Source organism: Arvicanthis niloticus, chromosome 20 (assembly GCF_011762505.2).
Source record: "Arvicanthis niloticus isolate mArvNil1 chromosome 20, mArvNil1.pat.X, whole genome shotgun sequence".
Taxonomy (NCBI): Eukaryota; Metazoa; Chordata; class Mammalia; order Rodentia; family Muridae; genus Arvicanthis; species Arvicanthis niloticus.
The window spans coordinates 42,589,918-42,659,313 of NC_047677.1; the positions used below are offsets into that span (position 1 = coordinate 42,589,918).

The window sequence follows — 69,396 nt, forward strand, 5'->3', positions numbered from 1 at the left end:
AATGTGTGTGACTGAGGTCTCAAGGACCATAGATACGTGGCACAGAAGGACAGGAAATTTCAAATGGCAAGGGCCTAGGGTAGGACTGATTGATGCGGGGAGGGGCTTGCCCAGGGAGACTGATGTAGGGGTGGAGATGGGCCCAAGCCACACAGGGCCTAAAGGGACACAACAAGGCCCACGTTTTGCTTCAAGGGCACGGAATGCTATCACTCCTCCGTGTGCACTTCTTCAACACATCCCTTTCCCAAAATAGTGAACTCCTTCCGCCCTGGCCTAGTTTCAAACACCAGGAGTATAGATACCCCCAAAACAAACATCCACCAGGGAGCACCTCAAAGCACACAGAAGTGACTTTAATTTCAGGACACAGGGCAGCCTTGCATCTTCATAAAGACCAAGGCCATCTGCAAGCTGAGTCCTGCCAGCCGGAACCTGCCAGCTCTTGGTCCTAACCAGCCCAGCCGGCTTAGAACAGAGTGGCTGCAGGTATAAGGCCACTGGGCTTCATCCAATGGGGTGGGGTGGGGTGGGGGGGTGGGGGCCGGTGCTATGCTGCCGACTTCTTCCTGGGCCACCTGGAGTCAGGAGGAGAAGGGTGGTGTCTCAGCCAGGGGGCGTGACATGCTCTGGATGGCCCACTGCAGAATGCCATCGAAGGAGTGCTAGGAGAGAGTGACACAGGAGGTTAGAGCGGTTGGACCTCCTTGGATACCTATTGTGCCAAGTCCATGGAATTGTGACCATCTTTTATTTTCTTATTTTTTAATTAATTAATTAATTAATTAATTAATTTGGTTTTTCAAGACAGGGTTTCTCTGTATAGCCTTGGCTGTCCTGGAACTCACTCTGTAGACCAGGCTGGCTTCGAACCCAGAAATCCACCTGCCTCTGCCTCCTAAGTGCTGGGATTAAAGGCGTGCGCCACCACTGCCCGGCTAATCATGACCATCTTGACATGAAGGTATCACCCCATGGGACATGCCAGTGAAGGGAGGACTCTTTATCCAGTATTCCTCTAGAGCAGCCTGTCAGGCTTGCCTTCCTCTTCTTGGTGGCTTTCTTTGCTCGATCCTTCCTCTCTGCTCAGGAGTTAGACCTGCCAACGGGGCTGGGAAGTCTTGGAGGCAGTCATCAGTTTTTCTAGTGCCCCTCCATGTTGGATCCCCTATCTCTCTCTCTCTCGTGTTTCAGCAGATCTGCCTGTGCTGCCCAGGGCAGGCCCCTGTCTCCCAAGCTAAATGAGTCTCCCAAAGTGTCAGTGGACACTGGAGAGGGCATGTGGGCTCCCTGGGGTATGGGAATGACCAAAGGAGTTTGTGTCCTTTCAATAGATGGGGCCCTATTTCAGTTTCTAGAAGAAATTTATTCAGATAGATAGATAGATAGATAGATAGATAGATAGATAGATAGATATCTGTCTTCAGACACACCAGAAGAGGGCACTCTATTTTACTTTCTTACATTATATATATGGGGTTGCTGGGAATTGAACTCAGGACCTCTGGAAGAGCAGTCAGTGTTCTTAACCACTGAGCCATCTCTCCAGCCCTATTCTTACTATTTTTTTAAAGAGTTATTTTATGTATATGAGTTCACTGTTGCTTTCTTCAAACACACCAGAAGAGGGAATCAGATCCCATTACAGATGGTTGTGAGCCATCATGTGATCGCTGGGAATTGAACTCAGGACCTCTGGAAGAGCAACCAGTGCTCTTAACCACTGAGCCATTTCTCCAGCCCTATTCTTACTACTTTTAAGTGTGTATGTACGTGTGTGTGTCTATGTATGTGTGCCTGTGTGTGTATGTTTGTGTGTATGTGTGTCTGTGTGCATGTGTCTGTATGTATATGTATGTTTCTGTATGTATGTGTGTGTCTATGTATGTGCCTGTGTGTGTGTGTTCACCTATGTACAGATGCCTCAGATCCCCTGGAGTGGAATTGATAAACAGTTACCTGACATGGCTGCTGAAAACCAACCTTGGGTCCTGTGCAGAAGCAATGCTCTTGCATTTCTCTAGCCCCTTGGGTTTTTGAGATAGGGTTTCATAATGTAGTCCAGATTTGTATTCACCTCACAATCCTCCTACAACTGCCTCCCAAGTGCTGGGAATCAAAGACCCGGGCACCACACTGGGCCCTACCTGTCCATCTCAAGAAGCAGAAACCTGCATTGGGAGGGGTAAGAGAGAGGTCCCTGAAAGGCCCTACCAGTTCTCCCTGAAAAGTCAAGGGCTTAACCCCCTCCTGGCTCTGAGGTCCAGAGGATAATAGGACTCCCAGATACGAGGCTCCTGCTGGGAGAAGGCGACAGGTAGGAGGAGGCCAGCCCCGTACATGGAAATAGTGATGTATGCTCACTGTTCTGGGAAGAGCAGCTACAGGGGTGAGGTAACACTGGTCTGCTGGTACTGCCTGACTGGGGACAGCAAAGAATCTATGATTATAGCCCAGACTGTATCTATGACATATTACCTCATTCAGGAGGGACTCCAGGTCGTCCCTATGTAGAACAGGGTCATGACTAGCGGAGTCATCCCCTACCTGCAACCAAAGCAGAGAGTCAACTGTCAACCCAACCTAGCAGCATTCTGGGGACCAGAAGCAGGACTCTAGCTTGTGGGGGCAGCAGCCTGTACCCCACCACAGAGCAGACTCACACCTAGTTCCTCAGGCTGGGGACACAGGCAGGGTCGGGGCAACCAGCCTGTGATCCCCAAAGAGATATGGTGGCCAGGACCCAGTCAGTATCTTTCTCTGCTTTCATGGGTCTCGTGAGCTGTACTTAGTTGGACCTGCCCTGGATATAGTGACAGCGCTCCAGTCAGGAAGTGGCAGGCTCCAGTCAGGAGCTGACAGTGAAGCTAGTAGAGGCCCCACCGCTCAGTCCTCTTCCTCTAGAAGTGACTTTCACTTGCCCATCTTCCCTGTTTGTGTCTAGTCTCTAGGACAGTGGTTCTCAATCTTCCTAATGCTTTGACCCTCTAATACGGTTCCTCATGATGCGACGCCCCCCCCCTCCACCATTGTTGTTGCTACTTTGTAACTGGAATTTTGCTACTGTTACAAGTCCCAAATATCAGATGTTTCTGATGCTCTTGGGCAATCCTGTGGAAAGATCATTTGACACCAAAGGTTGAGGACCACGGCTCTAAAGGCTCAGCAAAGCTTGCCCTATGCTTTCCTGGGTCCTCCAGCAGAATCCTAGGATCAATAGGTTCCGATGCAGTCTCCCAGATGTTTTCAATCATGTAACGTCAACCTGCAACTAGGGGCCTGGATTTATGAGGGAGAGCTGGAGTCTAGCACTGAGCTGCGCATACTCCCTGCCACCTTGCATAACACATCTTCGCAAGATGTCTCCCTTCTACCCATGAACACATGGGACAGCTAGGGGCCCAAGCCTGGGGCCCATGCCTGTCTCGGCAGTACTGTAAAGTGGCCAATGGCTGAAGGGGAGTACTGCTCTTTCCTCCTTGGGCGTCAGATCTCCAGGCAAAGCTCAGTCCCTGTCCAGTTAGTAAAAATGAAGGTGAAATAGAGGTAGACTTGGGTAGGTGGTTCTCGGGGTCATTAAAAGCCAGCAACTTTCTTTGGCTTTCCTCCCCAACTGGAGCTCGTTCTCTCCCTCTCTCCCCCTTTCTCTCTCCCTCTCTCTCCCCCCCTTCTCTCCCTCTCCCCCCGCCCCTCTCTCTCTCTCCTTCCCGTCTACCTAGACCAGTAGCTGGCCAGCCTGGAGCTCCCAGCCATTCTGATACCTGTTGACAAATTTCAGCAGAGGATCTGGCCCTGAGGTATCTCTCAGTGGTCTTGTTTTGAATTAAGCCAACTGCCCTTAGGTCCGGAGCTCTCTGATCAGAGCTCTGAGGCCCGCGAACTCCCAGGAACCCAGTACCAACAGTGAGTTCATAGCTATTTGGAAGGTTTCCCTTTCAAATACTTGGTTTTGTCTAGAAAGGGTTTCACTGTGTTGCCCTAACTGACCTGGAAGCCACTATACAGATCAGACTGGATTCTTCCTTACAGAGACCAGCCTACCTTTATTGCTGGGTGCTGGGTTAAAGTCCTGCCCTGTCACATCCAGCCTTTCCCTTTTAAATAGACCCAATGTATCAAAATAAGTTGTCTGTTTATTGAAAAACACTTTATAAAAGTAATTGGGGAGCTGGAATTGGTGACACACACCTTTGATCCCAGCAGTAGTCTTTTTTTTTTTTTTTTTCAAGACAGGGTTTCTCTGTGTAGTCCTGGCTGTCCTGGAACTCACACTGTAGACCAGGCTGGCCTCGAACTCAGAAATCCACCTGCCTCTGCCTCCCAAGTGCTGGGATTAAAGGCGTGCGCAACCACTGCCCCGGCCCCAGCAGTAGTCTTAAAACAAACAAGGGCTGGAGAGATGACTCAGAGGTTAAGAGCACTGACTGCTCTTCCAGAGGTCCTGAGTTCAATTCCCAGCAACCACATGGTGACTCACAACCATTTGTAATGGGATCCGATGCCCTCTTCTGGCGTGTCTGAAGACAGCTACAGTGTATTCACATGCATAAAATAAATAAATAAATAAATAAAATGCTTTCTTTCTGGGCTGGAGAGATGGCTCAGAGGTTAAGAGCACTGGCTGCTCTTCCAGAGGTCCTAAGTTCAATTCTCAGCAACCACATGGATTAAAGAAAAAAAAAAAAGAAAGAAAGAAAGAAAAAAAAAATTAGTCCAGGAATAGACTCACACACCTTTAATCCCAGCACTTGGGAGGCAGAGGTAGGTGGATCTCTGAGTGTGAGGTCAGCCTGGTCTACAGAGTGAGTTCCAGACAGCCAAAGATCTGTAGTGAGACCCTGCCTCAAAAAAAAAAAAAAAGACAAAACAAAACAAACACAAACAAAACCCCAAAACAACAAACACCCCAAAATCCCCAACCCCCCCCCCCCCAAAAAAAAGTAATGGGACACTTGGTTATTGAATTCGGGTTTAAATTCTCTTCCACTTCCACAGGCTCTCACCTGGACTGACCATACACTGACCCACTGACCTTGGCAAGTCCAGGTGCCGGACGGGGCACAGAGGTGGGCACAGGTTCGCCTGGGGTGCCTGGCGTGGGAGTCGGGTCTGCAGAGCAGGACTTGCAGCGGAGATTGGTCCTGTCAGAGTGGAGAGGAGAAAGCTTACTGGCTCGGAGAACCTTCGGTGTGGGTGGGGTCGCTGGCTACTCTGCCACCCGTGCCACTTCACTCACCCAGGCCGGGCAGCAGCCGTCGGGAAGTGGCAGCGCCAGTGGAAGGCAGCGGCACAGTGTGCGCACCGCAGCACGTCGGTGCCGTCGCCGCACACACCGCATCGCGCGCTCGGTGCTGGACCCTGCAGGAGCAACATGGGGGGCAACCCAGCCTGTGTCCTGCTCACCCTATACCCCACTAGCCCGGGGTAACTGGGTAAGCTCATGGTTTCAAGTCACGTGAGTGCCACTGTAAGTTCTGAGGCCTTGATGTCCCGAGGGGGGGAAGGGTGACCTTAAGAAATGTCAGAAAGCAGTTGTCCAAGCTGCTTTCCATGGGTCAGTCCTACCAGCTCTGATCCCACCAGCTGTAGGACTCAAGAAGAACTTTGGAGGAGGTGGGGGGAGGAGTGTGAGAGGGGGTGACCAGGAGCGGGGCAGGGAGCAGGATGTCAAGTGAATAAAAGAAAAAGAAAGAAAAGAAAATTGAATTTAAAATGGGGTGAGGTCCAAAAAGGAAAAAAGAGAGATAACCAACGGAAGTAGGCGGGGCCTGGGGAGGATTCTGAGACGTTTGTTGTTGTCCTGCCTCACGGTGGGGGAGAATGTATTACCCAGATAACCAAGCTAAGACTGTCTGTCTGTCTTCCTTCCCTTCTTTCTAGCTAATTCACTATTTATTTGTGGTTCTGTGCATGGAGATCAGAGGACCACTTGCAGACCGAGTCTCTCTTTCCACCACGTGAGTCTCGGGACTCCAACTCAGGGCTGCCATCTTGACTGAAAGCCCTTTTACCTTTACCAGCTGAGCCATCCCAAGGCCCAGCTGGATTTGGGGACTATCAGAGTTGTATGGCAGGGCTGAGATCTTTACAGGAGCCCTTCCTAGGTGCTCGCCCCACAGCCCTTGTGCCTACTATCATAGGAACAAGTTTCTCTTGGCAGAGCCTTACCCTGACCCCAGGAATGCCCTTCTAATTCCTAGCCCTTGGGAGTCCACCAAAGGTCCTGTTTGGGGCATACAACTATGCTGTAGGTCCAGAGCTCCCAGAAGATAGCACCCAGGCCCCAGAGGTCCCCTTCACTCACTGGCTGCCCCTCAGTCCCGGCACTCAGTAGAGGGCCTAGTGCAGAAGGCTCCAGCAGAGGGGCTGCAGAAGGAAGGGCCGGCAGGTTCACATACGTGACCGCAGCATCGGAACTGGCTGGGAGCTCCCTGGACAGGCCCCTGGTTTTTTCTGAAGCTGACCTCAGTCCCAGGAGAATCTGGAATTCAAGGGTCAGCACTCAGGGGCCACAGGGCCCTGCTCAGTACCACCTAGGTGTCAGGACTGGGCTGCTGTGGTGGGTCTGAGGTTGGAAAGGCTTGGTACAGGCTTAAGAGATGGCTCAGGCCAGGCGGTGGTGGTGCAGAGGCAGGCAGATTTCTGAGTTCGAGGCCAGCCTGGTCTACAGAGTGAGTTCCAGGACAGCCAGGGCTACACAGAGAAACCCTGTCTCGAAGAAAAAAAAAAAAAAAAAAAAAAAAAAAAGATGGCTCAGTGGCTAAGAGCACTGGCTGCTCTTCCAAATGACCCAGGTTCAAGTCCCAGCACCTACGTGACAGGTCACAGCTGTCTGTAACTCAAGTTCTAGGGGATCTGACACCTTCACACAGACATACATGCAGGCAAAATGCCAATACACATAAAATAAAGATAAATAAAAAAGTAAAAAAGGCTGGGTGTGTGGATCCATGGCTCTTAGACCTGGTGACAATGGCCTCAGGGTCAGCCAGATAAAACCAGGTTTCTAACAGGACAACTACCAAGGCTTTTGGAGAATATCGGCTGTCCTTAATCCCTTGGCCCCTCAACCCCACAGGGAATTAATTCACCAGAAAGGCTACTCAGGTGGCCTGAACAGAGTATGGCACTAAAGCCCGGGGCATGCAGAACTCACAGGAGAAGCTGTAGAGAGACAGAGAGAAGGAAGGGGGTGACCCAATATGGGCATACCGGTGTCTCTGCAGGTGGCTCCAGGGGCCTGGACTCCTCAGGCTGGGGCAGCTTCTGCTGGACTCTGCCCTGGAGGCAGCAGGAGCATCTCCAGAGGCCACTATGTAGAAGGCCACTAGTCACAGGCGTGCCGGACAAAGCAGATATTATAGACCAACCCCCACCCCCAGAACTGCAACGGGCAGGGATGGCTTGAGGACCCTCCCTCCGTGTCACCGTGCTCATTCACAGATGGGAAGCCAAACCCGGGAATAAGAGTCGGGTACTAAAAGGGAAGTTGGGTAGGATATGGGCTATTTACCCCTGGGGGGTGGCTCTGGACAGAGAGTCAGGGTCCCTAGAGAACTTCTCTGCTAATTCTTAAGAATACTTTATGCCCAGTACCCGGCCTGTGCACGCTTGTCATACACCTGGCCTAACTGTGGGCTCCCTCGGCTACATTGTTGCCATCCTCAGTACACTCACGGTCCTGTACAGATGGGCCAGTGGGGGAGGGGAGATAATGGCTGGAGGGGAAGGATCCTGGTGGAAGAGGTCAGAGCCCAGGCTAGCCCTCACAGACTGCTGCACACCTTCCCTGAGAACAGAAGGCTGTGCAGTCAGTGATAGAGATAACAGTACATCTTTGTGGGAGTGAGATTTGGGGGCGGGGGAGGGATGGGAAAAGGCCTGTGCCCAAATATGGCCACCTTTGCCGTGGGACATCATGTTATGGCTGCCTTTTGGCCTGTTGGCCCCAAGTGGCCCATGTCGAGTGGGCCATGTGGCAGGGAATGGAGATAGGTTTTGGTATGGAAAGAGAATCCTACCATGTCCACAGCTCTCCCTGAAGGGCCCCTCACTGTCCTTTGTGGAGGCTGCTAGGCTTCCGTGAGGTCAGCGGATAAGGACGGTGGTGGATCAGGGTGGCCAGGACATAAGTAGCAAGCAGTGATAAAGAGGTCTGCTCACCTGGGGATCTCCTGCAGAGGTGGGGACAGGCAAGCCAGGTGGAAGGCCCGGGGACAGCCGTCACAGCAGATGAGTTCACCTCCGTCATGGCACACGGCACACTCATCCTCGTTCTTCTGACCAGGCAAGAGGGACCCAGAACGGAACACAGTGCCCGCCTGAGAGACCGGCTTGGGACAATGCTCACCACTAGGGACTGATTCCCGGGTTCCCTCTGGGTTCTCTGGTTGGCCCCTGACTGACCTCTGTAATGTCTCTACAGTACTGGCTCTCACACAGACCTAGGGGTGTCCCTCTCAGGCAGGAGTGCTGGGTGTCAGGCAGCTCCCAGTGGGAAAACTCTACTAATTAAAGGTTGAAGTCCACCGTGAGCTGATAGCCTCAGGGATGAACGCAATGTGGGGGACTCCCTTTACTAACAAGATTTCTCCTTCTTTGACCTTGTCTGGGGAATTCTAAGCCCCCCCCCCATGTAGGCCTCTACCTGAGGAATGTCACGTAGCCTGTTAGATTACAGGACCAATTTCCTTTCTCCTGATAAAGCCCCTGTTTATCCAGCACCTAAGATTCCTGAATTGCTGCCCCTTGCTAATGAGACATTTCAGGTACCCTAAGCCTCCAGCTCATGACTTTTGCCCATCCTAGATGTTCCTATCCTCAGACCCCCCAAAAACATTATAAGCCTTGAATCGCTCTAAGTAAAGCTGATCTCCCTTCTGATAGCTGGTCCCAGCGCAGTCCTGGCCGACAACCCACGAGAGTGGGGAGGCCCACAGTTCTCTAGGTTGACCACCACCCACCTAGTAGGACAGCAGGTGGATGGGCCTGTGGGGTTTGCTGTTAGCCCAGGGTACCTCCTGTCATTGCCCCATTCCCTACCTTATGTTTTTATCAGGATGGAAGGAATTCTGAGTCTGGATACCACCTCCTCAAGAAGCCCCCAGATGCCAGGCTGTGCTGGCCCACACAGTGACCACCACATACATGGGGAAACTTTCACAGGCCCCAAATAACCAGGGCACTTTTGTGGAGCAGGACAGAACCTGGACCCTTCAACCCTTGACGTCTGGGGCCAGCAGAGGACCTGGCTCTGAGGTGTTGGGATCTATAATCAATGACAGCAGGCACACCCACACCAGTGATGCTGGGGAGGAGAGGATAAGCTTGATGCCCTCAGATAGCCCTCATACTCAGGCTTTAACGTCATCTCTACCCTACCCCCCAGCTAAGATGCTTTTTGTAGTCTGGATAGAATGTGGGTTCTTGTTTCTTTTCTTTCTTTCTTTCTTTCTTTCTTTCTCTCTTTCTTTCTTTCTTTTTTATTTGTTTTGTTTGTTTGCTTGCTTTCAAGGCAGGGTTTCTCTGTGTAGACCTGGATGTCCTAGAACTCTGTAGACCAGGCTAGCCTCAAATTCACAGAGATCTACCTATCTCTGCCTCCCTAGGGCTGGGAGTAAAGGCATACGCCACCCAGCTGAAGGTGTGATTTTTAAAAGCAGCTCGCCCAGCTGTGACTAATTTGAAATCTCCCAATATGCATTCTTGGAAAGAAAATTTCCAAGAAAGAGCATGGGGGGGGGGGGAAGAAAAGGGAGGAAAGAGGAAGGGAGCTGCCCTCTATGTCCTAGTGCCCCCCCCAACTCCCTTCTTGGGACTTACCTGGTGAACCTGGAGCTCACTGGGGAGGGATGGAAGGGGAGGGACCCCACACTGCTGGCCCACTTTCTGCTCATCTCTACCCTATGAGAGACACAGGGTCATAATGAGGTAGCCAGGGTCAGGGAAGAGCTATGTGGCCACCAGTAGTACCGAGTACTTCTGGGAAGCAACTCCCAACCCCCAGGAAGAACTCTAGGCTTTTGCTGCAGGGTGTGGGTGTGGGTGTGGGTGTGGGGGGGTGAATGCTATCAAAGGAAGGCTCAACTCTCCAAAAATAGACAAATGGACACATTGGGTAAGGCTTACAGGTATAGCGGCCTGGGCTCCTTTCGCTCGGACCACTGGCTTTAGGTTGCTACTGCCTCGGGCCTTGTTCTTCAAATTGCCACTGGGGTCTTCAAACTTGCTGGGTGTGTAAAACTCTCCCCCAACCTGGATGCACTTCTTGGATCCTCCTGGGAAAGAGACCGACTAACTGAGCTCACAGTGGGGGTCTGGCAGAACTGGGGCTGGGTACAGTTAGGGATTCTTTGCTGGGTACTGTACTAAGATAAGCAGTGTCCGTCCTCATAAGCTCAGAACAGGACCTTACTGGAAGCAGGGTCTTTGGAGATAGAGTTAGTTGAGATGAAGTCATAGCCAGGTGTGGTGGTGCACACCTTTAATCCCAGCACTTGGGAGGCAGAGGCAGGTAGAGCTCTTTGAGCTCGAAGCTAGCCTGGTCTACTACGGAGTGTGTTCCAGGACAGCCAAAGCTACACAGAGAAACTGTCTCAAAAACAAACAAGACAAGCAATCAACCAAACCAACCAACCAACCAACAAACAAAAACCCAACAACAAAAAGATGTCATACTAGCCCTTAAATCCAGTGTTCTTACAAAGAAAGGAGAAATCAGAGAGGCATAATCAGACTGGAGAGAGGCTATTCCCAGAAGTAAGCATTTCAACAGCACTTCATGCTAGAGGCAACAGACGGGACCCTCCAAAGCCCATGAAGGGACGGGTCCCTGCCCACACCTTGACTTTGGAATCTGTTGTTACAAGCCAGGGGCGTTTTTGTTCTAATAACCCCAGAAGAGGCAGACAAGATTCTTGGGGCTGCTCTGGCCGGAGCTGGCATCACCTCCAAGGACATTCTGGCTGTCCACGGCAACCAAGTCCAGTGTCCAGGACAGAGGAGATGCTATGGAGTAGGTCCTGCAATGAGTGTGCCTGTCCGCAGCTCTGACCTGTTCATATAATCTGGGTGGTTGTATAAAGTGAGCCTACTACCCAACCTTGCAAGTAGGCAGTTGTGGGAGAAGCCTGGACAAAGAGTGAGAGGACTGGACAGGATGTAGATGCCTGAGGCAGGGCAGTAGGATGTGGTGGGCAGTATGGTCTCCTGAAAGAATTGGGAGCACACAGGGAAACTCAGGATGTCCCCTGTGATTAGCAGCACCCACTGATGTGGAGAAGGTGGCATTCCACGGCTGAACGTGACCATGAACCACTGGCCTGATAAAAGATCCCCCCAGATAGGGTGCTTTCCACATCAGCACTATACTACGAAGCCAGTCGACCTGCATGTGGCACACTGGCTGCCTTGCCCTCGGCCGTGGCCACTGTTGTCACTAAGTACTTTTCCATTTTGAAAGCCTGGGTCTCCCTGGCAGCCTGCTTCCATGCATTTACCTGACTCAAACACCTGCTGAATAAGGATCCCTTCCACGGCCCCTCGTGTTCCTGGGACATCCCCGGAGGACATAGTTACAGCTCTCTGGACGGAAGCTGCCATGGTCTGAATTCCTGGAGAGGGACCGACACAAGGAGACGCACATGCATGAGCACGGGTCTGTGGGGACAGCAGTGTTGGTCGTGTAGAGCCCAATGGTACATTGACAAGAATCTCATGGTGGTGTGGGACCTGCCTTGTTCTGGGGCACAGAGTTCCTAGGCCATCTGGGGGGTGAGGACCAGGAAGCACAGGTGTATGATGGGTGGTGAGTGGGTGTGGTCAAGGTTGGGCCCAGCTGAGGAGCAGGGATTGTTTTCTCGTTGCTATGTTTCTGGGATGGCTGGAAGGTTGGAAGCACTAGAATGGGTGGAGGTCTGGGAGGAGACACCCAGGGTATTGTGAGTGGGAGACTGACAAGACAGTTGGATCTAAGGAGTCTCTGTCTTTCTCTGGCTTTGTCATCCAGCTGAGGCCAATGGGCTCAGATCCCCTCCAACCGCCACCCTTGGCCTCACTCACCGTTTCCCAGTGGGAGGCGCTGTGACTCCGGATTGCCTTCTGGCTTCTTAGGGGGCTTGGCCTTTGGGTGGGAGCCTGTGAAGGGGAGGTAGAGGGCTGGGGTGGCGTTGATGGGTCCAGGGTATAAAGTGAGGTTGGAAAGAGAGCACCTGGTAAGGGTCATCACAAGGGTTCCCTGACTCCCTGAGGGTTCTTAAGCTGTGATGGGCTGTTTCCTTCTTCAACAGAAAGGAAATCAAAACCACCTGTCTGCTTTACCGCTCAAGAACTCAGTCTCCAGGACAGCAAGAGGCTGAGAGGCTGTGGGCCTCCTCCAATGCCCAGGTTTGAGTGCTCAGACGTGACTCTGTAGCTCTGGTAGGCTGGCCCTGGGGTAGTGTCAGTAAGAGAGCCGCTCGCTGGGGAGGGCCCAGCAACCCTGGTTAGCTCCTCTAGAGTACCTGGGCTGGAAAGGCTCTTTGGGGCGGGAGTTGCTGGTGGGATGGCTCGAGGCTCCTCCAGTGCTCTTCTCTTGGTGGGGGGTCTGGGTGGCTGTACCGAGGCCTTGGGACCAGCAAGAGGCTTCCTCCCTTTCCGGGGCTGGTTAAGGTCCACATCTGTAGCTCAGGGGCAGGAACAATGGTCCGGTCTTAAAGCCTTATCTTCAGGGTGAGCTCTAGAACAGGGCACTCTTGAGGAAGAGAGAGAGCAGACTTCTGCCCTTTGCCTGTTAGGATCTGCCCGAGTTCTAGTAGCTCCCCTAAAACATGTCCGACTTATATCCATAATCCCAATGCTACCCACTGGCTGAGAATCAGCACCAGCATCAGCACGGGCCCACCTTTTGGGAAGCAGTCCAGGATGGTATGCAGGCGGCTGTACCGCTCCAGATTGTAGTCCTTAAAGAGAACCCTCCAGAAATCCAGGATGGCCCCACTGTCCCGCGTCAGGAGCCAGGACAGCAGGGCGTGGAAGGCCTGGGGGCAGCCTTCCTTCTCCTTCAGCCGGAGTGTCTCCTGTAGTGACAGCATGGGGGCTACCTGTGCATACCATTCCTGTAACCCTTGCTGCCTCTTTGGGAGAAGGGAGACCTGCCTATTCTTGCCAATCCCTGGGCCCTGGGGAGTCGGGGTGCACAGAGTCAGGGAACTCACCTGGGACTTGACCTGGAGAGGTCTTCTGAGGAGGAGCTTGGACCACTCCTTGGCTGGTAGGGGGAGGGTGTGGGTATAGTATGGGTGTTGGCAGAGGTTGGAAGGGATCACCTAGTCTGTGGGTAGAGGAGTGGGGAGACTGAGAGGCGCCGGGGGCGGGGCAGGAGCCCACCTGGAACTTGTCCTCGGGGACCACGTCGTGGTCGGCTAGAGCATGCAGCAGCGGAAAGGCGCTGTCTATGGCCACCGCTATCTCGGTGCGGTGCAGCCTCAGCAGGCGGCGCAGCATCCCATCCCCACCAGCCATCCTCCCGACGGGGCTGCGCTTTGGCGCCCCCTGCTGGCCCCCGCGCGCTTGCGTTTCCTTCTCCCTTCCTTGGGTATCTTGGTGCTATCCGGTGAGGCACCTGTGAGCGTTTATATCTACTCCCCAGCTGCGGAAAGGCGACGTTTGTCTTGCTCAGCGACTCTGTTATACTTTCAACCAGGAAAGACCAGAGGCTGCTGTTTAGCTTGGAGCCAATCAGGGCCCAGCTTCCGAAGGCTGGAATAGAGACTGCCCTACCGCTGGGTTCAGGAGGCTCTGATACTCCTTCCCTGTGAGATTCAGGGCAGCTGCCTGGGTCCGGGGTAGAGGAAGCGAGAAATTTGCTCCTCCAGTCTCCCTACAGAGAATCTGTTTATGGGTTAAAACCCAGAACTAGCTGGGAAGATGGCTCTGTGGACAAATTGCCTACCAGGTAAACCTGAGTCTGGCCAATGCTGGGGAGGCAGAGACAGGAGCCGCTGCAGAGCTCACTGAGCAGGCAACTAGCTGAATGGATAAGCTCAAGGTTCAGGGATAGAACCTGCCTCAAAAATTTTAGGTGAGAAGCTGGATGGCTCATGCCTTTAGTGCTAGCACTAGAGAGGCAGAGGCAGGAGAATGGTTGTAAGTTTGAGGCCAGCTTGGTCTAAAATGTGAGTTCCAGGACAGCCAGGGCTACACAGAGAGAAACCCTACACAGAGAGAAACCCTACACAGAGAAACAGAATTTAAAAAAAAAAAAAAAAAGTTAGGTGAAGAACAATTGAAGAAAATACCCTATATTCATCTCTAGTTCCATACACATGTACATATACAAGCAAGAGTGTACACACACACACACACACACACACACACACACACACACACACAGAGAGAGAGAGAGAGAACTTAAAAAGAGACAGACTAGACAGATAACTCAGCGGTAAGAGTACATGTTGCTCTTGCAGAGAACCGGGGTTTGTTTCTCAAACACCCACAGGATGGCTCACAGCCGTTTGTAACTCCAGTGCCAGAGGCTCTGACGCCCCCTTTGGCTTCTTCTGGCACTGCATGGACGTGGTGACCAAATATACATGCAAGCAAGCCACTCATACACATAAAAGAAGGTAATAAACTAAAATAACTGGGGGAGGGGGGAGGAGAGGGGAAGAGGCAAAAATAGTGCTTCTAGCCACACCCTGGCTGTACAGATGTGCTGGCCACAATAGGAAACCTCTGTAATTGGCTGGACAGTGGACCTGGCTGGGAATCCCCATCTGTCCTAGGCTGAGGGCTGGAGGAGTGGGGTGGAAGATTTTAGCAGGAGAGAGAAGATGGTCCATCCTGTGTGCTGGTGGGTAGAAGGGACACATAGCCTACCTCTGGGCTCAGAGGTGGCCAGCACACTGAACTAAGGGTGTGTCAGATAGCATACAACAGAAAGGGGCAAGAAGGCAGAGAGATCAGGGCTATGACCCTTTAATACCCTCATGTTGTGGTGACCTCTCCCACCATAAAATTATTTCACTGCTACTTCAAAACTGTAATTTTGCTACTGTTATGAATTGTAATATAAACATTGGATACGAAGGCTATCTGATAGGTGACCCCTGTGAAAGGATTGTTCAACCCCCAAAGGGGTCCCCACAGGTTGAGAACCACTGCCCTAGACAGATGGCCCCGGACCATGCAAGTTCCTGTCTTATTCCCCTCATAGTCCAAGGAGCGGTCTCAGGATTCATGCCAGAGACCAGAGGGTAGTGTAGCCTGAAAGATAGGGCCTCCAAGCAAATCAGGGTGGTGTCCTGGAGGCAGATGGGAAAGGATGCAGAGGTAGGCATGAGTAGAAATTGTGCCCCAGCAAGGTGAGAACTTATAGCTGCAAGTGGCCTGGGAGGTGACAAGCTTTTAGAACAAAGTGTGGTCAGGTCTGTGCCGGGGTCCCCAGTATGAGTGTTAACAGTTGAATAGAAGCCGATGGTAAGACCAGTTAGCGTAGCACTGGGCTATGTGGTATACTGAGAGGAGAACTCAGGGTGCTCAGGCCGCTGATTCAGTAAACAGCATAGCTCAGTGTTCTCACAGAGGTGGCTGCCAGAAAACCACGCATGTGTGTCGCCAGTCCTGGCCTTGGTCTCTGCTGGGTTCTCCTACCTCCTATCTCAGGGTCCCCCCTGAGAGTTCTCCATGTGCTGAGATTGTTCTCCACTTAGTGGTATGTGTTGGGGGGATCAGGCGGGAAAAGAGGGCGTGCGGTATCAATATTAAAAGTAGGTGAGGGAGCCCGGCAGTGGTGGTGCACGCCTTTAATCCCAGCACTTGGGAGGCAGAGGCAGGCGGATTTCTGAGTTAGAGGCCAGCCTGGTCTACAGAGTGAGTTCCAGGACAGCCAGGGCTACACAGAGAAACCCTGTCTCCAAAAACAAACAAACAAAAAAAACAAAACAAAACAAAAAAAGTAGGTGAGGGGGTTCCGCATGAGGACCAGGTGTTGGGGGAAGAAGGGAGAGCTTCCTTGTGAAGGGTCAGTCACTTCAGACCCGGGGTGTGTGTGTGTGTGTGTGTGTGTGTGTTGTGTATAGCAAGATAGGCAGAGGAGAATGTTCTAAGGTTGTGAATGGGGATCAGGGTCCTCCCATTGTCCGTCACCAGGCTCTAAGTTATAACCATGGTGCCTTTGGAAGTGGCTGGGGGGGGGGGGGGGGAGGCGGGGACCTGCTGACATCTGCACCATTCTCTCCCACAGATACTGAGAAGGAAGTGTTGGGTGATGCCAAAATGGGTGTGTGCTTCCTAAGAGACAACACTTCTTCCTCATCCTCAAAGGAGGCTGCTGCTGCTCCCTGTCCTCTCCTGCTGTCTCTGGCAGGTATGTGTTTACTATAGAAACATCAACCCCAGGCCCCTGTAAACCCAGCACCTAATGAACATGACTCCTGCTGTCCAGAGCACTGAGATTCCTCACTGACACGGCAGAGTGGACACAGACCCGAGTCTCTTGGTTCCTGCTTACACCTTGCCAAGGTCTTGAGAACGCAAAGGGTACTAACGGAGTCTCTGGGTCCACCAGCTCCAGAATACACACATTAGGTACCCAGGATAGGTACCCAAGATGCTGGAGGCACTTCAGGTACCTTTGGGTAATCAAGTGCTAATCCTGCACTGGTTTGGCCAGCCCTTTGCTTAGCAGGGTTGCTATTCTCCTAACCTGGGGGCTTCTCCTCTGATGGGGATTTCTCTGCCAAAGGCAATGGATAAAGAAGAACTAAAAACTGCAGTGTAAGACCAAAGTCCGCACTTTTTAAAAAAAAAAAAAAGCCTGAACCCGACCCAGAGTACCCACTGTTGGGCCGAGCATCGACTGTTACAAGCAGGCGTCCCCCAGCCTCTGACGGGAGAGCAACAGAAAGACTCCTGTAGAATTTTGGACTTTCCACCACATGGTGGGGGTTTCCGTGACAGTCCACACCTGCAGGTGGTCTGTAGCTGCTATACTTAGAGGAGGTAGCCTGGGTGACCCACACCCGCACAGGAGCCCAGAGTAGGGCTATGCCTCAGGTTTTCAGAGGCCCCAGTATGTGGGTTATGTCCATGATCCTCAATGTCCTTACCCTCAAAGAGGTTGGCCATAGCATGGGGGCTAGCCTAGGGCAGCTACTCCACCCTTACAGAGGCACAGAGAGCAAAGGATGTGGTAGCTTGGGTTAGGGCTTGAAAGGTGCTTTGACAGTTCTGGGCAGGGAAAAATGGAAAGCACCTCAGCCAAGGTGGAGTGGAGTCAGGTGCTGGTGATGTGTCTCAGGGTAAAGACCTGCTGTGGGGCTGCCACAAGCCTGGCAGATCTGTATGCCAAGTGTGTGCTTTGAAAGCCAACAATGCCCGAGTGTTATCTTTAGGTCAGAATTGGCAACGTAATAAAAAAAAAAATATCCCCATACCAACAAAAACATCAAACAGCCAGACAATTCTCACAACCAGGAAGTTCCTTGTTCATTTTTTTTGTTGTTGCTGTTATTTGATTGATTGATTGATTTTGTGTGGAGGGGATTGGAGGTTGGGGGTCTCATATAGCCCAGGCTGGTCTGGAAATCACTATGTAGCCAAGGATGGCCTTAAACTTCTGATCCTCCTGCCTTGACTTCCAGACTGATAGGAGAGTAGGCATACCTGGTGTATGCAGTGCTGGGATTGAACCCAGGGTCGGAGGCCTGACAGACATCTCTAGCTGAGCTGTAGCCAAAGTCCTGTTGTTTTGAATGGAATCCCGCAGTGTAATCCAGTCTGGTCTCGACTCCCGTGCCCCAACCATGGGCCTGTTTCTGCTTCCTAAGTAGCTGGAGCACAGAGTCTGGCCAGAACTCACATTTTCACAGAAGAAGAAATGGAAGAGCACGCCACTGCCTCCTGGATTTAGCATCTTAAAGACCCAGCTGTTTCTTAACCTAGACTATAAAAGAGTTACAATTAAACTAACATTGAATGCTGGCCCTCGGTGCTGAGCCATTTCTCCAGCCTCAACACAGAAGAGGGGTGTGTGTGTGTGTGTGTGTGTGTGTGTGTGTGTGTGTGTGTGTTTGGAAGTCAGAGGACAGCATGCAGGAGTTGGTTCTCTCCTTCCACCCTGTGGGCTCCATGGACTGAACTCAGACAGGTAACTACCTGTCTGAGGTTGGGGGAGGGGCGACAAGCACCTTTCCCCACCAAGCCATCTTGTTGGGCTTTTTGATTGTTGTTGGTTTTTTTTTGTTTTTTTTTTTTTTGTTGTTTTGTTTTTTGAGACAGGCTGTGTAGTCCTGGCTGTCCTGGAACTCACTCTGTAGACCAGGCTGGCCTCGAACTCAGAAATCCTCCTGCCTTCGCCTCCCAAGTGCTGGGATTAAAGGTGTGTGCCACCACTGCCCGGCAGTTGCTTTCCTTCTTCAAAACTTGACCAATACATACACCATGCCTGGCAAGTGCACAAGTACACATATATACTCATATAAATATGATAATTTAAAAAACCCAACAGGTCTGTCTTAATACAAAATGCTTCCACATAAAATATCAAAAACACCATTAAAAGGCATTAGTGATATTCCCAGTAATCCCACAGCCCAGTAGGCAGAGGCAGGATTGCCAGGAGTCTAAGGTCAGCCTAGGCTATGTAGGACAGCCTGGGCTACAGAGCAAGACCCAATCTTAAAAAAAAAAAAAAAAAAAAAAAACAAAACAAAAAAAAAAAAAACCAAAAAACCAAGGCTGGGTGTGGTAGCACATACCTTTAATTCCAGCCCTTGGGAAGCAAAGGCAGCTATATCTCTGTGAATTCCAGACCACCCAGCCTGCTGTATACAATGAGAGGAGTCTCAAAAAAAAAAAAAAAAAGCATTAAAATATTCCCAATATTTACATGAGAATGATAGTATCTTTAACAAAAAGAACCTTCAAATCAGTAAGAAAAAGACAATGAAGAGGGCTGCCAACCTCTTGCAGGCGGGGCATTTTAAAAAAATACTCAAATGATCCCGGAAGTTGTGGTGCACGCCCTTAATCCCAGCACTAGGGAGGCAGAGGCAGACTGATCTCTGAGGGGCCAGTCTGGACTACATAATGAATTCCTTAGCTACACAAAGAAACCTTGTCTCTGGGGTGGGGGATTAGGTGAGGGGTGGGGGTGGGGGGAAGCAACCCAAATGTTAACAATAAACAGAACTCTTTGGAAGCCTGCTGTCCCCAGGGCCACACCCTTCGGTCCTGTGGTTCCTAACCTGGAATCTCAGCACCATCTAGGTGGAAACTCAAAGTCAGTCTTGATTACCTAGGGAATTCCAGATCAGCCTGGGATAAGTGAAACTTTAACAAAAGGGGGAAGGAAAAAAAAAGAGTTAAGGAGAGAAAAAGTAGAAGACCAGGAAGAACTGGGGCAGGGAGACTTATCTGGTTACAGCCCTCAGCTGCAGGTAGAGGTATAAATGGCGGATGGGTGTAGCTTGTGCCAAATATCTAAACGGATGGTTTTTCCAGTTTTATACACGGTGGTCATCGGTGTGCAGTGAGATGTAGGGGCCCTCTAGCAAGTTGGGTAAATGCCATGTCTCAGGGCCCCTTATTCCTTTAACACTGAGATTCGAACAAGGGACCTGGTGCTCTCCGGCATCTGCCCAGTCTCTTTTTCACCTTACGGGACGGGACGTGGCCGCCGTTGCGCTGGCCGGGAACACTGGGCTGAGGTGAGCAGTCAGGTGTTTCTACTGTCCAGTGACTTCCATACCGACCCTTGTGTCAGTCAGCAGCCCTGCCAATCGAAGCCTGGAATCAGAGGCGCTATGTCCCCGGGTCTCCCCACATCTTGGCCCTCCATTAAAACCACTGGTGGATTAGACCAGCCATTGCGGTACCCTGGAAGGGATTATTGGCCACGAATAAATTTGCTTTTTAGACCAGGTAGGAAGGATTATTGATTAAGCACTTTCCGAGAGGTTGGCAGGTTTTCCTTCCAGTTACCCACAGGTACAATGTCACCCTTGTGGTCCTAGACATTTTACTCTGATCTCCATTTTGTCTCCACCCAAGGCTCTCTTCCTACCCTCCCCCATCCTCCCTTGTCCTACCCATCCCCCCCTCCACACAATCAAGAACCCTACCTCCCAGATCCCTAACCTCAAAGCATGAGTCCCAGAGCCTCTCTTCTCCCACCCCTACCCCACTTAAGCCCTGAGCCCTACAGAATTCCATACCCCTGCTCTGAATTCTCTCCCTCCTCCACCCTTCCCCCCTCCCACTCACAAGGCTTCCTAAGCCCCTTCAGCTCCGCCCCCATCCACCCCACCCCCACTCACCCCACCCCCACACCTCTCCTCACGTGCTGGGCTCCTTAAGACCCGCCCCTAAGTGCCTGCCCCCACACCCTCTACCCCACCATCCCAGGCCCTCATAGGCTCCATCCAGCATTGCTCCTCATCCCTGCCTACCTTAAGGTCCCTTTTAACCAGCCCTTGCTCTTCCTGCCCAAATTCCCCAAGAGGTCCTAAGAGAATGGACACACCCTTCTCTTAACCTCTCTCTCTCTCTCTGTCTCTGTGTGTGTGTGTATGTGTGTGTTTCTCTGTCTCTCTCCCCCCCCCCTTACTTTCTTGTTGCATTTTAGGATTCTGACGACCCTGCTGACACACCTGCCATCCCTTGGACACAGAGACCCTTCTAGCAGACTACATCGATGGGTTCCAGGGAGACACCTTCTTCTTGCTCTAAGGTCCTGGAAACCTTGAACCTGGAGACTTCGGACAGCTCTAGCCCTGACCCTGAGAGTCCACTGGAAGAGCAATGGCTGGAATCCCGTGAGAGCCTCAGGCATTTTCCTTCCTTCCCCTCTCCTTCTTTGCCTCCCCTTACTCCACAGGGTCCTTAGGGGTTCTAGATTGTCACTAGAAGGCAGGAGTATGGGTCCTGGACAATCAGCCAGGGGCAAAGGAAGGAAAGGAGGGAATAGATGAAGGGTACCCATAGGGCATCCTCTCCTACCAGGTACCTCAAAGCTGATGTTGTAGCCCCTAGTCTCCAGTGGATGGGGAGAGCATCATGGCTTGGCTGAGCCGTTCTAGTGGTCCTTCGCCCCTGTATTGACTACAGGTAGCTGTTTTCTTGCATATATCTTGTGTCCCTTGGAGGTCTCCCTGTAAACTGCCTCTCCATCTCCAGCCCCAGACCGGGAGGAGGAGGACGACGACGACAGCGTGATTGTGGTACTGGAAGACTCTAAGGAGCCTCTGTCTCCCTCCTCACGCCCGACAGGCAGAGGTAAGGCCCTACCCCAAGTAATGAATTTTATCTCTTAGATGTGGCCCTTAGATTCAGGAAATGAATGCATGGAATGTTCCTGCATCATTCATGATGGCACCCCACCCCCACCCCACAAGAGCAAGCACTCAGTGTGCATCAAGTGGAAGAGGCCCAGTCACCTCAGAAGACAAGTTTGCTATGCTTGTTCCAATGAGGAACCCAGAGAGAGAAGAAGGGGTTACTTACTTATTTTTCTCTTGCAGAGGTCATCAGGTACGAAGTAAACGTGAACCAACGGAACATCGAAGGTGGGTTTGCACACTTACCTGTGACCCGGGAAAACAGTTGTCGGCCCCGCCAGACTTACTTCAGCCTCCTTCAGCTATCTGAGAAAGTGGGGAACAATCCTAGTACCCATTCGATGTCCTCACCCCACTCCACCCCACCCCCCACCCCAGCACCAGACTTGCTTAAGGCGTGTAGTTGAATTTTTTTATATATATCTAGACATCATGGCTCACACATGAATCCTAGAACTCAGGAGGCAGAGGCAGGAGGATCTCTGAGTTTGAGGCCAGCCTGCTCTATAGAGCTAGTTCCAGGACAGCCAGGACTACACACACACACAACTGTCTCTAACCCAACGCCAACCCCCCCCCCACATCCCCCAAATTGTGTTCACATCAGCCATGATACCTTCTAATTTGAGACCAGGCTTAAGTGTTCACTTATCTTGCCGGAAGCTCTGAGTTCTGTTCCCTGTATCCTATAAACTGGGTGTGGTGACACACTCTGTAATCTCCACATTCTGGAGGTAGAGGTGGAAGAACCAGACCATCCTGAGTGAAGCTGAAGTCAGCTTGAGATACACTCGACTCTGTCAGAAAGAGAAAAGAGGACAATACATATTTTAATGGGCACTCCGAAGCTCCCCGGCCATGATCTATTTCTCTGGATTGGCCGATTTGGGCATCCTTGGGTTTCCATGGGAATTTTAGCCTCACCATGCCAAGTCTGCAAAAAGCCATCTGAGATTTGGAGGTGATGTACATACTTCATTTGGGGCATCTTGCTTTCTTTCTGTTAAGTCTTCCGGTCTATGACCCTGACCCCATCCTTACTGGGTCTTCCCACATCTCCCTCAGGATTTTCCGGTTGCTTTTGCTAAGCCTCCTCCCAGCTTTTCCCCCCACTCTGTTCTCTCTAGACATTTGCCTCTGCTGTGGGACTCTCCAGGTGTACACTAAGCACCCCTTGTTTGAGGGGGGACTATGTGTCTCATGTAAGGTAAGCAGGGAGGTTGGGGGACTGTCTGCACATGGAACTGTGGAGGGAGATCACACATACAACCTTTGCTTGCTCCCTGTTCAGGACAAGTTCCTGGAGAGCCTCTTCCTGTATGACGAGGATGGGCACCAGAGCTACTGCACCATCTGCTGCTCAGGGGGTACCCTGTTCATCTGTGAGAGCCCCGACTGCACCAGGTGAGGCAGGGCCCAACTTCCTATTGCTCCTAGTCCCCCAAACATGGGAGGCGGTTGGTGAAGGATGCACATCTGGGATGTCTCCCTTCACAAACATAACAGCCATTCTCTCTGTCCTTACACAATATGGTGGGTCCAGGGCACAGGCAGCTCATTCACCCTCGGTTGTTAAGTCACCATCCTGAGCTCCATCCATGCTGGTCCCCTGCCCTATCCTTTTGGACATCTTACCTGACTGCTAAGTTTCCCCTTCCCAGACAGCTACTCCTTCCCGGCCAGCTACTCCTTCCCGGCCAGCTACTTCTGTACTTCTTTTTTTCTCAGAGCCCTTAAAAATGTGTGCACAGGCTTCCAAGTAGTGGAAAGACTAAAGGGTTTTGAAGTCCGCCATTGCTAGCACAACCACCTCACGAGTTCTGTTGCTGAGTCTCTTTCCCAGCCTGTAGCCAGCCCCACCCACCCTGCACTAAGAGCAAAGCCAGAGAGAGAAACAGAACAAGGTGCTGGCCTGGCTTGTGGTCCCCTGATGGCAGCATGACTTGGGTCACGTTTCTCCCCCCTGCCCCCTTCTACTCTAGATGCTACTGTTTTGAGTGTGTGGACATCCTGGTGGGCCCCGGGACCTCAGAGCGCATCAATGCCATGGCCTGCTGGGTTTGCTTCTTGTGCCTGCCTTTCTCTCAGAGCGGACTGCTGCAGAGGCGCAAGAAGTGGCGTCACCAGCTGAAGGCCTTCCATGATCGAGAGGGGGTAAGGACAACCTGTGTGGGGGAGGAGCTGGATCTGCCACCAGCTGCAGGCTAACAGGTGTGCACATCACTGGATGGGGCTGAGGCTTAATGTCCCTTGGTATTTTCCTATTGGAGAGCAGATGTCACTGATTTTTAGTGATTGGATCTCAGGTAGCCCAGGCTGGCCACAAACTCACTATGTAGCCAAGGATAGCCTTGAGCTCCTGATCCTCTACTTCTACCAAGTGCTAAGACTACAGGCACCATATTTATAAGGACTGATCCCAAAGTCATGGGTTCCACACAAGCTTTTTTTTCTTTTTAGTTTTTCAAGTTTTTTTTTTTTTTTTTTTTTTTTTTTTTTTTTAATAGCCCTGGCTGTCCCAGAACTTGCTCTGTAGATCAGGTTGGCTTTGAACTCACAGAGATCTGCTTGCCTCTGCCTTATGGGTGCTGGGAATAAAGGCCTGTGCCACCGCTACCCTGGCTCCACAAGCTCTTGACCAACTGTGTTACATCCTTAGTCATTAATCTTTGTTAAAAGCCTAGGGATGAGCTGGAGAGACCACTCAGCGGTTAAGAGCACCGACTGCTCTTCCAGAGGTCCTGAGTTCAATTCCCAGCAACCACATGGTGGCTCACAACCATCTGTAATGGTCATCTGATGCTGCCTTCTACTGTGTCTGAAGACAGTGACAATATAACCACATATATGAAATAAATCTTAAAAAGAAATAAAGCCTAGGGATGGTTACTGGTCACAAGTGGGACAGGAGCCCTCCCTCTCTCCACAGACACCTAAGTTCATCACACTGACTTGAACTTGTGACTTTAGCCAACACAACATTCCCTTGTGTAGCCTTGGCTGCAGTCCCCTGGGTGAAGCCCAGAGGTGGCAAACCACTCAAAGGTACAGAAGACTTAACCTCCTGAGGGAAGAACTGAAGTATTTTCTTCCCTAGATTTCAGACAAGGTCATAAACCAAGAACTTACAAACGCAACCTGATTTGGAAGTGGAGTCTCTGAGGTGTCACCATAGCTGAGTTTGAGATGAGAGAAAGCATTTGGATTGGCGTAGTTACTGTATGAAACAGAGGGTGCCCTTGTAAGAGATGAAGTTGGGGGGTGGGAAGTTGAGATGCACAGGAAAAGACCATGTAGTTTTAGAGGCTTTGGTACCATGATGTCAGTAGGTGCCACTGTGTGCTGAGCCCAGCTGCTGAGAGAAGCCTGGGACGGTTCCCTGAAGTCTCAGAGGCTATCATATCAGCCTTGGTGTTACCTGGATTCCAGACTCCTGGGCTATGGGTGTGGTTTTGCTCTTCTGGAGTTCTAGGAGACCTACATAGTTGTCCTCTGAGGGGGATCCTTTATCTTCTAACTTCAGATAAACGCTGCCTCCCTTTATAGATCTGTGGGGGTCCAGGCAAGATACCTAGACTCAGGGAGTGGGTGGACTTGGCTTCAAGGGAGAGATGGACAGTGCTGGTCACAACAGGGCCAGCCAGGCCTTGGCAAGCGAGTCCCAGATGGGTCTCAGTTGAGTCCTGAGCATCCATGGGTCGCTTAACTCTTGACAGCACTCACTGGGCAGCCAGCACATATCCTCTTTTCCTTTCTCCTCTGCTGCCTTTCCAGGCAAGCCCTATGGAGATATACAAGACAGTGTCCGCTTGGAAGAGACAGCCAGTGAGGGTGCTGAGCCTTTTTGGGAATATTGAGAAAGGTGAGTAGAGTCACATCAGAAAGTGACTCTCCAGAAGAGGGGATAGGAGGGCCCCAGAGTGTTCCGGTGTCCTCTGCCTGGACGTAAGGATATCGCTGGGCATCTGAGATGTGAAGCACAGATTAATGATAGAAAACCTCTTCCTCAGACTCCTTGAGCTGAGAGAACCCAGTATCCCAGGAAAGAAAGCATGTGACTGCCAGAAAAAAAAAAAAAAAAAAAAAAAAATCTCCGAACTGTGTGCCCAAGCAAGAGGAAAGGTTGAAAGGTTGAAACCTGGACCCAGATAGGGTCCTGGCTCCCCAAGAGGAGGAGGCAGGAATAGGGAAGATCAAGCCTGCAAGTGTCGATGGGAATGGCTACTGGTGAGAAAGTAGCCGTCTCCCTCATACTCACGTTGCCCCAGCCCCCCACCTTCCTGAACCTCCCAACCCGGCCACTTCTCCTGGGATCCTGTCCCTCAGACTGTTCTGATCCCCCCTGTGCCCAGCAAGCACAGAGACGCCGAAGGTGCTTTGGTCTCTGGCTAAATCATATTGCACTTAGGATAGTATCAGAGCATTCAATGACAACCCGACAATATGTTACAAGTGCCCTATGTAATAGCTAGAATTGTATCACTATGCTTTAAGGACGCCTAGCTAGGGCTTGACTTGATCATGTTCTCATTCTCGGGAGTCTGAGGGTAACCCATGTGCTCTGGGGTCCCGAGCCTGGCTGATTGTCTAAGCAAGCCAGCGAGAGCATGGCTCCTAAGTGCTGGAGTTTTGCACCAAATTACTTCACTTTCATCAAGTAACGCTCAGGAAGTTTGCCCTTGGTCTTTGCTGCTGACACAATCAAGCTGTTAGTCCGGGGCTGGGAAATTGCACTGTCATAGATCCCCACTCTGGGGACAGAGCCCACATCTGTATCCATCTTGTCTCTTCTCCCTCCCATTCCCCCCCCCCCCCCCCCAGAACTAAAGAGTTTGGGCTTTTTGGAAATCGGTTCTGATTCTGAGGGAGGAACACTGAAGTACGTGGAAGATGTCACGAATGTCGTGAGGAGAGATGTGAGTTGAGGCGGGGTTGGGGGGGTGGGCTGCCAAGGAGGGGTGGGTGTGCTACTGGGCCCTCTAATAGCTAGCCTAGCAGAAGGGGCAAAAAGCCTTGGAGGGGTACGGTAGAGTATGCAGGGTGCAGCATATATTGCTGGAGGTCTCCAGACCAGCATGGGGTCCTGGCTCGGGCCAGCCCGGGTACAATCACACACCCCTACCCCACTCCCTACCCCTCCCTCACTACTTCCCCCCAATGCCTCACAGTGGGAGGGGGGAACAGAATGTTTTTATGGCCTTTGCATAGCCCTCAGCCCTGATCAGGGCAAGCAGCCAAACATCTTGAAATCCACATGGCTGTTTTCTGATGCCTATGTTAGGGATGTGACTGGGCAGAGGAGGCTCAACCCCACCCTACCCACTCATAGTTGCAAGTCTTGAGCTGAGTGGCAGGCAGTTGTCTGGAAACATCTTCTAAATACCAATCTGGTGCTATCTTGACCCTGTGGTGGGACTTCCTCTCCTCCCCTGTGGGCTTGCAGACAGGGTACCAGTGCATTAGGGTCTAGTTATACAGACAACTGGGGTGTGGGTCTTTAACCCAGAATCCTGCCCACTTCTTCTGGCTAGACCCCAGGCAGTTATTGCCCTGTAGGATCCTAGGTGTACATCAGATATCAGGTAAAGAAGTTGGGGCCCAGAGAAAGAACACAAGAGCCATCTGGGTGGCAGCCCATTACTCTGAGAGAAATAGGAGGGTCCCAGAAAGTGTGAGCCTAGTCTGGATTAGGGAATTCACTTGTGGACGTTTCAGAAACTTTTTCTTAGAGAATGTCTAGGGCTAGCCAGGCAGTGGTGGTGCACATCTTTGATCCATCCCAGCACTCAGAAGGCAGAAGCAGGTGGATCTGTGAGTTCTAGGCCAGCCTGATCTGCAGAGAGAACCAGGGCTACACAGAAAGACCCTGTCTTGAACCTAGAGGGAGAGGGATAGAGGGAGAAGGAAGGTCCAGGATTAGAGGAGCCATTATTGAAACAGGGAATCTCTGGGCTCTGGACCTTGGACTGCTTGTACAAACAGACGGCTCCTTGCTTGTCTACCCTTGAGGCTAGTTCTTTCATCCTCTTACTTGACCAGGAAGTGACCCCGTCTGATAACTAAGTGGGGATTGTTTATGGCCACCACACAGTGTTCACTCTGCTGTCTGCTCCCAGCTGCTGGGATCTCAGCATAGCCAGTGATTTCCCAGAAGGATATGGGGATCCTTTAGGCTAAATTGAGTTTATGTGCTCCATCCAAGACTGGCCCTTTTAAAAAGAGCAACAGTCTGAGTTCGAGGCCAGCCTGGTCTACAGAGTGAGTTCCAGGACAGCCAGAACTACACAGAGAAACCCTGTCTCGAAAAACCAAAATAAATAAATAAATAAATAAATAAATAAATAAGCAACAGTTATCTGAGAAAGAATCTCAGATATGGAATGCTCTCAGGCTACCTCTATATGGCCTTGTCCTGAGAGTCAGTGCTGTGTAGGTGTCACTGCCTATGTGGGCCCCAGGGCTCAACTAGGAGGTCTGTCCGGGTCATCCACAAGGTACGTCACTGGGGGGATGATTGGGTATAGAGGCCTTGATGCTGGTCACCAGTTGGGGAACACTTGGCTTTCAGCTAACTGTGTGTTCCCTAGGTGGAGAAATGGGGCCCCTTTGACCTGGTGTATGGCTCGACAAATCCCCTAGGCTACTCTTGTGACCGCTGTCCTGGTAAGTTTCAAGAAATGGGACTTTTTTTTTTTTTTTTTTTTTTCATCTCTGGTCACTTGAGAATCTTGTCTTCAACTCTGTCACCTCTATTCTGACTTTTCTCCTGCCTCACCATCCCCTCATGCCATCCTCAGCATTCAGACAGGGCAGAAATCACACACTCTGTATTTTAAATACCAGCTTCCCTGGGCTCGCCTTCCTTCCTTCCTTCCTTCCTTCCTTCCTTCCTTCCTTCCTTCATAAAGGTTTATTTATTTTATTTATATGAATACACTGTGGCTGTCTTCAGACACACCAGAAGAGGGCATCAAATCCCATTCCAGATAGTTGTGAGCCACCATGTAGTTGCTGGGAATTGAACTCTGGAAGAGCAGTCAGTGCTCTTAACCACTGAGCCATCTCTCCAGCCCCTTCCCTGGGCTCTTAACTGCCAGATGAACTCGAACATGCTCAGTGTGCTGTTGGATGAGTTCTAGACTAAGGTGGATATTGGCTTTTCCATCTCCATAAAGGGAGAGCAGAGGTACCCAGCATTCACAGAGGTTGTCCTGGCCCTCCCCATCTGAACCAGTCTCCCCCCTGGTTCATTGGCAGGCTGGTACATGTTCCAGTTCCACCGGATCCTGCAGTATGCGCGGCCTCGCCAAGAGAGTCAGAAGCCCTTCTTCTGGATATTTATGGACAATCTGCTGCTGACTGAGGATGACCAAGTGACAACTGTCCGCTTCCTTCAGGTAGGGTGCACCAGGGGTAGGAGCTTAGCCTGTATCTGGGTCTGGGGACTCTCACTCCCGGGGCTTCTGCTGCCCTGATGTGTGCAGGGCTACAAGGACATTGGGCACCTGAAATACAGATTGCAGAGTTTCAGGAAAGACACTGGTCCCTGCAGGGACACACAGCTTTGTAGGACAACCTCCCTCTCAGACACCACTCAGCGTACAATGTACAGTGTACAAGTCACAACCACCCAGATTGATGTCCCCTCCTCTCCACCTCTCAGCCTACCCACATGAGCACGTTCCACACAACACGTTCCACACAACACGTTCCACACAACACGTTCCACACAACACGCATGCGCACTCCATGCGCTCACATGTGCTTGAGCACTCACACTGAACAGTCTGCACTTGAACAATGACCCAGTGCTGCCACCTGGGGTCATTCCTACCATTGATGACTTAGCCCCATGTCAGGGCTAGCTTCAGAGGGTGAGGTATGACCATCTTCTTGGATGTAGGAGGTGAGCGATAGCAAGGCTCTGGAGGAAATCTGTCATGCCCTCAGCTCTGAGAACCAAGGTTGGGGAGTTTGATCTCCTGTGGTTGTAGAGAAAGTGGGGACCCATTCCCCCCCCCCCCCGAGAATTTCCCTGGGTACATCACAGGAAAAAAAGTCAATCAGGAATGCAAAAAGCCTCTGCCTGTCAGCTGCTGTGATTAAAAGTGTGCACTGCCGTGCCGTGCCGGGCAGTGGTGGCGCAAGCCTTGCCTTTAATCCCAGCACTTGGGAGGCAGAGGCAGGCGGATTTCTGAGTTCGAGGCCAGCATGGTCTACAGTGTGAGTTCCAGGAGAGCCAGGGCACTGCCATGTCCAGCATCTTGGGTTCTGTCCATATTTGTGAGATGGCAGGTCACCTTTCCCTCTATCTAGTTCCATTAAAGGGCTATATAGTATTTGGTTAAAACTCCTGGGAATAAACTATCCTTGCATCCCCAGGAAAACCCACTTGGCCATAGTGTGCTATTTTTTTTTTAAATTTTATTTTACATGCGCATTGGTGTGAGGATGTCAGATCCCTTGGAACTGGAGTTACAGACAGTTGTAAGCTGCTAGGTGGGTGCTGGGAATTGAACCCAGGTCCTTTAGGAAGAGCAGACCACTGAGCCATCTCTCCAGTTCCCCCAGTGTGCTATTCTTTTAATACTTTTCAAGCTAGGACTGTTTGAATTGACAAGTGTAAAAGGAGGTTGGTCTGTGGTTTTTCTCTCTTTTTTTTTTTTTTTTTTTTTTTTTTTTTTTTTTTTTTTTTTGCAGGATCTTTGGCACTTTTTTTTTTCTCTGTTGAATCTGGTTCATGAAAATATTTTACAGGGTGAGAGAATTCTGCGAAATTGTATTGCTTGGTGCAGCTTTAAGAAAAAGATCTGTGAACTGGGCTTAGTGGCATATGCTTTTGCTTTTTTTTTTTTTTTTTTTTTTTTTTTTTTTTTGGTTTTTTGGTTTTTTGGTTTTTTGGTTTTTTGAGACAGGGTTTCTCTGTGTAGCCCTGGCTGTCCTGGAACTCACCCTGTAGACCAGGCTGGCCTTGAATTCAGAAATCTGCCTGCCTCTGCCTCCCAAGTGCTGGGATTAAAGGCGTGCACCACCACGCCCAGCTTTTGCTTTTAATCCAAGCAGAAGCTGGTGGATCTTTGTGACTATAAGGCCAATGTGGTCTGTGTAGTAAGTGCCAGGCCAGCCAGGGCTACATGGTGAAGCACTGTCTCAAAAAAAGAAAAGAAAGAAAAAGAAATTTGAAGCCTGTGGAGATTTTGTCTTTTTGTTGTTGTTGTTCTTATTGGTTTTTTTCTTTTTTTTAATTTATTTTTTTTATTTATATGAGTACACTGTTGCTGTCTTCAGACACACCAGAAGAGGGCATCAGATCCCATTACAGATAGTTGTGAGCCACCATGTGGTTGCTGGGAATTGAACTCAGGACCTCTGACAGAGCAGTCAGTGCTCTTAACCTCTGAGCCATCTCTCCAGCCCCTTATTGTTTTTTCAAGAAAAGGTTTCTCTGTGTAGCCCTGGCTGTCCTGGAACTCACTCTGTAGACCAGGCTGGCCTCAAACTTAGAGATCCTCCTGCCTCTGCCTCCTCAGTGCTCAGATTAAAGGCGTGTGCCACCATGGGCCAGCGATTTTCTGACTTTTCAGAGTTTTGGAAGTTTATATTATCCTAGAACATAACCCATTTCAATGAAGTTGGAAAAAAAAGTAATTTTATAGAGTTGATCAAAGTGATCTCCAGATTGTACTTCTTTGTGGTTATTTAAAGGAAAAAAGAAGACCATGCAAGCATGGCAGCTTAGATGGCCTGTTGAGGATGTATGTGTGCCCCATGGGCGGAGATTGATTACCTTTGTGTCATGCTGACCCACAGCCCCCTCTTCTCCCACAGACAGAGGCTGTGACCCTCCAGGATGTCCGTGGCAGAGTCCTCCAGAATGCTGTGAGGGTATGGAGCAACATTCCAGGGCTGAAGAGGTATCTCCTCAGGGTACGGTGGGTGGTGGTGGGAGATATTGAACATTCAGAGGAAGAGGAAACTGCTTTCTGATAGAGCCAGGCGTGCACAGACACATGCTCCACTTGACTGTGTCTGAGAAACCCCTTGTCTACTGCAACCCTGGACACAGCAGTGCTCAGGTTGTCCCTGTGGACTGAGGGACACTCATCATGATCACCCACTACCTCTTGATCGCGTCTCAGGACTGACTAAGAGTTCCCTCGTTCTCAGGAGAAAGTCCAGGCTCCTAGCCATGGGCCTAAGGGCTCTTTCTCAAACTGTTGCAGGCCAGCTACCCCCCCCCCCCCCCGCCCCATGCATACTCAAACTCCTAACCATTCATATATGGTGACTCAACTCCCTAACACATTCACACACCCGCACACAGACACCCACTTGTTTACCAACATGCACAGGTGGTTGGATTGAGCCAGTTTGAATTCTATCCTCTGAAACTGCTAAGTCATGTCCTTTCCTGCCCTACACTGAGTTTCTGGAAACTTCCCACCCACCTCTACCATCTCAGTATTCTCCTGGCTCCTAGCCACTCTCGCCAGTCAGGTACCACCAGGTTCCCTCACCTCGATGCTTCCAGGATTTGCCTGGGCTGAGGTGGTTGTGTGTGTGTGTGTGGGGGGGGGCTATGACTTTCCCAAGCGTTCCTTTTGGAAGCTCCTGAGGTATTGGCTCCTGTCTGCAGCCCCTCCCGATAGATACTCGGGGATAGGGAAGAGCAGGAGAAGGGACAGTGTGTGAGCTCAGCCGTCTAAAAGGAGCCAGCCTCCACTCCTGCCAACCGTGGGCCTGTCAGGCGTGGCTCACACAGGGCACCCATAACAAACAGGCTTTAGAAGTAATCATCACTGTGCAGCCAATCCTCGTACATGTGGCTGTTCCCTTCTTCTGAGCTGCTCACCATGGCGACCTGCCAGGTTTGGAGCTTGTAGGGACAGCTTCTTCTTTCTTTCTTTGGTTCGTTCTTTTGTTGCTGTTGTGGTTTTGTTTTTGTTTTTGTTTTGTCCAAAGCAGGGTTTTTCTGTGTATCCCTGGCTGGCCTGGAACTTGTTCTGTCAAACTCAGAGATACACCTGCTTCTGTCTTTTCTTTTCTTTTTTTTTGAGACAGGGCTTCTCTGTGTAGCCCTGGCTATCCTGGAACTCACTCTGTAGACCAGGCTGGCCTCGAACTGAGAAATCCACCTGCCTCTACCTCCCAAGTGCTGGGATTATAGGCATGCACTGCCTGGCTTGATTCTGTCTTTTCAAGTGTTGGGATTAAAGGTATGCATCATTACCCCTTGCTCCATGCATCCCGCCCCCCCATCCCCAGCACTCCATCTTCTGATTGAGATATCTGCTTTTTTTTTTTTTTTTTTAAATATTTATATGAGTACACTGTTGCTATCTTCAGACACACCAGAAGAGGGCATCAGATCCCATTACAGATGGTTGTGAGCCACCATGTGGGTCCTGGGAATTGAACTCAGGACCTCTAGAAGAGCAGTCAGTGCTCTTAACTGCTGAGCCATCTCTCCAGCCCCGTTACCTGCCTCCCCCAAAGGAAGTTGAGGGTCATGTGCACCTGCACCTGGTCACTTGGCTCCTGAAGGAAACTGAAGGCTCTTTATTTTCAGGGTGACTTCATAGTAAGGTGAAGGACCCTTGCCCTCTGAAGTGGGAATCTTCATGCCATGGTCATGGACACTCATGCAATATCTGTCTCAGACAACCACTGCCCTGGGGTGAGGGAGCACATGAAGGCAGGGTGGAGTGTAGGGAAACTGGACAACAGTGTATTCTGACATGCCTTTTAGTCTGCCTCAAAAGAGATGGTCCTTAACTCCACCAGGGGCTGGGCATATAGAAAGGGGATGTTAGGTATCACATCTGCAAAGCTGGGGGACTCCAGGATGAAGCTTACAAATTCCAACAGCTGGACCACTTAGTGTAAGCTGGCTTTATTGTGTCAGGCCTCCTGGGAACAGTACTCAAACTTGCAGGGTCTCACTGATTTGTTTTTCCATCATTTTTTAAAATTCACATTACATTCCAATCAAAGCCCTCTGCACCCCCTGGCAAGTTCCTCCCCCCCATTAACCCCTTCCCTTCTCTGAGAGAAGGGGCAAGCCCCGCTTTGCTATCACCCCACCTTAGAACATCTAGTTCCAACAGGGTATATCCTCTTCCACTGAGGCCTAACCAGGCAGTCCAGGTAGGGGAAGGAGATCCAATGGCAGGCAACAGAGTCAGAGACAGCCCCTGCTCCAATTGTTAGGGGATCTATATAAAGACCAAGCTGCACATCTGCTACAAAGGGGAGGGGTAAGGTCCAGCCCCTGGATGCTCTTTGGTTGCTGTTTCAGTCTCTGTGAGGACCCATGGGTCCAGGTTAGTTGACTCTGTAGGTCTTCTTGTGGTGTCTTTGACCCCTCCAGCTGGCTCAATTCCACCCTTCTTTTCCAGGAGACTCTCTCAGCTCTGCCTTATGTTTGGCCTGTGGGTCTCTGCATCTGTTTCCATCCACTGCTGGATGAAGTCTCTTGGGAGACAATGCTAGCTTCCAGTCTGCAAGCATAGCAGAGCACCATTAATAGTGTCAGGAGTTGGCTCTCTCCCGTGGCACTGGTCTCAAGTTGTAGCAGTCATTGGTTGGCCATTCCCTCAGTCTCCGCTCAGTCTTTATCCCTGTGCATCCATCTTATAAGCAGGACAAATTTTGGGTTGAAGGTTTTGTGGGTGGACTGATGCCCCCCTCCTTCTATTGGTAGTCCTGCCTGGCTAGCTCACTGATCTTTACCCTTAACTCTGTGTGGGTCACTGCCATCCCTTCCTGGCAGCTTCTAGGCTCTCGCTTCTTCACACCAAAAAAGGGTACATGCCAGGCTGGATCAAAGATCACATGTCTCAACTGGGATGTGGTGGCACACATGGGTTTGCTTTTAATCCCAGCAGGAGCAGGTGGATCTCAGTGGTTGTAGGCCGTCCAGAGCTACACAGTGATATAGTGTCTTGAGAGAGAGATAGGGGATGGTGGAGAACAGTATTAGAGGTTTCCCCAAGCACCCCATCCAACTCTCTCTCTCTCTCTCTCTCTCTCTCTCTCTCTCTATCTCTATCTCTATCTCTATCTCTATCTCTATCTCTGTCTCTCTCTCTCTCTGGTTTTTTTAAACAGGGTTTCTCTGTGCAGCCCTGGCTGTCCTGGAACTCACTCTGTAGACCAGGCTGGCCTCGAACTCAGAAATCCGCCTGCCTCTGCCTCCCAAGTGCTGGGATTAAAGGCGTGTGCCACCACCGCCCGGCCCAGTGCTGCATTTCTAACAGGTGACTCTTTCCTTGATAGCAAGCACGCAGTCCTCACACCAAAGGAAGAACAGTCTCTGCAAGCCCAAGTCAGAACCAGAAGCAAGCTGGCCGCCCAGAAAGACAACCCCCTGGTGAAGATCTGCCTTCTCCCCCTGAGAGAGTACTTCAAGTGTTTTTCTCAGAACTCACTTCCTCTTTAGAAATGAATCATCGTACAATGAAAGTCTTTCCTAGAACCGTGGCGGGTTTCTTCCTATGGTCTTTTCCTTCTGCAGAGTTTTCTTCCGTTTGCTTGCTGGTCTTTGGGTTTCTCTCCTGTTTGATTCCCAAGATGCAGACGCCTCCCGTGCAGCTCACTGTGGGGGTGGGAGGCTCTGGACAAGATCCTGAGGGGATAACCTGTCATGCTTCTCCAAAACTGTGTGTACCCGTTGTTATGTTTTTCAAATATATCATAGGATTGTTACTGGTAGTGTCTGGTGTGGTGTGTAAGACTGACGCCTTTCTTCTGTATGTCATAAGTGGTGACATTTCCACACACACTGAATGCCTACTGTCCTGCCATGGGCCATATAGCCTTTGCTACGTGATATTTATTTGCTTTGATGATTTGAAACCACTCCCTCTCGCTACACAATACACCCCAAACCATTGCCAAACCTAGGGAGCAGACCATATGCCTGCTGGGTTGTCCTAACACAATGGTAGCTTGTAGAAGTGGGTTCCCAAGAGCCTTTGGCAGTTGGTGTTCCAATGAAGCTAAATCCATTGGGAAGTGTGGACTGTTCAGCTTTGAAGTATACATAGTGAATCCTGATTAACCATAACCTCCCCACCAGCCAACACACACACACACACACACACACACACACACACACACACACACCTTGGATCCAGACTCCAGCCATTAAAGAGATTCAAACTGGGCTGGAGAGATGGCTCAGTGGTTAAGAGCATTGGCTGCTCTTCCAGAGGTCCTGAGTTCAATTCCCAGCAACCACATGGTGGCTCACAACCATCTGTAATGGGATCTGATGCCCTCTTCTGGTGTGTCTGAAGACAGCAATAGTGTACTCATATACATCAAATAAATAAATCTTAAAAAAAAAAGAGAGAGGGCTGGAGAGTTGGCTCAGAGGTTAAGAGCACTGACTGTTCTTCCAAAGGTCCTGAGTTCAATTCCTGGCTCATAACCATCTGTAATGAGCTCTGGTGCCCTCTTCTGGCCTGCCATTGTACATGCAGACAGAATGCTGTATATGTAATAAATAAGTTGAGAGAGAGAGAGAGAGAGAGAGATTCAAACTGCCTGGGTACCACTACTGGGGCTTGGGACCCACTGGGATCATGTTGGCTCTGGGCTCTGTGAAAGGAACCTGGGCTAAGGTTGAACCCTGAAGTATGAGAGGTATTGAGTCTTAGGATCCACTCCTGATCTCTACATGTTGTGTGGCATTGTGTGCACGACATGGGAATCCTGCTTAGGATAGGGTCTACTCGCCATGTTGGCCTGATAGGATAGCAGAAGCAGCAAGCATGAGCCCATGACCACCCTTGATGAGATAGGTGGCAAGGTCTCCCAAAAGCTAGGACTCCCTCCACCCCCTCAAAACAGGATTTCTTTGTGTGACAGCCTTGGCTATCCCAGAACTCGCTCTGTAGACCAGGCTGACCTCAAACTCAGAGAGCTCTGCCTGCCTCTGCCTCCTGGGTGCTGGGATGAAAGGCATTATGTCACCAGTGTGAAAGCCAAGCTGCCCTGCCAGAAGTAAGTATCCAGCTACATACTTGGAAACTTCAGAGCCCCAAGTCTGCAGGAATACATTTCTACTGGTTCTCACATCCCGCTTGCTGGGAACAGATGCCGACAAGGGCAAAGCCAACACTATCCTCCAGCTAGTCTCCTGGCTCTTGGCTTGCCTTAAAATACTGCACAAGTATTAGTGGTATATGCCTGTGAGCCCATCACTGGGGCGGCAAAGGCTGGAGGACTGAAAACCAGGCCAGCCTGGAGTAAGCCTGTTAGCGTTCCTTCTAGGCTCTGCCCCACAGGGCATGCATAAGTGACTGTCAACCCCCATTGCTAAAAGTGGGAGTGCTCTCCAACAGGCAGGTGTACCTGACTAATAAAAGGGGCTGCTTGCCCCCTTCTCACTCTCTTACTCTCTTTGTCCCTTCTCTCCCCATTTTCTTCCCCCATCTCTCTCTCTCTACATGTTTCTTTCTCTTCTCTCCCTCCGCCCCCCACTGCCTTTCTCTGTCTCAACTCCCCTCCTCATACCCTAAATAAACTCTATTCCATACTATATCTGTCATGTGGCTGGTACCTCAGGGAAGGGATGTCTCAGCATGAACCCACAGAGGCACCCCCTTCTACCTCACCATACTGCGCCTCTACCAAACATTTCCTGGTTCTTTCTTTTTATAAAACACAACAGACCCTGTCTCAAAACCAAACCAAAACCCAAGTCTGTATCTGTGATCCGTGCAGTTCAGGGTGTGCATTAACTCATGACAGATACTTAGTATCTTAGAGCAGTGGTTCTCGACCTTTGGAAAGGTGCAACTCTTTAATATAGTTCCTCATGTTGTCCTGACCTTCACCCATAAAATCATTTTTGTTACTATTTCATAACTGTAATTATGTTACTGTTATGACTTGTGACGTAAACATTTATGTTTTCTGATAATCTTACGTGACCCCTGTAAACAAATTATTCAAATCCCAAAGGGGTTGCCACCCACAGGTTGCAAACCACTCTTCCACCAGTGTTGGGTAACTTACTTGGTGGTGCATAGTTTCCAAGCAGCAAAGGTGGGATTTGAACCCAGTCATGCATTTACCACTGTCTCCTACCTTGATATCCCCATCTCCCAGGGGCACCTCCCCTGCATCTGCCCAACTCCCGCGTTGTGTCCACTTCTAGCCAAGATGTAAATCACCTCCTTGCTGTGTTAAGGTCCCTCTGTTTAGAAGCATTTGGCTTTCTGGGAATCCAGATGTTTCGGGGGAGGCGGGGCACCAGTTTTTGCAGAGCTCCAGTCCCTGGCTCTTTGCCAGCCAAAGCATGGTCCAGGTTGGCCATAAAAGCCCCTTCAACCTTTGCCCTCTTCGGCCTGTCTGGAAGAACTGCTGGGGGAGGGTCAGCTAGGTAGGCACAAGGCAAGGAGTGGCGTCAGTGTCAGCCAATGGGGGCGCTGTTCAGGCTCCTGGGCATCAGTGACAGGCCCAGATGTTGATGCCAAGTCAGGCCTATCCAATCAGAGAAGCCTCGAGATTAGTGATGGGTGGAGGGGACCGGAGCTGGGGAGCCTCTGGCTAGGGGAGTTGGAACATAGGACATAGGTGCTACCTACCCCATCCCCTCCATACACCCACTGATGCCAAGGTGACTTCCCAATACAGGCTTCTCCTGGATTATCTCTGCCAGAGCCCAGGGGTCAAGTTCTGATAACTTCTGTTTTTCCTAGCGCACAAAGAAGGTAGCCCTTCTCCCTGCCGGAGGGCTTCCAAACCTCCCCTCCCAGGCTGCTTCCCTCAGCAGCTCTGGTCACCACCTCTGCTTGTCTCTTCCGTTCTCTTGGGCTTGCTCTGGCCTGCTCCCTGATGTTGATAGCCAAGAGCCAGAGATTTTGGGTCTTTCTTTCTTTCTTTCTTTCTTTCTTTCTTTTCTTCCTTCCTTCCTTCCTTCCTTCCTTCCTTCCTTCCTTTTCCCCTCCTCCTTCCTCCTCCTTCTCGTCCTCCTCCTTCTCCTTCTCCTCATTATTCTTCTTTTCTTTTTCAAGACAGGATTTCTCCGTGTAGCCCTGGCTGTCCCAGAACTCACTCTGTAGACCAGGCTGGCCTCAGACTCAAGAGATCCATCTGCCCTCCTCTCCCTGGCTTCCGCATTCTCAATTCACTGGCATGTGGGGCAGGGGATGGGGGTAGGGGGAGCATGGAGTGGGGTGAGGAATGAGTCTTTAGCTTAGACACAGGCTCAGCACCTATGAACCCTTAGGCTTCTCCCAGAGTGAGTGCCAGAGAGCGCAAGGTTGGAAACGGGATTGCCAAGTCTGGCTGGCTTTGGAGGAGAAAATGGAAACTTGAACCTGTGGTCCACAACTTTATCCGTCACTAAGCCTTCGAAACTTGGGTGATGGGAGAGTTGGACCTCAGTGGAGCCCCGTCTGCTCCTCCCTTTCTCCCTCCCGCTGGTCCCCTCTCTCCTCCCACCTGCCTGGCTTTCACTTTTTAATTCCTAGTCGTTTGGTTTTCTGCTCAACTACGTTATTTGATCACCCTTAGGTCCGGGCTTTACACTTAGGTTCATCCTCTACAAGACAGGGCCCGACACCGGGCTCTAGAAGAGGTTCGCAGCGACCAGACCGGGAAGGTTCTGAGCAGCGTTGGGGGGCCAGCGGCTAAGTATCGTGTCTTCCCACCCCCATCCTAAGCCTCAGTCCCCAGCCTTTCCGCCCGTACGGGAACGGGCTCTCCTTTTGCGCTCGCCGGGATCCACAACCTCGCACCTGTAACTTATACCCACTTCCCCGACCCTGCCCAGCAGCCGACTGGGCTGCTCTCCTGAGCCGGGAGAGCGGAGGCGGAGCTCCGTGCTTCCTCCTCCCCCTAAGATGTGGAGGGAGGGATGGGCCGAGGGCGGGGATCCCGGCTGTGCCCAATTGGCCAGGCGCGTAGCGCTAGCGAGCGCAGTTACAGCCGGTGTCCTGCCGCCCAAGACTCAACAACCCCAGATTTCTGCGCCCCAAGTCCTAGAAGCCCCCCCACCCCCCAGTTCTCCGTGGCCTCTGAGAGCTCCGGAACCCCCAGCAGCTGCAGCTCCCCGAGCTCCGACGTCCAGCACCCCGGAGTCTGCGCTGGCGCCATGCAGCTAACGTGAGTCCGTTCGCGGTTGTGTCCCGTGAGTGGGGTGGGGGAGCCGGGGACGCACCCAAACTTAGGGCTGAGAGCGCCCGAAGGTAGCGCAGCGACCCAATACCGCCGCAGATGTCCCCAGTTCCCGACGGCTAGAGGCCACACCTGGACCGGCCGGCATGGACAGCAGGGGGCGGCGCAGGGCTAACCTGCTGCACCCGCGGACCCGACCCTGGCGCGTGGGCGGCTTCTAGAAGGAGGAAGGGCAAGAGCGGGGGCTGAAGGTGAAGACTCACTCACAGCAGCCCTGGGCACTGGCTTAGCCGCCGCCGCCCTTCTCCTTGTTGATTTCCCAGAAGGGAGGATGTGTGTTACCTCAAAGGCCAGCTGATACCCAGCGCATGAGGACAGGATACCTCCTTGTACACTTGACTTCCCTCATAGATCCACACTGGGCAGGGGGAAGTGGGAGGTGTGTGGTGTGCGTGTGTGCGTGTGTGTGCCAGTGCCAGTGCCAGTTTTGCACTTTGGCTTTTTGCTAAAATATTTCCCTCAGGCACTTGTACCGTGGACGCTTGGGCTCCACTGGCCACTTGTGGAGACCTCAGTCCACAAGTGTCCTAACCACAGAGTCTCCAGGGAGAGAAATGGGGAGACCTTGCAGGCTACAGGGTGGCTGGTGGCCAGTGGCTGGCTTGAGTTTGTGGTTTGCCCACTGACTATTCCTGCAGGGTGTGCTATCTGTGTCTGTGTCTGTCTGTCTGTCTGTCTGTCTGTCTGTCTCTCTCTCTCTCTCTCTCTCTCTCTCTCTCTGTGTGTGTGTGTGTGTATGTGTGTCCGTCTGTCCCTGTGGCTCCCCAAGGTTCTGTCCCTGTGGCTCCCCAAGGATTTCTCTTGACAATTTTTTTGAGAATTTCAGGGCTGCTGTTGAGGGAGAGTGAGGTTTTGTTAAAGGTGTGTGGGCATCTCTGAAGTGTCTGGGACCTGCTGCAGGGTCTTAGCCCCTATAGAGAGTCTCCATAGAGCAGACAGCCTTGAGAGACTAGGCTAGCTCTGGCTAAAGTGTCCAAGTCTGCTTTAGAATAGGGTGAAGTGCCCCCCTTCCCACCACCCCTCTCTCCCTCCCCCTCACTCCCACCACCAACCAGGCCTCCTGTGTCAGAGAAGGTGACTAGGCTGAGATACACAGGACAGTTTTTGTGTATCACCAAGGTTCTGGAACATGGCGTCCCATCAAGTTTGGTTTCAGACGAACCTGGCCCTCTCCTGCCTCCTTTGGGGCCACCAGGTGTTTCCATCTCCTTCAAATGCAGCTTGTGTCCCTCTTCAGAAGGTTAGGTTACAGGGAGGGGGCACAGACCTCAAAGTGGGGGCTCTCAGAGCCCTTTCTCCTCACACGAGTCAACTGTCTTTCTGAGTTTGGGAGGTCTCTCTCTCTCTCTCTCTCTCTCTCTCTCTCTCTGTCTGTGTGTGTGTGTGTGTGTGTGTGTGTGTGCTGGTTGGATTCTCTGAGTTCTCAATGGAAAACCAGCCAGGGGGTCTTCCTCCAAGGGAGTTCATGCTTTCTCCTAGGTGTTGCTATTTTGTGCCCCCGGGAAGCAGCCAGCCTGTTTGGAAGAAGCTCAATCTCACTCGTCCTTCTAGCGGGTTCTTTTCTGGCCGCTGTCTGTTCTTACTGCTGTGTATCAGTCTCCGTACTGGTAAGTTCGGATGCTTCAGGCTGTGTGGAGCATAGATGCAGGACATTAGGGTATCCCTGGCCACTGCCCCTACAGCCTCCCCAAAGGAAAGCTGGATGCCCAATACCTAGGTTGATATGTAAGGTTGGTGGTCAGAAAGGGAAGTGTTTGTCCAAACTTTTATATATCTCTTTGCATTTCTTGCTTGGGGTCAGTGGAATGCCCCTCCTGGTCTCTTTGCATGGTAAATCATAAAAGCCACCTTTGAGACGAGCTAGGGGTGGGACCCTGCCAAAGCCAGGGAGGGACCAGCCTTGGCACTAAGTGGAAGCTGGCACCTCACACCTGAGTTGCTACAAGACGCTCTCTCTCGGGCCCTCCTAATGAACCTTAGAGATGAATTCCTTTCTTGCCTTGGTTGGGACAGGGTGGGTGTTTGAATCTTAAGTAAATACATTGTGTCGCTTTTGAACCTCTGCAGAGGCCAAGGTTAAGGAAGTCCATGCAATAGTGGGCAACGACGTGAAGCTCAGTTGCGTTGACCCCCTCAGAAGCCATTTCAACTTGCATGATCTGTATGTCTATTGGCAAATCGATAACCTAAGCGCTGTGGTAGCTTACTATCTGCCTAACGAGTCTCCAGGGATCCATGTGAACAGCTCCTACAAGAACAGGACCCATCTGTCCCTGGACCACATGAAGCAGGGCGACTTCTCTCTGCATCTGAAGAATGTCACCCCTCAGGATACTCAGGAGTTCACCTGCCGGGTATTTAGGGCGTCTACAGTGTTAGGCAAGGCCTTGGAAGAGGTGGTCAGGCTGTATGTGGCAGGTAAGACTCTCAAAGCAGAGATTGGCTTTGCCTAGCATGATGCTCTGGGGAAAAAACTGAGGAAATCCCATTCTGGACTGTCTATGGTGGTGGGTTTCTATGCATCTGTGGAGCTCTGTTGCTGATTCAACTCGAAGTAGATACTGAGAACTGAGTACTAGGGGTGTTGGGGGTGGGGTGATGGCTCATTGGGTCGAGTGCTGATTATATACACACACGTGAGGATCTTAGTTCAATCCCACCACCCGCCTAAAGTCAGGCATAGTAGCATGCATTTCTAGTTCTAATACTAGGGAGGCAGATAGTGGACCCTTGGGGCTCACTGGTTAGCCAGCCTAGCCTACTGAGGTTTGGGTCAGTGAAAGATCCTCCCCCCACCCCAACAAGGTGGGCAGCTCCTGTAGAACAACACTGAAGCACGTGCAGCCCTGCCCAGCCAGCACGTTCGCAAATGTGTGTGCCCACGAGGAGTTAAGGATGCTGGAAATCTAAATGAGGTCGGACTTTAGGGGAATGCTTATAATCTACCAAGGATGCGGAGTTCTTAGTGGGGCCAGATGTATGTCCAGTGAGGAAAACTAGCCCCACATGAGGGAGCAGGAGTTTGGAGTGGGAGCCATCACTACCCACCAGGCTCAGTGTCTTTCTCCCCATCCCCCACTCCTGTTAGCGGCATTCATTAATTTTGCAGCTCTATGACCAAAATGCCTGATGTAGACAAACAAAGGGGCAGAGATGTCCCACAGTTTCAGGTTTCAGACCATCCTGGAGGGAGAGGTATGTCAGGACGGCCCAGATGGTGGCAGGAGTGTGTGGCAGAGTCTGCTCAGCACACAGCAGACCAGGATGCAGAGAAAAGGGAATACATGTCTGTATACAATGCACATGCCTGGTGGCCACAGCGAGTCTAATCTCATGGGACTGGAGTTACAGACGGTTGTGAGCTTCCATGCGGATGCTAGGAATCAAACCCAAGACCTGGAAGAGCAGCCAGTGCTCTGATCCATCCCCTCACACCCCCTCCCCCTTTTCTCTCCTTATCCATTCTCCCAGTGCATGATGGGAGTTAATTCAGTTAATCCCCTAGACCTCCTCATAGACAAGCATCTGGAAGAGATGGGTTTCAGTCCAGTGAAGATTTAGCCATCTCTATCTGTGGGGCATTTCACCCCACAGGCAGAGCCTCTCTCTCTTCTGGCTTTGTTTTGGTCAGACTTCCCCACTGGCCAAGCCTCCCTCACCGCTGCCTCCTTCCCCCCCCCCCCCCCCCACAGCAAACTTCAGTACACCTGTCATCAGCACCTCTGGTAGCTCCGACCCCGGCCAGGAACGCACCTACACCTGCATGTCCAAGAATGGCTACCCAGAGCCCAACTTGTATTGGATCAACAGGACAGACAATAGCCTGATAGACAAGACTCTGCAGAATAACACTGTCTACTTGAACGAGTGGGGCCTGTATGATGTAGTGAGCACTTTACGGATCCCTTGGACGCCTCATGTGGATGTAATCTGCTGTGTAGAGAATGTGGCTCTCCACCAGAATATCACCAGCATCAGCCAGGCAGGTGAGGTCCAGGCCGGGGCCCAGGGAGCATAGGGGGGCCTAGGGAGCATCCTGGTTGTAGGTTAGGCGGGGTCCAGAGTCATAAACAGAGTCTTGACAGGGAGAGGCAATGAGAGAGGCTCTTGGTTTCTGAAGGCAGGGACAGTGATTGCTGCTCAGGCCTGTCACAAGAACTTTCCCTCACTGTCCAGGCAAATGATTAGCGTGTCTGTCACCCACAGCAAGTGATTCTTGAGCTCTTTAGCCAGTGAGGGCTAAGGATCTCCAGGGCCTCCTCAGCAGTCACAGAACTTAGTCAGGATTGGGGGGGGGGGGAAGCATACTAGAATACTTCCCCACATTCTTTCATACCCCCACTCCTACCCCAGGGAATTCAGATGGCCATGACTGCTGGCTGGGTCCTCTATGGACCACAAAGACATGACTTTCCCCAGAGGCCATAGTTGTCCCAGTCTAGGTAAGGGACCAAGCCAGTCACCAGATATCAGAATGATCATATCAATAAGATGTGTCCCAAATAGATGAACCACAGAGGGGTAATTCTGGCAAGAGGAAGCCAGAAACTGGGGTGCGGTGGGGTGGTAAATAGCTGTCTTCTTTGGGGTTGGTAATGGTACTGGTATTCTTAGTGGGCACCAGTGTGTTGTACAAACCTCAAAGCGTGTCACCTCCAGAAGAGCCTGTATTTCTTATATACCCCTCCCTTGTAAGCCTGGGGACAGTGGCTCCAAGTCTCATAGTAGGTCAGGAGACCTTTGCTCAAAAGAGCACCCATATACCAGCCTGAGATTTTACAGCTCACACAATGATAATAGGAAGCCTTTTGAAAGCTACTGCCCCTTCTTTTCCACGGAGAAGACTTTCCCATCACGGTCCTTAAGTGTTGAGCATTTTCCCTTTTCCATTTTTTTTTTTTTTGGGGGTGGGGGGTGGGGGCTGGGTTGAGTAAAGGCAGGATTTCTCTGTAGACTAGGCTGGCCTCTGCCTCCCCAGTGCTAGGATTAAAGGTACCTGCCACCACCGCTCAGGCCCCATTTCCTTCCTTTAGACAGGGCCTCGTGTAGCCTCAAACTCACTGTATGCCCAAGGTGACCTTGAACTCCTGATCCTCTCTCTGCCTCCACCTCTGGAGTGCTGGGATTACAAACGTTAGGCCATGGAGTGAACCCAGGGCTTGATGTATGTTAAGCAAGTGTTGTGCCCACTGAACCATGCCCCCAGCCCAGTTTCTCCTCCCTGCAGATAGTTTCACTGGAAACCAGGTCACAAAGAACCCGCAGGAGCGGCACAAAGTGGAGATGAGCAGCGCCCTTTTCTCCGGCCTCGTCCTCGTTGTACTACTGGTGGCAGTGGCTGTCATTTTCGTCGTGGTGTACAGATGCAGGCGTACCCGCCGAAGCTACACAGGTTTGTGTGAGACTCATTGACTGTTTACCTATGGGTGCATCAGTTTCTACAGCATCCTACACTTCATTCAAGATCTTATTTATTTATTTGTTTTTGAGACAGGGTTTCTCTGTGTAGCCCTGGCTGTCCTGGGACTCACCCTGTAGACCAGGCTGGCCTTGAACTCAGAAATCCGCCTGCCTCCCAAGTGCTGGGATTAAAGGCGTTAAGATCCAATTTTAAAGTAGGCCAGTAGTGGTGCACGCCTTTAATCCCAGCAACTGGGAGGCAGAGGCAGGTGGATCTCTGTGAGTTCGAGGCCAGCCTGGTCAATAGAGCGAGTTCCAGGACAGCCTGTCGTGAAAAAAAAATCCAGTTTTAAAAGCACCAGCATACTTAGCGACACAGCCTGAATCCTCCCAGGAGAGGGTTAGAGCCTCCATTTTTTAATAGAGCCAAGCTATCGGCCAGAAGCTCACATTCCAGGCTCAAGGGGATGATGGAGCCTAGATGCAGAGGTGGGATGGATGAGCAGGGGAGTGCTCAGGCTTTAAAGGCACGGGGCTCATACTTAAACCCCCAAGGACAGTTCCCAGAGATGGGATATAGTTCATTTCTGTGCATTCTAATTTATGGGCAAGTATATGCCTGGAAGTCTTGTGCACTCCAAGGACAGGCCCAGAAAGTAGCACATCCTACACATGGGCCACAGTGCAGACTCTATGGCCAGAAAGTCTAGACGTGCTGGAAGGAGTCCGGGAAGTGAAGGAAGCTAAATAGAGCCCGTGCCACCGCTGTCCCCCCAGCCTGGCGCAGACCCTTGCAGACCCTTCTTCCCTTTCTCACGAGCTTCCGTTGTGTTCCAGTTTGTTCAGACCAATCCTAGTGGAGTCTGAACAACACTCCTCAGCCAAGCTGTGCTGGGGACACAGAGCTTCTTTTTTTTTTTTTTTTTTTTTTTAAATATTTTTACTTGTATGTAAGTGTAGAAGCCCATAGAGGGATGAAGAGCGTTAGATCCCCTGGTGGTTGTGAGCCGCCATGTGGGTGTTGGGAACTGAACCCAGGTCCTCTGGCAAGAGCAGCAAGTGTTCTTAACTGTTATCTTAGTCAGGGTTTGTATTCCTGCACAGAACATCATGACCAAGAAGCAAGTTGGGGAGGAAAGGGTTTATTCAGCTTACACTTCCATATCGCTGTTCATCACCAAGGGAAGTCAGGACAGGAACTCACACAGGGCAGGAACTTGGAGACAGAAGCTGATGCAGAGGCCATGGAGGGGTGCTGCTTACTGGCTTGCTCAGCCTGCTTTCTTATAGAACCCAGGACCACCAGCCCAGGGATGGCACCACTCACAATGGTCCTCCCACATTGATCACTAATTGAGAAAGTGCCTTACAGCTGAATCTCATGGAGGCATTTCCTCAAGGGAGGCTACTTTCTGTGATAACTCCAGCTTGTGTCAAGTTGACATAAAACCAGCCAGTGCAACCACTAAGCCTGCTCTCCATTTCGGATACATTTCTGAGTATCTTAAATGCTCCCTGTATACTTACTCTTTGAAATCCATCTTCTCTTAAAAGCAAGGTTTTCTGGGGAGTCCCCGTGGGAGCCTAGAAGGATGATGCTACTGTGAGCCCACCCTCCAACAAAGCCTGAACCTCTCTGCTTTGACCCGCAGGACCCGGGACCGTACAGCTTGAGCTCACAGGCGAGTGTGCTTGCCGGGAGAATCCGGTTGGCTGAGCTGTTCTGATCTCTCACACCTTTGGTTGGTAGTTTTCCATACCTGATGATTCCAGAGATGCAGAAACCCTGTACTGTGGTGGAGACTTCTGGACCCTGCACAGCAGTCTGGCATAGGTCCCTCCTGCCTCTGCTCTGCAGGACCCTATAGACTCTGTGACTCTGGCAGCCCAGAGTCCCTTGGTGGAGGTGTACACTCTGTAGTTTCAAGAACAGTTTGCAGGTGGATTCCGTCATCTCCAGAGGTGTGGATTCATATCCCGATTTTGGAAAAACATCCACAGAGGTATTTGGTTGACCACAAGGAGATCCTGGCTTTAAGTACTTTTACTACCTCAAAGTGACTGTGCCCTTCCCAAACCTGGCTTTTTCATGTTAGAGATGGTAGTATATGTGGTCTCCTTGGTGCAGTGTGGTCTGTTTGCTGACACCTACCACCCCACTCCAGTGGACAAGCTAGTGTCAGGCCACTTTGGAACAAGTGAGTTCTGGGTCACCTGGTCCTAACCCAGTCATGTGACTGCGATAGCCAGCTGCTTCTAGTTTTTAGCTCCCCTTTTCCTCACTGGTCTGAGTGCCTGGAAAAATCATTTTACTGCCTCCAAAATTTAAAGCACTGAGCATGGTTCAGTAGCGTGAGCTTGCCTGACAGGCGGGCATGAGGAGGCAGGTCCTGCCTTCACCTTCCTCTCTCTTCCCTCCAAGACCATACCTGACAGGACTCTGCCCAGAATGTGGACAGGGTTTCTGGGAGATGTCCCCAGGTGGATGTCAGACCCAGCTTCAGAGTGGACTCCCATGGGCCTGGTGACAGAGGACAAGGAGCTGTCTGCTTATGTGCGGTGGTGGAGGATGGGCTTTATGAGACACAGAGGCTTCATCCTAGAAACGCCGAGGAAGATCTTTCCAGTGGACAGCAGCAACATTATTAGAATATGGAGCCTCCAGTGAGCCATCGCCCCGAGAGGAGGAACAGCTTGTGAGGAGATCCTCCCCCCCCCCCCCCAGCACGTGACTCAGTCCCAGGATCTTTTATAAAAGGGCATTTGAACCACTCTGAAAGCACCTACAAAATCCACTGGAGACCGTTTTCCTGCAGGACCTTCAGTGGGGGAGGAAGCCTGAATTTACCTCAGTATCAAGCTACTTGGGCATCCTAGAGGATATGTGGGGTTTTGTTTACCGAAAACCCACTGCTGGCTGACAATGGTTAGGTTCAGAGGTTTGGGGACACTCAGCTTCAAAACATCAATGGGACATGCCTCAAAGCAAAATGTGGCCCAGGTGCCACATAAGGAGGCTTCTCCCTCACTGAAGGCCCTCAAGCCTGACTTCCTGTGGATACAGAAGCTTCTCGAAAGCCTTGAGCTCATTCAGACGGAACAGAAAACAGGACAGTTCCACCCAGTCTCAGCAGCCTGTGAAGACTTCAAAACTCCAGCCTCCTGGGTCTCCATGTTGCTGGCCAGAATAGAGCTAACTGTTTGGTTTCTAGATGGTTCTGCAAAGTTGACTACATGAAAACCTTGGTGTGCACAATCTCCAGGTTGATGTATTAGGGGGCATGGACCCCCCCATGGAACACAGGATCTGACCCTAGCTGAGGGCAAGCTCCTTCCTACCCAGAGGCCTGGACAGTCAGGGCCTGCCCGCCTGCCTGCTATGTGGCTCGGGCCCAGTGTTGACAGATGTGAGAGATCTCAGGAAAGAGGAGTGAGAACCCTGGGCTCAAAGGGACCAGTATTATGAAGATTTTTTTTTTTATGCACCCACATAGACTTTTTATTCTTCACACTGACTTATTCAATGACTGTAAAGAATGACCCACTTAAGTCCTTCCTGCAAACAAAGCATTACTTACCTGTAGAATAGCAGCTGTCGTTATGGGTCTTGAGTTGGCAGCTACAAGCAAACAAGTACAAAGCTGGGGGTGCAAGAAACTGGGGTACAGTGTCCCCAGGACAGATGTTTGGGAATTAGAGGCCTCCTTGAGGCCCACAGTTCTAGGACACAGCCATACCTCAGGTGTCCCAGGAACTCAAGAGTCTGGCAGCCCAGTAGGGGTATTCTGTCCACTTTCACTTTTGTCAGAGGTAGTTTAGGGTCAGAAAGAGGGCAACCCAGCGAGCTAGCTAGCTGCCTTGGGGCACTAGACCAGACACAATCCCTCTCCAAGTCCCCCCACCCTCCACCCCCCAGTTTATGTAGGCATGGGGAGCCCTTCACAGACCCCTGGCTGTACAGTTACCATCACCTGCTGATCCCAGCAGGCTCCCACCTTCCCGTGGAATTCTGGGAGCATGCCCCCACCCCACCCCCTTAGCACATCAGCTTTCACGAGACTTGCCCTGTAACCTCTGACTCCTTCAGCCCAGAACCTTGCGGTCGTTCTTTATCTGGGTTGTAGATGGGGCATAGTGACTTCTAGAAACCTGACAAGGAAATAAATATAAGATGTGCTTTCTGCCTTGTGTCAGTGTGGTGAGTCTGGCTTCATTCGCCCTGATGTGGCTACCACTATAGGTAGCTCTGTTCCTCAGGGGACATGTGCCAGCACCCTTGCAGTTTGTTACAGCCCTGACTCAGAAGCCCAAGGTCTCTCCCATAGAACCCAAAAATAAATGTCCCAAGGTGGAAGGTCCTGACCTGGTAGGTGGACAGGGCACGTGACCCCCCCAGCTAGAACTCATCATTGCATTCTGTGCCTCAGTTTCCTCACTGTGAAGTGAGGCACCGGGTCAGTTCAGTACAGACATTCCTGATAGAGACCCTGGTCTGGGATGACAGTTGTGGCTCTGGAATGGCCACACTCAAGAGTAGATGGCTCTCCGATACTGTAGCCTGCTCTGTAGTGCGTCTGAGGATGTGTCAGCTTGCTCTTTTACACAGTACCCATCCCTGCCAGGGCCCAGCTCTAGCTTGGCTGTTGTATCTCCCTCCCAGTCCAACCTTTTAAACAGAGGACAACCCATGCATCTGATGGGGCAGCAGCCCCTGTGACAGTCAATCTGGGAATGATTTCATCCTTTGTGAGGATGCCAGGCGTCTAAGGAGGTGTAGACTTGTGGAGGCTCTGGCTAAAGCCTCCTCGCCCACCCTGAGGCTCCCCAAATTAGAAATTCCCAAAGCCCCCACTCCACCTGATCATTGCTAGGGAGCCCCTCCCATCCCAGCAAGCAGAGATGAGGCTTTCGTGTGGACCCCTTTTAGACTGTCCTCACCCCAAGATCTCTGACACTCTTTGCAGACATTCCCACAAGTCCTCCTGGGAACTGGTGGATTGTTGGCTCCCAACAGCACAGTCCAAGCCCAGAACGGAGTGGGCTCCTGATTCCATCACCTCCCTCCCCTTCCCCTCCCAGGAGGCCTTGAGTCACATGTGGCCACCACACACTGCTTGTCCCCACCTCCCCTTGACAAACAGGAGCTAAACAATCCCCCCCCCCGCCCCCTTCCCTGATGTCCCTTTCCAGGTCCCAGACCATGGGGTGCTTTCCAAGGGCTCCACCCAACCGCCAAGGATTTGGGTAGTTGGAGGGCCTGTTGCATGAGCTGGGTAGGAAGCAGGCTCTGGGAACTGACTTCCCAAAGAACTAGTACCCCACCCCACCCCCACCAAAGTTGACGCAGCTGTTGAGTTGGGAAGCTGCAGACTTGAACATAAGAAATTTCCACTTTTAGCAATGGGGGTTGACAGTCACTTATGCATGCAGACCCCATTGCTCTATACTATCCCTCCCAGCCTGGGTTACAGAGTAAGTTCTACAGCAGCTAGGGCTACAACAGAGAGACCCTGTCTCGAACTAACACACACACACACACACATATACACACATATGTGATGTACATATATATATATGTATGTATATACATATATAGTTATATTTATGTATATATGTATATATACACGCATATATACATATATATGTGTATATATATACATAAATATGTGTATATACATATATACATACATACATATATATGACTCAAAACTATATACACATATATATGACTCAAATTGACAAGGAACAGCTAGAATCACACTGTAAGGTCCTTCTCTGATAGCTTCTTTTTCTTTTTTCTTTGTCTTCCTTCCTTCCTTCCTTCTCTCCTCCTCCACCTTGTTTTTGTTTTGTTTTGTTTTTCAAGACAGGGTTTCTCTGTGTAGCCCTAACTATCCTGGAACTCACTCTGTAGACCAGGCTGGCCTCGAACTCAGATCCACTTGCCTGTCTCCTGAGTCTTGGCATCAAAGGCATGCACTACCACTGCCTGGCACAGATGGCATCTTAAAGAACAGCTAGGCAGAGGTGGCACCTGCCTTTGGCTCCAGCACTCAGGAGACAGGCAGTCAGATCTGTGAGTTCAAGGCCAGCCTGGTCTACAGATCCAGTTCCAGGACAGCCAGGGCTACACTGAGAAACCCTGTCTTGAAAAAACAACAAAACAAAACAAAACAAAAAATCTGGCTCAGGCCTTTGTAATTTACTGACGTTTTTCTGGCTTTTTCTTTTTCATTCTTGAAAACCATCCAGACACCATGAGAAACATCAAAAATCAACAAGCCTAGCTATGACACAGGACACTCTTTTGCAAGTTGGAACAGCTGAAGTTGTTTGCTTAGAAGCCAGTGCTATGTGATGTCACCTTAATAAAACAATGTTGGATCCAAACTACACACATAATATAATAAACTACCGTTCAATGATGGGGCTTGGTGAGTTCCTAGGTAGACCTCAGAGCAAACACGGACAGAGCACAGAGCTCTACCATAACCATGCTTTGGGTTGTGAATGATACCGAATACTCTGGTGCTGGAATCTTTACCCTGTTACCTCCTTTACTTTGTGTCATGATGTAAGTAACAACCACAATGTCTACTCTTTGGTCATTTCCCTCTTCTTTCCCACTGTCCCAGAATCAGGTGGCCAGCCTGACTCTGCAGGGACTTTGGAGATCATCTGGAAACAAATGTGCTTGGTTTTTGAAGGGGGATAGCCAAATCCCATCTCCAGAACCAGCTAACCATCTGGTCAGCTGCACGGAATATATATATATATATTTTCACATAAACACACATATATACACACATATATACACATGTATATATGTATATATACACGTATACATATGTATACATATATATACACGTGTGTATATATATACACACATATATACATATATATATATATATATATATATATATATATGTATAATATACACACACAGAAGCCATTTGTTCTATAAACCAGAACCCAGCACTTTACACTGGACAGGAGATTGGCTATTGAGTTCATCAACTACTGACTGAACCCAAAGCACCCACTGTCCTAGTGAACAGTATAAATGTGTCCAGACAAGCCTTGTCATCTCCACTCGAGGTCATGGTCCCTTTGAGAGCTGAACAACCCTTTCATGGGGATTGACTATCCAATGTCCTGCATATTACATATTTACATTACAATTCATACTAGCAGCACTGCAGTTATAAAGTAGCAATGAGATAATTTTATGGTTGGAGGTCACCACATCATGAGGAACTGTATTAAAGGGTCACAGCATTATGCAGGTTGAGAACCACTGATCTATTGGGTCACCTATTGGGAACTGGGATTGACAAGTTTTTCTTTAAGTTCATGGGTGAGCACCCATGATCAAGGAGGCTCAATCTGGCAGAATGTCTTTCCTGAGATTCTCCCTAGTGATACTTGGGGTAACTAACTGCTTGGAAGCCTATAGCCACAATCAAGTTTGTGTGTGTGTGTGTGTTTTACAGGGTTTCTCTGTGTAGCTCTGGCTGTCATGGAACTCGCTCTCTGTAGACCAGGCTGGCCTCAAACTCAGAGATCCAGAGATCTGCCTGCCTCTGCCTCCCAAGTGCTGGGATTAAAGGTGTGCACCCACACTGTCCAGTCTCTCTGTGTTTCTTTAAGATCCTCTAACAAGAAGGCTCTATGAATGAAGGTGGATTAGAATTCTCCCACCACCTCCGCTAATAAAACCATCCAGGGAATCCTAGAGCCAAGCTTCCTGACAAAAGAAAAATCAGGGGTTTTTCTTTAAAGGACTAAAGTCTACTTCTACTTCTGTGATGTTTAAGAAACCATCATAGAACTCTGTTTATTGTCCTGCTCTGTTTATTGTCCTGCATGTTCTTTGACTATCTGGGTTTATTGTCTTGCTTGTTCCTTGACTATTTGCATCTATTGTATTGCTAGTTCCTCAACCTAGAACTGACCTTAATACTTGCATGTAAAATGGTATAAAAGCAAAAAGGAGGAGGAGGAATGGGATAAGGGATGGGGGGGGGGGGATGGGGAAAGGGGATACCATCTAAAATGTAAATAGATAAAATATCGAATTAAAAAAAAAAAGAAAAGAAATTGCCAGGCAGTGGGGCGCACGCCTTTGATCCCAGCACTTAGGAGGCAGAGACAGGCGGATTTCTGAGTTGGAGGCCAGCCTGGTCTACAGAGTGTGTTCCAGGACAGCCAGGGCTACACAGAGAAACCCAGTCTCGCAAAACAAAACAAAAACAACAACAAAAAGAAACCATCTGAATGGTGACTTTAGACGAATCTCCGAACCAGTTCTCCCATCGACAATGAAAGAGAGAGAGAGAGGTCTTGGGCCAGGATTGCCCTTTCTCTACCCACAATCCCTAATCCATCTGGGCTCAGCCAGTGATGTCTGCTGTGGGGAGAAGCTGGACTAAGTAGCAGGATTTTTGCATTTGCCTATGGCTCGGTGCCCTGCCATCTCTGTTTCTTTAGTCTTTCTCTGGGCAATGTTATCCTTTTGTCTCTCCCTACAGACACTTGGTCCCAGGTCCCCTACAGGGACTATTTGTATCCAAGATATTTAATGCTGCCATGCCTCAAAAACACTTGGTTTGCCGTAAAAGTGCTTAGACCATGCAGGCTCAGTCAGGTGCCGGAAGTGCCACTTACTGAGTCTACTGACTCAGTAATGGATCTGCTCTGCTCCAGCAGCACAGAAACCCCTCCCCCCCCCCCCCCACTCCAGATTAAAACATTTCCAGTGAGCACTAACCCAACCCTATTCACAGAGCTGGAGACAGAGCCAGCTACAGAAAAGGAGGCAGGTTCCAGACCATCAGCTATTGCAGACATCTGAGACACTGGGGAGATCTCAGAGCCAAATTCATCAAGAATAGTGCTTGGTTTCAGACCTAGGACAAGGGACTGTGGTGCATATTTTATATAACAAAACATCCCTGGCTTCCAGGTTCTCCCAGCATCCCTCAGTCCATACCTGCTATACCCTGCCCCCAGCCCTGAACTTTCCAGCACAGGGACTGGGCCGCCCCTCTCCCATTGGCTCCTCCCTATATAATCCAGACATTTTTGTCTCCTCCCTTCCTCCTCTTTTCCCTTTCTCTCTCTCTGCTCAAATGCTCCCTTCTCTATCTCTCCCTCCCCTATCCCGCCTTTCCCCATGTCAACTTCCCTGGCCTTGGTCCTTGGGGCCTGCAAACTCATTCACCGGAGAGCAGCTTCCCAATAAACCTGCCTTTAATATAATCTGGCTCGCCAGGCAGTGGTGGCGCACGCCTTTAATCCCAGCACTTGGGAGGCAGAGGCAGGCAGATTTCTGAGTTCAGGGCCAGCCTGGTCTACAGAGTGAGTTCCAGGACAGCCAGGGCTACACAGAGAAACCCTGTCTCGAAAAACCAATATATATACACACATATATATACACATATATACACATGTATATATACATATATATATATATATACATGTGTATATATGTATATATATATATATATATATCCATATAAAATCTGGCTCAAATCGGTTCATTTCACCGATGGTGGAGAGATCATCTATTAGACAGCTTCTAAGATGTCTAGAATTTGGGTTCTACCTCATCCTGGGATTCCATCCACCTACCAATTCAGAAATTCTTGTAGTGTTACTCACTTGCAGAAATCCCAGAGAAACAATTAGAATTTAGAATTATCAGCCCTTTATTGTCACAGCTGACGGGCGGGATTGGCCCTTTCCCTTCTGGGGAGATAACTCGTGGTTATACAAGCTTCACACCTGTGACTTGGTCCTGGGTCTGCTGGGACCCAGCTACCTTTCAGACTGCTAAATGGTAAATACGCTCAACCTTCACCCAGTGGAAAAGTTGTGGTCCCTGCTGTTCCAGTAACTGGTCTTAGTCTATTGGGATCCAGATTCTGTCTTGTCTGACCCACTTTTCCTATACAGGGATCAACAGGGTAGAAGGGTCCAGAGCACAAACGGTGGACACCCACAAGGACTCTCTTGGCCATTAGGGTATTGATGTCCTCTGACCTCTACAGGTCCTCTGTAATAATAATGGCCAAGCCAGGGGCTGGTCAAGAGGCTGCACTGAGAATCCAGCTGCAGCCGAACTATCCTCTAGAATCTAGAGACCCACCCACAGGTGCTGCAAATATGGCAGTCTGACTTCAGACACCCCCTTCCCCCAGTGTGTAATCTCTTCTTGTTCTCCTGACTTTGGGGTGAGTGGTTTCAGCCAAACCTCACTCTGTTAAGCAAAGATGCTACCTTTATTGCTAACACTTTGCAGACATTGTGAGGGGCTTAGAAAACACAGGGGGCCTGTAAATGACCCTTAAGTTTCACCCAGTTAGAAACCGGTCCATCTAGGTCTTAGCCCACACCAGGGTCTGCTCACAGCTGGGGGATGGGGGGGTCAGTCTATCCTGTTGGTTTTTACATACTGATCTATCTTTTTCTTTCTTTCTTTCTTTCTTTCTTTCTTTCTTTTTCTTTGTCTGTCTTTCTTTCTTTCTTTCTTTCTTTCTTTCTTTCTTTTTTTGTTTTTTTGAGACAGGGTTTCTCTGTATAGCCCTGGCTGTCCTGGAACTCACTCGGTAGACCAGGCTGGCCTCGAACTCAGAAATCCGCCTGCCTCTGCCTCTCAAGTGCTGGGATCAAAGGCGTGTGCCACCACTGCCCGGCCATACTGATATTTCTTACTGGAGACCACTTTTAACATCCTCCAGCGTGTGACTGCTCTTCTGTAAGACAAAAGAGATAGCAGACCACCTTCCTGGGATGTCTCCCTGGCAAAGCATCTGGAGACCCTGTTCTTGCCTCCCAGCCTCTCCCTCAGAGTTCACACATGAAGTCACCTTGAAGTGTCACGTTTCTACCTTTCTACCTTTCCTCTTGATTTACTCAAAGGAAGAGCAAGGCCAAGCCTCCAGGAGTCATATGGAGCCCAGATGAACAGCCAAAGCCCATGGGGGTGGGAGTGGGGGGGTGGGTATGCCAGCCCCCAATGGGAGCTCTCCTATAGTAGCCTCAGTGTGAATTTCAGGCTTGGGATGATGACTAGTGCACGTTTTGCCCAAATGTTAGAACAGAATGGCTCAAGAAATGAGAGACAGCTAGGTCGGTCCCCCTCACCCCAGGTGCCCACATTTAGCTTAATCAGAGCTTAAGGACCCAAGGGTGGGGGAGGGGTGAAGAGCTAGAGCAAAGTGGACTTCCCTGTGGACCACTCCCAGGTGTAATGAGTGGGAAGCCTGCCCTCTCCCACCCCTCCTCCTCAGGAGATGACTGGTTCCCTGGGCTCTGGTCTGCCATGTCTTTGGCTTCACTAGCCTCTGCTCCGGTACTCACAAGAGAAATCTTCATCCAGCCGCAAGAGATCAAAGCACCCATGCCCCCAGACCCTAAGCTTCTACCCTCTAGACTAGTTGGGGGTTCACGGCAGGGGTTAGAGGGGGTCCCCCTCTGAGGAGCCCTTGGAGTACTGAAGGTCTCAGCCACTTCCAAGTCTTTCTCAGGTATACAAACTTGAGTAGAAGTCTTCTCAAATCCCAGTTGAGAGTCCCCGAGATATACAGTGGGAATACTGGTGGCCATCTGGGTGGTCCGGGCTTGTTCCCTGGGAGGGAAAAGGAGTCGACCCGCCAGGAAAGACCTGAACCACGAGAATGTAAGAGCTTTACCCCCTTGGGATGGGCGGGGCCTGGAAACACTGGCGTGGGAACTTTATAGGGCCGGGTCCTCCCCCTCCTCCTATTGGTTCTGTTAAGATACGTTGCCCTACGCCTCCCGCCTTCCGGCTGTTTCTCCTTACAATGTATTCTGGGAATGAGAAGCTGCCATCTTGGAGATGGTCGGCTTTGGCTTTCCTTGTCCACCTGTACCACTAACTGTCCTTCAACTTCCTAATGGCAAGACATATTTGACTTTTTTTTTCTTTTCTTTCTTTTCTTTTCTTTCTTTTTTTTTTTTTTTTTTTTGGTTTTTCGAGACAGGGTTTCTCTGTGTAGTCCTGGCTGTCCTGGAACTCACTCTGTAGACCAGGCTGGCCTCGAACTCAGAAATCCGCCTATCTCTGCCTCCCAAGTGCTGAAAATGTTCCAGAATAAGGCTAAGGAAAGTATAGCCATTGGGTGTGTGTGTGGGTGGGTCTCTGAGGGCTGGGGACAGTGGTACTGAGGCATTTTGTTTGTTTTGTTTTTTGAGACAGGGTTTCTCTGTGTAGCCTTGGCTGTCCTGGAATTCACTTCATAGACCAGGCTGGCCTCGAACTCACAGAGATCTGCCTGCCTCTGCCTCCTAAGTGCTGGGGTTACCAGTCACCACCACGCTGTACTAAGCTTTTCTTAGGGCAGTGAGTGCAGCCAGGGAAGAGAGCACCCCTATCTTTGTGACACCTCACACAGTATGAGGAACTGTATTCCTCATAGGGAGGCTTCTTTGGCAGTTTCACGAGGACCCCCAAACTGGCACCAGTGAACTGTGTGAGCCACCTCCTCACTTCCTCGTGGTCACTGCGGACCAAGTGCAGCCACCACCATGAGGCTAGACCCTAGGGGTGGTCTAGCTCCAGGTCAGCGGCTACTGCTCTGAAAGATGGTTGTCACACTGTTGCAGAGCTGTGGCCTGAAAACCAGCATCAGAGAGAGACCTGGAGGGACTTTCCAAGCCCTTGACTGGCCGAGGCACTGCTCTGCTGTCGGACCTGAGTACCTCATACTTCCGGGGTGGGGTGTGTGTCCCTTTAGACCTGGGGGGCGGGGCTATCCTGATCAGGATGCTCCGCATCTGTTTCATAACTGGTTGGCTTCTCCATTCATATACTAATTTGGGGAAAACAAACAAACAAACAAAAAGCAAGCTTCCTTTGAATCACTGTGATCTGTTCCGGAAAGGTTATGTCACAATCTCCGCTTTTATCTGTGCTCCGAAGTTGACTAGGAGGAAGCGGTTAGCCTGGGCTCTTGCAGGGATAGTCCAAGTAGCACCTGCTGAGATAGGGCAAGCTCATTATACTCATTATACGCTATACTCAGTATACTCTGTATACTCATTATACGCTAAGGTCTCCAGCAAAGACAAGAGGAATAGGAGACAGTAAGGGCACGCTGAGGAACTGCTGTATATAGGATGTGGTCTGGGTCATGCCTTGGCTTGGGTACAGGTCAGAGGTCGGTCTCTTTGTGCTGTAGAAGGAGATGGCTGGAACTGTTTTTTTGTTTTTGTTTTTTTTGTTTTTTTTGTTTTTTTTTTTGTAAAATCAGAACAAGGGATCAGAACTAGCATGCTTAGTGAGGCACCTCACTAAGGACTCCACGGGGGTTTACTAGGGTGGGAGGAGGGGAAGGGTACCGTGTCTGTGGTGTGTGTGTGTGTGTGCGCGCGCGCACGCCTGTCACACTCAGGAGTGAGCGCAGTAAATGTTGAGTTCCTGTCTGCTTCTCTGGCCTGAAAGAGGAAGTGGGCACTTTCACCGACCCAGGATCCGTGTAGGACAAGATCTTTCTGCCGAGCTCTCAAAGCTTGCCGCTGTTGCTGGAGCACAGGAGTTTCATTTCCTGCAAAAATCTTAAGGGGTCTGTACACAGCAAAGGGCTGTGCCACACCAACTCCAGTAGAATCTGTGTGACAAGTCCCACAGACTGAGGCAGAAACTTCAAAAGAAGAAGGCCTCCTGAAACTGGCTGTGGAACCTTTGCCTGGAATCAAACATTGGGCCGTAGTTCTCAAGGCAACTTATTTGTTTTATTTTTTTATTCCTTTTCTTATTTACGACATATTCCTGATAGCCTAGGCCAAGACCTTGAGGGAAAAAAAAAAAAATGGGTAAGAAACCATCTCTTGAGATGGAGTCACTAACCATGACCTTGCCTCTGGGGGAAAGTGACGCTTTACTTTATAAATCATTTACAAAATCACACGGTAGTATTATGATAGATAAAAACTTTCCCAACAATAAAATTTCTTTCTTTTTTCTTTTTCTTTTTTTCTTTTTTGTTTGTTTGTTTGTTTGTTTGTTTTTCGAGACAGGATCTCTCTGTGTAGCCCTGGCTGTCCTGGAACTCACTCTGTAGACCAGGCTGGCCTCAAACTCAGAAATCCGCCTGCCTCTGCCTCCCAAGTGCTGGGATTAAAGGCGTGCGCCACCACTACCTGGCGCAACAATAAAATTTCATATGGCTACACGTGTGTCATCGGAGGAGAGCTTTGGTATACGATAAAGAAAGCCTTAAATAAAAAGAATTAAAATAGTTTAAATTTGTGCGTTGAAGATTTATAAAAAGTCAGGTATTAGATGTTAAATAATAGTTAATTATAAGGATTAATTAACCTGCTCTTGGAGATCTGTCACTAGCCCTGGATGGCCGCCCCACTGCATCCTTTCAGAGTTGTAACACTTGAATGATTTCTGTTGTGTCAAATAATAATAATGATGTTACCTGTTCTATTTGTGATTTATTGAATATATCTTTTCAGAGTTGATATGTGTGGATGATTCTTGTGCTTTACTGTGCCAAATGATAGTGATGATTGCTTTCCTAAATACATTTCCTAAGAGTTGTAATATTTTTTCTATGTATAAAACAAAACAAAACAAATCCCTTTCTTGAGAGCTGCAAAATACACTCAGATTCAAACTGCCTCTGTGTTTGTTTCTGTTTGTCTCCACCAAATTTTTATCTACCTAGCCTTCGAGGACCCTCATCCCAGGGACTCCCATACCTGCCTGGGGTGGTCTGTAGCAGGGCTGGGTATCCCAGAAGACAGACCCTTTGTGAACAGGCAGGTGGAGTCCATTTGCCTAGCTAGGGGATCCCTGTAAGGGTGATCAGGAAGTGATCAAATGTTTCAGAACTCTGGCCTGCCAGGGCCAGAATGTTCATTCTCTGTGGGAAGCCATGATGGAGGTTTACAGCACAGAGCCACTCCTGGATGAGAGCCTTGAATGTTTCTCTTTTTTTACCTGGGCTGGGATGAGACTGCCCCCACCTTGCGCTCTGAGGCTCTGGGGATGATCTACAGAATAGATATTTCCTTGACGGTCCTGGGAACAGTGGTACTCAACTCCATCTGACAGGGCTCAAGTAGAGTCTTGGTGATGTTCCGAAAGCATTTGGCACACGGAATGGGAGAACGGGTTCTCAGCATCTGCTGTTCCTGTAGCCACTGAACTCAGCCCCTCAGGTGACAGAAGAATGACAAGATATTTATCTTGAAAGCACCCGGGAAGAGCGCTGTAGAACACAGGTGCTTGGGGCCAAAGACCACCTGCCAAGAGCATCCAGCTCTGGAACAGGGAAACACACCATGCCTTAGGTGAGCCAGCGTGATTGGGTTTACCAGTAGCCTAGCATTAGAAGGCTAGGAGATTATAGCGGCTCCATCTCCTGGGAGTTACAGAAGGTCTTGGGAGGGACCAGGCTTCAAAATGAAGCTCCTAGCAACTAAATGCAGCTCAGGCCAGGTGTCCTCCCAGGAGCCCACTCTATTCCTGGGTCCTCCAGGACCCTAAAGACAGTGTAGCAGCACAGACTGTCTTTTCATGAGTGGTCCCATCTTAATGTTACAGAAAGGGGCGTGAGTCGCTCTGACCAAATTTATAATCACAAACAGTTGCCCAGGCAGAGGTCGGCAGGGCTGGATTTGGAGAATCCTGACCTTGATCCAATGCAACTGGGAAGCACTACCAAGGACCTTGTCGCCACTGCTTCCTTCCTAGTAGGAGTGAGAAGAGTGTACAGTCATCCAGATCGTGTGATGTTCAGAATAGTCCTGCACCTGCCTGACCCCACTCCTCAGAGCCCCCCCCCCGCCCCCCCCAGAATGCTGAATTCTACTGCATCAGTTGGCAGGCACAGCAAACCAGGCTGTTTCTCTCCCCCACCCCCCTCGTTTTTGTTTTTTTCGAGAACAGGGTTTCTCTGTGTAGCCCTGGCTGTCCTGGAACTCACTCTGTGGACCAGGCTGGCCTTGAACTCAGAAATCCGCCTGCCTCTGCTTCCCAAGTGCTTGGATTAAAGGTGTGCGCCACCACTGCCCAGCTAAGGCTGTGTTCTCTTTAGTTTGGTTTGGAGAGCAGATTTCCCAGTTCACCCTGCTCCCTGCTCTCTGAGGTCCATCAGGGCTGGGGAACCTCCCCAACTAAGCATCTAGGTCGTGGTGTGTCCCATTGACCATAAATCTTTACCTGTCAGGTCCCTGTACAACTGGTGGGGGAGTCTTCTTATGTTACAGCTCCTACTTGCAGCTGTAGGTTAAGTCCATGAATGAACTTTTAAAAAATGATTCAGTCCAAAAGCCCCATTGGCCCTGAACAGCCGCCTATATTCTTTAGCAAGCAGCCACTTGCTTGGGTGAAGCCCCAAATGCTATTGTTTTCTCAGGAAACAGCCTTAGGCTCTGGATATGCAGACTCTGTAGTTTGGATGACAGCAGCTCTGTAGTTTGGATAAAGAGAATTTTCATCAGTTTGGTTAAAAAAACAAAAACAGGCTAGAAAGGTGGCTCAGGAGTTAGGAGCTCTGGCTGCTCTTCCAGGGAGCCCAGGTTCAATTCCCAGCAACCACATGGCAGTATACAACTGTCTGTAACTCCAGTTCTCGTAGATCCAGCATCTTCACACAGATACACAGGCAAGCAAAGCACCAATGCAGCGGGGTGGGAGGGGTGGATCTGATGCCCTGTTCTTGGGTGTCTGAAGACAGCGGCAGTGTATTCCTATAAATAAAGTAATATTTCTTTAAAATATACCAATGCACATGAAATAAAAAGAAATAAATAATAAATAAATAAAATAAAACACTCCTCCAAAAAACAAAACAAAAACAAAAAACAAAAAAACAACCCCACCCAACATTTTTGTGGGGGTAGAGAGATGGCGCATCAGTAAGAGCCCTGGCTGTTCTCCCAATCTGGGTCTGGATCTCAGATTGCAGCTCACAACTGTCTGTAACCCCAGTTTCAGGGCATCTGATTTTTTTTCTCACCCCCATGGCCACTGCATACATGTGGTGCACATACATACATGAAGACAATCCATACGTACACATAAAATAAAACAGAAAAAAGAAACAGGAAAAACCCAACGCTTTTTGTTTATGACACTTCCTATTGACACTTCCCCAAGGGCCCTGAGTTTGTTCCTGTGGCCCAAGATCCAGGATATGTCTCTTCCATTCATTCATTCATCCATTCATTCATTCATTTCTCCAGTGCTCATTCATCCCACACTCTTTAATCAGCCATTAATTCATCCAGCAGTCGTTCATTCATATACTCATTCAGATACCGTTCATTCATCACACCAATTTGTTTGCCCATTCATTTGCACTCTTCCATCTACTGCATTCATTTGTTCATTCATTCATTCAGCCAGTCAGTGTTCTAGGTATTGGAGATGTAAGACAAATACAAATGTCAGGTCAGTCAGAAAATATCAGCTAAGCCAGGGGACATCAGAGTTACACCAGCTCTGGATTAGAGGAGAGATGACAGGCCAGGATGGAGCGCTTCTGTTTTCTGAGAGGCTATGTGAGAGATGATGTTAGTTGAAACTTCATTCATCAGCTCCTGTTGGTCCTGGGGATGAGAACGGCCAGGAGTCTGACATCATACCCTCTGCCTTGGAGGGATACCTGGCTAGAGATCTGGGAAGAACCTCACCAACAGACAGACTCCAGGAGGGCTGGCATGATGCAGAGGCTGGAGCTAGAGTTCTCACATGGGGCTTGGGGGATATGCTGGGGTTGGGTGGGGCCGCCTGGGCTGAATCTCAGCCATGCAGATGTATCTGTTTCATCAACCACACCCCAGGCTTGGCATGAGGTTTCTGTAAAATGCCTACTACCCTTAACTTGGTAGGCATGTCTGTTCTGTAAGGACCTCTTGCTCTTTTACAGTTCATGTTCCTGGATTAAGTTGTATTCTGCTGGCTCCTCAGCCATGGTGGTGTGAGTTCTTGATAGCGGTGGGTGTTCTGTACCCACCTGATCTGTTTGGTGACTAATGTTTCCTGGTATCTTTGCCACTGACATAGGCTCCAGATTCCTAAGCATTCTGGAATGGGTGCTGTGTTCTGGAAGGATATTGGCAAAGTACTGGAAGTATTGGGGGGTGGGGGGCAGCCAGCCCTGGGTTCCTGTCTAAAGTTACCATACCCAGCTGATGGAAAGTCCAAAGTCTCAGATTACACCTGGTCTAAAGTCAACCCACCGGAGGGCTGTACTGAACTTCACTATGGTGGGTGGTAGTAGGCTCCCAGCCAACCAATTTTCCTGGAAAACAAGTGGCACCCAAAGCCTCTAGCTCAGCAGAGACCTGGGAATTTTTTCAAATCTGTTGATTCTGGATGATCAGGCAAGACTTGGAAACTACCTGCTATTTCCTTAAGTCTGAGACTGTGTGTCTGAGTAGGCAGATATTCTGTGCAGGTGGGCGTCTGAGCAGGTGGCATCCTTCAGGTGGGTGTCTGTGCATGTGGCATCTTGCAGGTGGATGTCTATATAAGGGAGTGTCCTGCAAGTAGGCTTCTGTAGAAGTGTGTATCTTATAGACAGATGTCTATATAAGCGGGCATCCTGCAGATGAGTAACTGGACATCATGAAGGTGGACAACTGTGTAAGTGGTTACCTTACAGGTGGGCATCTGTGTATACAGATGCCTGTAAGTAGGTATCCTGCAGGCAGACACCTGTGAGGTGAGCATCCATGTGGTGGGCATCTCTGAAGCTGTGGAAGTAGGTATTCTGCAGGAGGGCATGTCTTCAAATGGGCTTTCTTTACGTGACCATCCTTGTACCGGATATGCCTCCTTGAGGATCCGCACTTTCTGTTTGCCATCACCACCTCCCCGGATGACATCATCATGTCCTGACCATCCTAAATGCACAGTGCCCACTCCCCTGTAGGGCAAGGCCAACCTGTCAGGGTGGTGCAGGTGATCAGTGTATACTGTTCCTTCCTCTGATGTTGGAGGGGCCCTCTTTTTAACCTTCTAGGTGTCTCTTCCTTTCACCTTATGCTCTGAGATCCCCTTGCGATAGAGACACTCCCCATCCCACCCCACTCCCAGCTCCTTTAGGCCTGAGGGCCCTTGGGAAAACTTTGCTGTGGCTCCAATTTTACTACACAGAGAGTGAGGTGACAGATCCTACTTAGCCAGAGGCTCAGATCCAGTGACTCACTCAGGCCTGGAATTCTTCATGACCATATGGGCAAAACCATAGTCAAGGTAGAGCAGGGGCAGCTAGCCCTGTGGACATGGCATTAGGAGAAGGTCAGGAAGATGGAGGACCCCGGACAGCAGGTACCTCGAGGACAAAGGCTGAATCTGCCTCAGGCTCTTCACCCCAGAAGCCTCCTCCCATCTTGAGGCAACAGAGTCCATGTGACACAGGTGCCACCAAGCACTCAAGAGGAAATAGAAAACAACCGTGGCGCTTGGGCGGCCAGGCAGACAGGGCGGTGGCGGCGGTGGCGGCGGTGGCAGCGGCGGCGGGCGGCGGCGGTGGCAACCTCCCAAGGGATGCCGGCTCGCAGCTCAAACAGCAGGGCAGTTGGGTGGCCAGTCCATTTCGGCCCAAGGCTCTTGGTGTCTGAGGAGGCAAGGTGACGTAGTGAGAGGCCCTGCAACAGAGTGAGCCTCATGAATGGAAGAGACAAATTCTGACCATCCGAGAACGGCCTGCTGTCAATCAGCCATGAGCACACAGCAGAGGCTTAAGGCGAGGCCACAGGGGTCAGAGCCTTTGCCGGACACTGCAAGGCCAACAGCCAATCGGGAGGCCTGGGTGGCGAGTGTATGATCAACCCGATATTAAGCTGTTAGGGACACAGACCCGTCCACATTAACAGTGACCCTCTCCGTCCAAGCTGACAGACACCTGGTCATGCCTGTCTCCGATGTTTCCTTAGATTACTCGTGCGTGTCTCCTCCGAGGCCGCACATCCGGGGGCTTCCCCAGACCGGAACCAACTTGCTCACAGGACCGGATCTCTTTCGATTTGATGTGTCCCACGGGAACCACACCTCCGTGAGCACATTGGTTTCGTTCTCTTATATCATGAGCGGGTAAGTGGGTAGGTCAGGACATGTATTAGTTACTTTTTAATGGACGAAAGAAAATAACTGACAGAAGCTACTTAAAGAAGTGTTTTTTTTTTTTTTTTTTTTTTAGAAAGGGGTTTTTTAGTTTACAGTTCTAATTCATGGCAGAGAAGTGATGGTGTTCCTCTCTCTCTCTCTCTCTCTCTCTCTCTCTCTCTCTCTCCCTCTCTCTCTCTCTCTCAATTTTCAAGACAGGGTTTCTCTGTGTAGCCCTGGCTGTCCTGGAACTCACACTGTGTCCAGGCTGGCCTCGAACTTTGGGATCTGTCTGTGTCTACCTCCCCAGTACTGGAATTCAACGTGTGAGCTATTATATAGTCCAGGACTCCACGCCATAAAATTGTGCTACCCGCATTTACTTTATATTTTTGTGTCTCAACTCACCCAATGTAGTGGCAATAATTTTGGAGGTCTTGGTTTCTAAAAAAAAAAAAAAAAAAAAAAACCACAGAAATATAAGGAAATGTTCTCATTTTAATCCCAGATGTGGGGATATGGAGTTGCTTCAGATTGTCCAAAGAAGCTATTCTCTGCCTTGTGCTCTAGCAGAGGTGTGATTTTTCCAGCTGCAGATAGTTTTTTTTGATTGTGTGACATTTGGAATTCTGAGGACTTTTCAGAGAGTGTATACGTGTACACATACACACACACACACACACACACACACACACACACACACGAGCCCTGAGAGGTGACAGGGCTTTGGTTGATTGTTGTTGGTCATGGTTTCATAACTTGTGTGCAAAGAAGAAACAAGAAGAAATTAGATATCCTGATGGCAAAGATCAAACTTGCCCCAAAGAACACCCTTATTTAGCAGGAAATAGACTAACAGTAATGTCTGTTTCAGTCAGGGTTTCTATTTCTGCACAAACATCATGACTAAGAAGCGAGTTGGGGAGGAAAGGGTTTATTCAGCTTACACTTCCACACTGCTGTTCATCACCAAAGGAAGTCAGGACTAGAACTCAAGCAGGTCAGGAAGCAGGAGCTGATTGCAGAGGCCTTGGAGGGATGTTACTTACTGGTTTGCATCCCCTGGCTTGCTCAGCTTGCTTGCTTATAGCACCTGAGACTACCAGCCCAGGGATGGCACCACCAACGATGGGCCCTCCCACCCTTGATCACTAATTGAGAAAATGCCTTACAGCTGGACCTCATGGAGGCATTTCCTCACGGGAGGCTCCTTTCTCTGTGATAACTCCAGCTTGTGTCAAGTTGACACACAAAAGCAATACAATGTAGCTCTCTTTACAAGCCCTGACTTATTCAAGGGTCTCTTTCCTTTCTTCTCTGTCCATTTTTCTCTCTTATCTAGTGTTAGGGGGCCGAAAAGGTGGAAGAAAAAGGACGGAGAAGGGCAGAAGAAAGAAGAATTCACAAAGTAGCAAAATCTAGCTTCAACCCAATCTAAAAACTCCCCGACAGACACACTGAGAGATTTAGCTCCAGGTGCTTCTAGATCCCGTCAAATCGCTAATCAATGTTAACCATTACATGTAGACCCAGGAGTTCCCACTTAACCATCCCGAAGCTATTCACACTAAAAGATAACCTTTGCAAAGAGAGTTGTTCATGACTTTCAGATAGACAGACTAAGGATGTTTCTGTGGTAAAGATGCCATTTGGTCCATTTTTAAGGGAGAAAACTGGTCAGAGGTGTGCAAAAAGTTTACATGGAGTTAAGGAATATGGGCACCGCTTTGAGCACTGCTTCTCACCCTGTGGGTTGTGACCGTGCATAGAGGTCGAATATCAGACATTCTGCATGTCAGATATTTGCATTGTGATTCATAGCAATAGCAAAAATCACGGTTATGAAGTAGCAGTGAAATAATTTTCTGGTTGGGGGTTACCACAACATGAGGAACTGTATAAAAGGGTAACGGCATGAGAGTGAGGACCACTGGCTTAGAGCTAGGTGGAGATACTGTCCCACTTCCCTTGGCTGGGAAGGCTCTTGATTCTCTGGGGACATTCCTAACCACAATGCCCTGTGCTTGCCAGGACTCAGTTCTATTTCCTCTCATCCACCTGCAGACACTGCTGCCCACAAAGCATTGAGAGATGGGTCACTCTCCCCGAAGCCCACCATGCCCTGAAGGCAGACCCTACTGGCCTCACCCCCGGCTAGGACAGCTCATTCTGTGGGCCTGTGGGTGAGGGTGTCTGGAGCCCAGAGCCAGCTAACTTCTCACATGTGTTGGAAGGCTAATTAATGATTGAATATGAATGGGGGAATGAATTAGCCCCAAGCTTATATGGTTCAAAGTGGAAAAGGCTGGACAGGAAGCACAGTGTGGTGCAGAGAGGTCTGGGAGAAGAGATAGCATGGGGGTGAGGGGATGGGAGATGGGGGATGGTCAGTACTGAAGCAGCTACCAGGCAGATGTGGCCAGCTGGGCTGGAATGGTCCACTGGGCTTGGAGCTCTGTGGTGTTTTATGCTGACGGTCATTTGACAGAAGAGGAGATGAGTCTCTGGGAATGTCTGTGAACATTTTCTAGATTTTCTAGATTAGGTTTATTGACGTCAGAAGACCCATTCTCATCCCAACTGTGGATAGCAGCATTCTATAGTTGGGAGGCCCTGGACTCCATGTTTAAAAAAAAAAAAAGCAAACAAGCCAAGAGCCAGCATGCATCTCTTTCTCTCTCTCTCTCTCTCTCTCTCTCTTTCTCTCTCTCTCTCCTTCCTGACTGCAGCTACAATATGGCCAGTGGTCTTGAGCTTCTGCCACTGTGCCTTTCCTGTGAGCCTGGATAAAACCCTCTTGCTTAATATCAAGTATTTGTCAGGTATTTTGTTATAGCAACGAGAAAAGCAACTAATACAGGCACCATCTGTCTCGTAGGGCTGGGGAGCCACAGCCTACTCTCCATGGCTACTCTGCGGGCAATGCAGGTAAGTGACAGTTCCTGGGGCCTGTAACTCCTGACTGTAGCTGGCCTAAATCAGGAATAAGAATGGCCTTGAACCAACCTCTCCCGGGCTCAGTGGACAGCAGATAGTACCTGGGCCCCCTTTCTGAGGCTTCTACCTTAAGCCCCACTTCTTGGTTGTGGTCAAAGGCACAACAGAGTCTGGTCAACATGGGCGTGACCCAAGATGCTGGGTGGCTTTGCCTAGCCATCAGGAACTGCAGGGTGTAGTGAGCCAGTAGCTCAGAGGATGTCCTAGGATTGTGAGCTCTGTGAGAGAAAATGGCCTTCCCTAAACTCAGAAACCCTTGTGCTAGAGCCAAGAATTTGTTCCCAGAAAAAGACATTCCAAGTTTGCAGCCTTGATTTTCCTATTAAGCCCTTGTGTCCATGGCTCCCAAGAAAGAAAACAGAGAACCCTTCCCCCACCCTGCATAGCTTGATCTCCACCAAGCCCGAACCTCTCCTTGGCGGAGTTTCTAACTGCTTTGCCCATCCATCTACAGGCATTTCTTGAGCATCTACTACATGCTAGGCTGGAAGACTAAGAGGCAGGTGTTTATAATCTCTAGCTCAGGGAGGTCACAACTTAACCCAGAGTCCCAAAAGAAAGTCCAGAGCCAGCAGAAGCAGGAAAAGTCCCAGCACCTCCCAAGGCACCGCAAGCAGTCCCAGATGCCCAGAGGGACAGCTTGCATCATTGAAAACTCATTTGCATGTCTTATTATGCAAGGGCCAGAGGGCCTGAGAGCAGGGCTCTAAGTTTCTGCTTTCTGCAGGAGACAAGCAGCTTGTTAATGAAAAGGGCTACATTCATGCACAAAGTCCAGTGACCCGTACTGGAGCAGGAGAGATCAGGTTGGGGCTGTGGAAAGGACTGTAGGAAGAAGAAATTCTGTGAAGGCATCAGGGAGCTGGCTCTAGGAGAAGAGAGTGGGTTTCTCTGCCCTCAGAGTGACAGCAGTGTCCCTATGCAGCCTGCCTAGGGCAGAGGAAGCATCTGTGTGGGCAGATCTCATGCATCTTCTCTGTCTTCCTGAGTGTCCTGAGTGTCAGGATGATGGCTCCAACTGTGTCCCAGTCTCTTGGGATGAGGATGACAAGGGATGAAAGGGACCAGAACTCTAGGTGGATCTTGGTACAGCCTCCGTAACAGGTGCTGTGAGGTATTGACAAGCCTGCTAATCACACAAGGATCAGTGGTCTGGACAGCCCTGACACCATTTCATCCCATTCAAGGCTGAAGGATCTGAGACCCTGACTATCATGATCAGTGTCCCATTTCAGATGTCCCAAAGGCACCCAAGAGTCTCCTGAGGTGTTCCCCTGGCTGAGTAGATACCTCATGGGGGCAGAGAACATGTGGGGACTCAGGCAGTGAGGCTCTCTCAGAATCTCCTTGTAGAGACAGGACTGGGATGGTGATTGTGGTGGTTTGAACATG

At 50.1% G+C, this 69,396-nt stretch overlaps 3 protein-coding genes across 10 annotated transcripts; 2 read left to right on the top strand and 1 right to left on the bottom strand.

The window, feature by feature from the left end:
* Positions 1-529: 529 nt before the first annotated feature.
* Aire (autoimmune regulator) lies at positions 530-13,500 on the bottom strand. 8 transcript variants are annotated; one of them, XM_034524273.2, is made up of 14 exons: positions 13,366-13,500; positions 12,881-13,055; positions 12,501-12,656; positions 12,061-12,135; positions 11,499-11,612; positions 10,141-10,277; positions 9,823-9,903; positions 8,164-8,276; positions 7,213-7,312; positions 6,305-6,481; positions 5,237-5,358; positions 5,033-5,141; positions 2,479-2,547; positions 530-665 (listed from the first exon to the last, which is right to left on the bottom strand). In XM_034524273.2, the coding sequence occupies exons 1-14, from the start codon at positions 13,498-13,500 to the stop codon at positions 585-587; spliced, it is 1,644 nt and encodes a 547-aa protein (XP_034380164.1). In that variant the 3' UTR covers positions 530-584. The 8 variants fall into 8 exon arrangements, with proteins under 8 accessions (XP_034380164.1, XP_034380163.1, XP_034380162.1 ...); XM_034524272.2 differs by having other exon boundaries at positions 8,164-8,279; XM_034524271.2 differs by having other exon boundaries at positions 10,129-10,277.
* Positions 13,501-16,222: 2,722 nt separating this feature from the next.
* On the top strand, positions 16,223-34,906 carry Dnmt3l (DNA methyltransferase 3 like). Its single transcript, XM_034524766.2, has 13 exons — positions 16,223-16,348; positions 20,609-20,798; positions 21,160-21,258; positions 21,504-21,548; positions 22,448-22,527; positions 22,612-22,724; positions 23,303-23,474; positions 25,095-25,182; positions 26,142-26,236; positions 27,908-27,983; positions 28,578-28,717; positions 31,149-31,234; positions 34,599-34,906. The coding sequence occupies exons 2-13, from the start codon at positions 20,678-20,680 to the stop codon at positions 34,759-34,761; spliced, it is 1,278 nt and encodes a 425-aa protein (XP_034380657.1). The 5' UTR covers positions 16,223-16,348; positions 20,609-20,677; the 3' UTR covers positions 34,762-34,906.
* Positions 34,907-39,208: 4,302 nt separating this feature from the next.
* Positions 39,209-49,102, top strand: Icoslg (inducible T cell costimulator ligand). The gene is made up of 6 exons (XM_034523754.2): positions 39,209-39,440; positions 40,992-41,119; positions 41,580-41,930; positions 43,205-43,498; positions 44,740-44,904; positions 46,565-49,102. The coding sequence occupies exons 1-6, from the start codon at positions 39,430-39,432 to the stop codon at positions 46,627-46,629; spliced, it is 1,014 nt and encodes a 337-aa protein (XP_034379645.1). The 5' UTR covers positions 39,209-39,429; the 3' UTR covers positions 46,630-49,102.
* Positions 49,103-69,396: the final 20,294 nt, after the last annotated feature.

Excerpts from the sequence above, each read along its gene's own strand:
- Icoslg (XM_034523754.2), top strand. Across the intron at positions 41,120-41,579 it reads GTGTATCAGTCTCCGTACTG|AGGCCAAGGTTAAGGAAGTC; the intron begins GTAAGTTCGGAT and ends GAACCTCTGCAG. Across the intron at positions 44,905-46,564 it reads TACCCGCCGAAGCTACACAG|GACCCGGGACCGTACAGCTT; the intron begins GTTTGTGTGAGA and ends TTTGACCCGCAG.
- Dnmt3l (XM_034524766.2), top strand. The coding sequence starts at position 20,678 with ATGGGTTCCAGGGAGACACCTTCTTCTTGCTCTAAGGTCCTGGAAACC. Across the intron at positions 26,237-27,907 it reads CGAATGTCGTGAGGAGAGAT|GTGGAGAAATGGGGCCCCTT; the intron begins GTGAGTTGAGGC and ends TGTGTTCCCTAG. Across the intron at positions 31,235-34,598 it reads AACATTCCAGGGCTGAAGAG|CAAGCACGCAGTCCTCACAC; the intron begins GTATCTCCTCAG and ends TTTCCTTGATAG.
- Aire (XM_034524270.2), bottom strand. The coding sequence starts at position 13,500 with ATGGCTGGTGGGGATGGGATGCTGCGCCGCCTGCTGAGGCTGCACCGC. Across the intron at positions 5,359-6,304 it reads CCGGGACTGAGGGGCAGCCA|GGTCCAGCACCGAGCGCGCG; the intron begins GTGAGTGAAGGG and ends TTGCTCCTGCAG. Across the intron at positions 5,142-5,236 it reads ACGGCTGCTGCCCGGCCTGG|GACCAATCTCCGCTGCAAGT; the intron begins GTGAGTGAAGTG and ends CCACTCTGACAG.